This window comes from Notothenia rossii, assembly GCF_949606895.1.
Source record: "Notothenia rossii genome assembly, chromosome: 9".
NCBI classification, from domain to species: domain Eukaryota; kingdom Metazoa; phylum Chordata; class Actinopteri; order Perciformes; family Nototheniidae; genus Notothenia; species Notothenia rossii.
Genome location: NC_136907.1, coordinates 57132252 through 57204340, shown reverse-complemented (window position 1 = coordinate 57204340; position 72089 = coordinate 57132252). Strand labels below are relative to the sequence as shown.

The 72089-nt window shown below is 38.9% G+C and overlaps 4 protein-coding genes and 1 long non-coding RNA gene across 9 annotated transcripts in view; 3 read left to right on the top strand and 2 right to left on the bottom strand.

The window, feature by feature from the left end:
• The window catches only part of urod (uroporphyrinogen decarboxylase), a 10340-nt gene extending 8244 nt beyond the window's left edge, over nucleotides 1-2096 (bottom strand). Inside the window, exon 1 of the mRNA XM_079648074.1 lies at nucleotides 1899-2096. Coding sequence (XP_079504200.1) covers nucleotides 1899-1921 — 23 coding nt within the window. The 5' untranslated portion in view covers nucleotides 1922-2096. The remainder of the gene's footprint in view (nucleotides 1-1898) is intronic.
• Nucleotides 2097-20261: 18165 nt separating this feature from the next.
• On the bottom strand, nucleotides 20262-25151 carry LOC307020833 (uncharacterized protein). Of its 5 annotated transcripts, none has more exons than XM_079652425.1 (6): nucleotides 25018-25151; nucleotides 22646-22774; nucleotides 22360-22553; nucleotides 21878-22025; nucleotides 21213-21417; nucleotides 20262-20824 (listed from the first exon to the last, which is right to left on the bottom strand). In XM_079652425.1, the coding sequence occupies exons 2-6, from the start codon at nucleotides 22748-22750 to the stop codon at nucleotides 20520-20522; spliced, it is 957 nt and encodes a 318-aa protein (XP_079508551.1). In that variant the 5' UTR covers nucleotides 22751-22774; nucleotides 25018-25151; the 3' UTR covers nucleotides 20262-20519. The 5 variants fall into 5 exon arrangements, with proteins under 5 accessions (XP_079508551.1, XP_079508550.1, XP_079508549.1 ...); XM_079652424.1 differs by lacking the exon at nucleotides 25018-25151 and adding an exon at nucleotides 24057-24144; XM_079652423.1 differs by lacking the exon at nucleotides 25018-25151 and adding an exon at nucleotides 23872-24093.
• On the top strand, nucleotides 24224-26519 carry LOC307020834. Its single transcript, XR_013802990.1, has 4 exons — nucleotides 24224-24380; nucleotides 25052-25246; nucleotides 25820-25948; nucleotides 26144-26519. It is a non-coding gene; the product is annotated as an uncharacterized lncRNA (long non-coding RNA).
• Nucleotides 26520-26533: 14 nt separating this feature from the next.
• On the top strand, nucleotides 26534-31521 carry LOC307019913 (uncharacterized protein; the record flags this gene model as incomplete). Its single annotated transcript, XM_079651013.1, has 7 exons — nucleotides 26534-26575; nucleotides 28174-28308; nucleotides 28608-28843; nucleotides 28946-30166; nucleotides 30281-30836; nucleotides 30977-31060; nucleotides 31161-31521. The coding sequence occupies 4 exons, from the start codon at nucleotides 26534-26536 to the stop codon at nucleotides 29172-29174; spliced, it is 642 nt and encodes a 213-aa protein (XP_079507139.1). The 3' UTR covers nucleotides 29175-30166; nucleotides 30281-30836; nucleotides 30977-31060; nucleotides 31161-31521.
• A 693-nt stretch (nucleotides 31522-32214) lies between these two features.
• On the top strand, nucleotides 32215-34829 carry tmem53 (transmembrane protein 53). The gene is made up of 3 exons (XM_079649641.1): nucleotides 32215-32494; nucleotides 32684-32787; nucleotides 33400-34829. The coding sequence occupies exons 1-3, from the start codon at nucleotides 32440-32442 to the stop codon at nucleotides 34099-34101; spliced, it is 861 nt and encodes a 286-aa protein (XP_079505767.1). The 5' UTR covers nucleotides 32215-32439; the 3' UTR covers nucleotides 34102-34829.
• The last annotated feature ends 37260 nt before the right edge of the window (nucleotides 34830-72089 follow it).

Here is a 72089-nt window from a genome sequence, read left to right as displayed (position 1 = left end):
TGGTATTAGAAAAGTAAAACATTCAAAAACTAATTGCCCTTTTTGAGGGGTTTGGCTGGAAGTGTCCAAATCCAGGGGTTCCCAAACTTTGCCATGCCATTATTGTCTGGCGGAGACCTTACTGTTGCAATTTTTTTTTTTTTTAAATGATGAGTACATTATGATGGAGAATATGACAAATTAATCATACAGCTTAATACATTTTCTTAATATATATTTGTATTAATAATCAGTTATTCTTCTAAACATTTTTTGTATTTATCTTTTGTTTGTCATTCCTTACATTGATTGTGTCTTCTGTTATAAACATTCTTAACACAATATTAAACAATAAACATATTTTTAAAGCCTTTTTAAAGTGATTTCTGTCTTTATAATATTATATAATTTTGAACAGTAATATGAACAATTAACACATATTTTTAGCATTTTTGAAAGCTACTTATGCCTTAATAATATTATATATAATATTCAACAGTAATATTAACAATAAACATATTTATATTCATATATATAAACATCAATATTTGCTACATCCGTGCTCTCATCCAGCTGCAGAGCGAAATATTCACTAGCTTTCACTTGCTCCAAAAGCTGAGCAGATACTCAGTTTCACTCTCAGTAGCGGCAGCTCGATTCTGATTGGCTTGAAGGGCGGTCGTGTGATTTAAAAAAATATATATACATATATATGAATAAGTAAAAAATATTAAAAGTTTGGCATCAAAGGACACATAGATTGATAGATATGCAGTTATTCATAAAATCTAAAAATAAAATAAATAAATAAATGTAACTTTAAAAAAAAAAAAAAGTTCCCCTTTCCCTCAAACTTTGCGTGACCCCCCTGGCGGCCCCCCAGGGGGTCGGGGCCCCCACTTTGAAAAACACTGTCCTAATCAATATAGCCCAGGGGTTACAATACAGTAGCAAGCTTTCGTTATCTAACATCCAGGCAAACCCCTCCCTTTCCACAGCGATCATATGGACAGAAGAGTACCAATGAAAGAAATGAGAGATATGAGAGATACCACTTCTCCACCCTTTTATCATCTTCAAACAGTAGGAAAACGGTTGAATGAAAAGTATCGGTAATGCATCGCAACAAGCTGAAATTTAACTTGGACTTGAATCTAACTTTTCTATGGATTATTGAGAATAGTTTTGCAGTGACTTAATTTAAACATTGAAGCCTGCAAACTAAACAAAATGTTAACTTTAACTGTAACAAATGAAATAGGTAACTGGCATAACTAAAACTAAAGAAGGATAGGCTACTACTTTTATTCCACTCCGTCAGTATCCAAGCAGTTGGTAAAAGATCATTTATGTTCAAAGCACCTTCGGATTGGAATAATTTACCACCAAACATAAGATGCTTGACTTCCTTTCAAGTGTTTTAAAATGCTTTGTCTTCTTATTTTGAGGTGAATTGTACATGCTATCGATGATTTAACACGTACAACACATGATGTTTGTATTTACTGTATTTGTTCATGGCCTCTCTGTGGCCATATAGTGGTAATTTTCGAATGTGTAACCTCTAAATTGTGTGTTGTGATTGTAGTTGGTTTTTCTGAATGACTTGCTGTTTGTTTTATGCCAGGAACCCCTTGAAAACGAGATTGTTCATCTTAAGGGCTTTATTCTCAATAAATACATTTCAGTATACTATTTGAAAGATCAATATTCCCGAAGATGTATTGTTTCCAGGGTTAACGTTAATATAATGACAAAAACACGATTAGAAAATGATAAACATCACGCTATATTAAATTCATATTATGCAAAGGAATGCTTTTCTAAGAGTGATACAGGAACGTTTCATAATGTCACTCAGCAAGAACCAAAATGCTAGCATTTAATCTTAGGTAGTCCTGTGTTTTAGAATTACTTACAGGATTAAATCGTCTTGGCTCATGTCGGCGGGTCTGTGGGGGAGACAGGTTACTCAGACGGTCCTATGTCTCTCTGTGGAGATGTCAGCTGCGTCCTGCGGGTCCTCGACTTTCAGTAAAACCTGCTTTCACAACCCTGTCTGTCTCTACACTCCGCTGCTGTTGGGCGCGGCCATCTTGAAATACCATGTGACCATCCCGGAAAATGAGCCGCGAATTCAAAATAAAATGCTTCCCTTTTCATTTTTATAAAAAGTTATTCATGTGCATCTACATCGATAACACATTATTATGGGCTCAGAACAGTCTCATAATACACACATGCACACAGAAGGATTCAAACTTGTATTTCATGATCCGCAAAAGGATCCACACTTGTGTTTTTCAATGCACACACAAATGTGTTCCGTTTCATATACATGTAAATAAAATCCAAATACAGAAAAAAGTTTTTAATGTGTATTTTTGATCCACACATTTGAACCTCTGAACCTGCAAACACAAACCGCTTTCTGTGCACGGATCGCTGTGCATTCGTGTGTGGGTTTTTTGAGACTTCCCTGACGGTCAGCCGATTCGTACTTGTAATTTTTTCTATCTATAGCCAATCAGATGTCTCCTAAATTCTAAGCCAATCACATGAGCGCGCCCCCACGAGGTTAGATTTATTGCGTTCATGACGTAGCGCTTCATGTACGCATTTTGCGCAGTCCGGAGCTGACAGGTCCATGGAGCCTGCCTGCAGGCGCTAATCTCTGGACACCTCCACTCTCAGTACATTGCCACTTTCCGAACAGGAAATGCACGCAAATACAAGCCTTTATATTATTAAGGTTCAGCGCCACTTTCGATGAATGCTTGTGTGTACACAAAAACGCAGTAGGGCCTGGCTCATTTCGTGGCATCTGCAGGCAGTGGCAAGTACTTCCGGTGTCGGTACCAGATGTGTTCGGGGTACCATATGTGTTCGGGGGCCGTCTCTTACCAAGGACGTCACGCATTGTACGCATTGTGATTGGCTGTACGGTAATTTACCCAGGGGTGCTCGGGGGCAAATCACATCGACAGATCATGACGAACCGAATTTAATTATTCCTATGCTCCTAGCGTGTGAAAATGTTTGTGAAAAACATGTTAAAAAAACATGAAAACGGAGCAATGGCTGTACGCCATTGGCTGTACGGCAACTCAAGAGGACCATCATACACGGTCAAATTCCGAACATTTAAACATAGCCTACACTTCATTCTTTACTTTGTCCGTTATTATATGTAGAAAATGAACTACCTCTCTGAAAGGTCCCAATGTGTTCATTTTGATGGGCTGTCTTCTGAGTGGTTAAACATAACTAATGATTTTCTGACTTCTGACTGCTTTGGATATATAATTACACCACAATAAGGTTTTACTATTACAGTGCACTGAGATTTGTGACAAACTGTAAAGCACTTACGCATCACTGTACACTGTAAACCAAGGCGGTTTTGCCATCACTTACTGTACTGAGGCTCAGTCACTGGTACATTTTCATTTACAAAGCCATGTTGGATAAAGTACCATCTTATATCTGCTCCCTGATCTCTCGGCAAATTGAAAGTACTTATTGCCTGAGATCTCATGCTGTGGTTTTATTAAATGTGCCAAGTGCTAGGACTGTTTTAGGGAAGAAAGCTTTTAGATGTGCAGCTCCACTAACTTGGAACAGTCTGCAAAAAGAATGTAAAATTACCAAGCTGGTACCACTACATGTTTTTAAAGCTCGGTTGGATGCTCCACAGTCAGATGCTGTTGGTACCTGTACATGTGGATAGATATGTAAATTGTAATCCCTGTCATTTTTGCTGAATGATGTCCTTTTGTTGTTTATGTTTTTATGTCTTCATGTGGAACCTACTGCTGCAGGTCTCCCTTGAAAAATAGATCATTGATCTCAATAGGATTTTACCTGGATAAATAAAGGTTTTGAATTGAATGTCGAGCATTAACTGCAAGTCACTCAAATGCATAAACTGGAGAATAATTATGTTACAAGTGTTACAGAAAACATATCCAAGTGTAACAAACATCCAGTATTAACCTTACTGTTTTTTACTAACAGTAACCAACTAATAATTTTCATAAAGTGCATATTTATTCCAAACTCACAATATATATATATGTAATAAAACATAATGCACAATGGTACATAGTATCCAAACTCTTTAGGCACTGGTCAGAGGCATTCATGTAAGCAGATCACCAGAATCCAATACTGGTAAAAACGTTGCAGAGATCAAATGTTTCGTTGTCTGTAAGGAGAAACCTAATTTTAAAACAACATTTTCAGTGTGTGACTTGAAAGATAAGTTCTGATCAATAATAAAACCTAGATATGTGTATGTAGTGACCCTTTCAATGTCAATGTCAGTCCCTTGAACAGTACAAATGTTGGGGAGAAAAGAAGTTAACTTTTTGCCATTTGAGAATATCATGAGTTTGGAGTTGTCTGCATTTAATACTAACTTGAGTTGAGATAAATGGGATGGAATAACATCAAAGGCAGACTGGAGGAAATCAAGACTTTGCTCTATAGAAGAGGATGAACAATAAATAACAGTATCATCTGCATAAAAATGGAAAGCAGCATTTTAAAAATTATTAGAGATTATCTACATACAGTATATGGTGAAATTATTGTTCCTAATATGGAACCTTGGCGCACACCCTTTCAAATCAAATCAATCAAATCAAGTTTTATTTATATAGCACATTTATAAACGATTTTTGGTCGAGCCAAAGTGCTGTAAAAATAATAAAAATACCCTACGGTAAAGACATTTTACAGCTAATACAACAGCAGTTTGTTCAGAATATCAGTATGAGAAGAAAACGACACCCTCTGTCCTTAGACCCTCACATCGTACAAGGAAAAACTTCAAGAGAAAACCCAGTTTAAAGGGAAAAATGGGAGAAACCTCGGGGAGAGCAACAGAAGAGGGATCCCTCTCCCAGGACGGACAGACGTGCAATAGATGCCGTTTGTAAATCGAAGAGATAATACATTTTACAACATAGGTAGACCGAATGTTAGGAAATGCATGCGTCTATAATAATAGGATGAATCCACGAAGATGTCAACAATCCTGTGGGAGCCTTCAGGGAGGCAGCACGACGAGACCCAGGCAGGACCGCAGAGACAAGTTCAGCCACGACCCGAAGTCCACGACTTAATCCAGAACTCAGGATAGAGGATCCAGGATGCGGGGCCACAGCAAGAGGATCAGCCTCGACTCAAGATCCCGGCGTCGATATAGACACAAAAGAAGAAAAATTTGGCTGGGTTAATCGGAACATGAGAATACACAGATACAGACAGACAGAAGGAAGAACAAGCACTCCCTGTGGAGTGATTTTTTTTAAATATTTAAGTTAAATGAATCAATCTGGTGCACTTTGAGAGCAAAATGAAGAGATATATGGATACCTCTCAACATCCATATGAAACAACTGTAAACAGATTTACTTTGTCTTTATGGATTCGATTGTGGACTTGATTGTGATTGCTGCACATTATCCCTTACTTAATAAATACTTTTTTTGATAATCTATTATATAGAAAAGTATATCATATTGATATATAATATATAATTTATTGATAATATATAATATAATCAAATATAACAATCAAAACGAAATAAGTAGTATTAAGTATTAGGGCTAAGAAAATATTGTACATGTGAAATAGTTGTATGTATTGATTTAAATTGACATGCATACGCTAAGACAAATAGTCCGTTGTTACTGTTTGAACTAACGTACCAACGGCACTGAACATATTACATATTACCTACCATATTACGTTATATACTTCTTACCTTCGATTTCTCTTGTTCTTCTCCTCATTCGTCTTTGTTTTTCTTCAAGTTTTATTGTATTTCTTCAAGTTTTTATCTTGTTGGTCGAATGCACTTAAGCGTCAGCTAAATGCAATGTAATTTAATGATCAAAAAACCCCTCTATACTCTAGACAGCGTGGGTAAATTACCGTACAGCCAATCACAATGCGTGACGTCATTGACGTCTTTAGGTCGTGACGTAGTACGTCGTGACGTAGTACGTCGTGACGTCACTGGTAAGAGACGGACCCCGAACACATATGGTACCCCGAACACATCTGGTACCGACACCGGCCTCTGCCACAGAGGCCGCTACTCCATGGTATCTGTGGCAAGTATATGCCACAGATGTGGTATCTGTGGCAAGTATATGCCACAGATGCCACAACTTGCCGTGGCAAGTATATGCCACAACCATGCCACAACTTGCCGTGGCAAGTATATGCCACAACTTGCCGTGGCAAGTAAATGCCACAAGTTAAGAGAAGGTTTATGATAGCTGCCACTCGCCTTCCGTGGCAAATGCTGATATTTAAACCCGTATTTATCGCGTAATATGTCGCTGTTTTGGCATGACTTTATCGGACTGATCTGTACACAAGACTGATGATCTGTTACTGATCGTCCGATCTCTATTTTTCAAAAAGATTAAACATTATATGTTCTATAGATTTTACTTGGAGAACGTGGTTTGTTAAAATAAATAAACGTGCTATTTTTATGATAATACTCAAGATATATTATTAGTAAGTTGACATAAAGATCTAACATTGTTGACCAGAGGTGGGAAATAGGCTAACCAGTATAACACATATGAAGGCTGCTGCTGTTTGGTGCCAAAACACAGTTTTTGAGGAGGACAAGGATAAGGATAAGGACAACCAAGCGCAAAGCCTACAAGCACTGAAAAGCTGGCAAGGGGAGACGGATGAGCATGACTCAGCGTTCTGTCAAGAACTCGAACAATATAAATTGTTCGCCAGTTTCAAAACGCAATAAAAGGGTGGATAAAAAAGCATGCATTGTGTCTTGATTTTTAATATACTGTCATGATTGTCTTAACGGAATAACATGGTTTGTTTAGATTCACTGATATCAATATCTAATAAGAATAATCTGAAGCATTTAAACAAAAATGTTCAACCAGAATTAAAATATTAAACAACAAAACAGATACAATGACAAGAGACAAACTCTTTCTTTAATGTTCTACTTAACAAATCACAGGTCCATCTTGTGTTCAGTTGCCACAGTATGGTTCACTCAGAGGAAAATATAAACAAAATCTAGTTTATATTTTACATAATGATTGCAATGAAATCACAGCACGTAAGCATTTATATATTTATAGTCGTTAAACACGACGTTTTATACATAGACTGTATATATATCAGACACTGGAAGCATTCCGATCTGTAAATTCATATGAAGACATGGACTTCATCTCAGGCTGATTGTACTTTACATTTTAGATCAGTGTTAGATGTATGTATTTGAGTAATGATCATCAGACTAGCAACAACATCAACAGGTAGGCCTATGTACCACTAATAGTTCAATATCATAGCCTTGGGAACATGTTTCAAATGGGGGGTGCTGTGGGGATGACACCAGGGCCGGTTTTGACCAATTTGCTGCCTTAGGCAAGATTTTAGCTGGCAATGAAAAACCTCTACAAAAGACACTACAAAAAAAAAGAAATGTATTGATATGGTGGACAGCTTATATAAAAAGGCTTCAAATGTATTTAGTATTGCGTAAACATGTTGAATTGGGGGGTGGACTTCACATCCTCGAAGATTTTTTTTAACATTTTAAAGTAAAATACTTCAATCTGGTGCACTTTGAGAGCCCAATTACTAGAGACTGATCTAGGGGATACAACTCTAAACACCCATGTGAAAAAGATCGGTTTGTATGTGAACATAACCAATAACCTACCATAGCCAAAAACAAATAAATGTAGGCTAACTTGTTTTATTTTTGTGGTTCATTTATATCTTATTTTACCAGTTAACATTTATTTATTTATGCATATTTTTAAATCTCTCCAGTTTTAAACAATATTTTTGATTTACTGTCCTATAGTATACATTGGAATGATTTCAAACCTGTTTTTATTTATCCTAATAATTATAAAGGTGTCCCTTTGAAGTATTTGCTTATATAAATTGTGATCAAAACGTTTGAGACCCACTGAGATAACTTAAAGTGAACTATCTAAACCCTCAGAGTCCTTTACCTCACTGAGCCTCTCAGTCTGACAGGACAGAACTCTCTCTCCACATTCTCGTTAGGGCAGCAGTAGCTAACAACAATCCCCGCCGGTACCGGTGCACCCCTCCCCCCCCCCCCCCCCCCCCCCCGCCCCTCTCTATCTATCTATCTATCTATCTATCTATCTATCTATCTATCTATCTATCTATCTATCTATCTATCTATCTATCTATCTATCTCTCTCTCTCTCTCTCACTTTGGCTGTGAGCTGCGGGCGCCTGATAAGCCAACATTCCCCACTTTCATCACTTACAGCGCCCATCGTACAGGGCAAATGGAAAATGTAACCGGGGTGAAAAGGGTGTTATCTTTACTTAATTATGAATGTTGTTACATCAAGGCTGAAAATTCGTTTTTTTTTGTATTATATTTGCATTTAATCTTGTGGAACTGCAGATCCCCTGTCCTCCACCAGGGCGTGCTGCAGCACGCGATCAGCACCCCTACTTCCCACGGCCCTGTGTGCTTTCATTATTTTTCCCTTAGAGGTTTGTCTTTAGGTTAAAGATAACGATAAACCATTTATTGATATGAATAGTGTCTCTGCTGCACATTGTGATTTATTTCTAAGCTAGCAAACTGAGCTACGTGTAATACATTTCCAGTTTAATACCAGTTATACAGATTCATATTTATATTATCTTTATCTCAGGCTGATAGTATAAACTTTATATTAGAGCAGGGGAAACGTGACTGCGTGCACAAAATGGACGGAGAGGATTCAATGGTTGCTATGGTTTGACGCAGGACTAGCGTCAATATCGGATCACTATTAAACCATAACAACCTGAAAACTACCTGAAGACGGTCACGAAAATATTTTCTCCGCTTTCACTCGACGATTCTTCCAAATTTGCGTTTCTACTCAAGTCTTTTTACATCCCGACAAGAGTCAGAGACCCCCTGAGAGTTATTACAGCGAGAAAACACACTTTAATTATGGAAAATGTAAGATTTCATGACTTTGAAAGTCCCCGTTGTTTCCGACATTTTCAGAAACCTCACAGTTTACTGATGTTTATCAAATCATTTAGGCTCCTGTAACACTGCGGTCAAGCCAGCCTCCACTCGGTAAAACCTAGTCAAGCCAGCCCGCACGTGATATTGCGGTGCTTGAATATCTTATGCATTACGGTAGAGTCCTGGAAACACTGCCTTCAAAATAAAAGCACTTACTCGGTCAATAACAACTACTAACTGCTAATATATATGCCAATAGCCATTAGCTGCAACTGCTAATATATATATTATATAGTTGTATTAGTTGTTGGATGTTATTTTGGTGTGTTTTTTATTGACCGAGTAAGTGCTTTTATTTTGAAGGCAGTGTTTCCAGGACGATACCGTAATGCATAGGATATTCGCGCACCGCAATATCACGTGCGGGCTGGCTTGACTAGATTTTCCCGAGTGGAGGAGGCTGGCTTGACCGCAGTCCTGTAACGCATTAAACAATATTAACAAATGTTGTAGGCTATATCTAATAATTGAAAGGTGATAGGCTATAGCCTAGAAAGTTAATATAAATGATTTTTATTAGTAATAAAAATCATTCATGTTAACTTTTTATATCACCCACCCAGAAGCCGTGTATCTAAACGGAAGAGCGTCTGAGAGGCCTTTTTGATTTTTGCTTTTTACCTTACTAAATGGTCAAATGGTCATTGGAGCGAGGGGCGGGGCAAAACTCACCGAAGTGATTTCAAAACAAAAGCACTCGTTAGCTAAAATCACACTTTGAATCGCTACAGTATCCTGCTAAAGGACCGGTGATTATTATAAACAGGGGGAATTTAGCGATCACAACGAAAACGGCCGGCCAAGACACATATTGAGCCCAGAAAATTCATGTTATTAAGGGCTGTAAATATAATAAGCCTCTGTCTAAAATGGAAAACATTGTAGGAGATTTAAACTATACAGCGGTTCTGCACTGCGGTCACTCAGCCGTCTCTCGAGTTTGTTTTTTCAAATCAGCTGCTCTTCATTATTCCTGCTATATTTGACGAGTGATACAAATATTTGTTACCACAAGTTCTTAAGGAAACTGACACTGTTGGACTCGGTTCTAGTTTGACTTCTACCAGAAATAAAATGAAGAACTTTTACTGTGTACTTTGTGAGTAATCCTCTGTCAAAGTCCCCTCCATAGTTTTCCATGTTTTTCTGCTATATTTGATGAATGATACAAATATAATTTCACCATTAGTTCTTAATTAAATTGATACTGTTTGACTTTGTATTAGCCTACTACTTACAATACAGTACAGTACAGTACAGTACAGTACAGTACTTTTAATGTGTATTTATTGAGAAATACTCTGTCAAAGTCCCCTGCTGAGAACAAAATCAAGCCACTTCTGCTAAGTTTGATGAGGGAATTCTTTTTTGTTGCCATTAGTTCTTCGTGAGATTGATCCTGTTGGACTCGGTACTACTAAAACTACCCCCACAAGTACTATGAAGTACTTACTGTGTATTTTTCCAGTGATCCTTTGTCAATGTCCCCTCCTGAGAACAAGAATGCATGTTTTTCTGCTATTTTCAATAAGCGTTAAAAAACCTTTCTTCATGAGACCGATATTGTTGGACAGAGTATTTTAAGAGGATGGTAGACTGCACACTGACACACTCTGTCACTCTTGTTGCCCTCTTATGAAGCTGCTGTCTTTTAAAATATGATTATTTCTCAGCTGCTAGTTCGTCACAGATTCTTCATTCTAATCAGCCTCATCCTTCCATCAGTCCCAGTCAACGCCTCCAGCACACTTCCAGTATCTGACTCCATATGATATTGTCCTGATGCTGTAAGGGTGATGCCCCATGATCAAACAATGACCCCTCTAAAGTCTGACTGCCAAGGACCTCATATTATGTCTGTCATTAATGTTACATCACCCATTAAAACAATTTGCTTTCCTTTTTCTCTTCTCTTAACTGAATAGCCCTGTCTTTAAGTATAATACAATGTAAAGTCCTTTTCCTGCACCATTTGAAGGCTTCAAAACAGGCATTTTTACTGTATGTGTTTGGAGAAATGACACAATCAATGGCCCAGAATTGTACTTTATAAACTATGAATCTTGTGATGCTTGAAGAAATTCACACTGGCTAAGCCGGACAGGTTATATATGCCTTTTTTGGAGCCCTTTTTTGCAATATTTATTAAAATGTCACTAGTTATTTAAACAAACCACTATCTGAGGATAATACAAGCAACCATACAACGCCCTTTATCTAGAGATCCATTGAAGTCCATCAATAATTTATCCTTCCACACATCTTTTCAACTGCTGTAAGTTAGGGCACTGTCTGTGCAGAACATTTAAAATATTCTTCATTTGCAGTATTTTTAAAAAAAACTGTTCAGAAAGACTGCATCAATTATATGCCAAATATATATATATATATATAATATCAATATTTGTGTTAACTAACCAAAGTCAATTTAAATAGCGGGCAAAAATAGGTTAATTGCCATGCATGTGGTGTTTGATATAGTTTACCTTCAATTTCAACTATTTTAGGCAGAAAAACGTATATTGACTAAACCTTTTTTAATAATTTACTATAATTTAGAAAGGTTTTTGTGAAAAATCATTTAAAAAGTAAACTTATTTTCATTTTATATTTAAATTTGAAATGTTTGCCCACAATATTATTAATGTATACATTTTTATCAATTTTTAAAAATTATGAATCCATTTATTTTATTGTATTTCCTTGAGGCTAGGAAGATATCCAGCATGTAGTTCAACATGCAAATGTTCTAATGCAAGTAAGTATAACATGGAAAAGGAAATAAAATACGTTTCATAGGAGGATGTGGATTTATTTTCTCTCACCTTGTAATTACACAATCAAACAATCAATAATTTAGCTCTGGCTTTCACTCACAAAAAAACATTTTGTTGAATTGGACACATTTTTCGAAGCTCTATTGACTGACATGCAATGACTGGGACTGATGGAAGAATCTGCGAGGAATGAACTAGGAGCAGAGAAATAATCATATTTTAAAAGACAGCAGCATCATAAGAGGCCAACAAGAGGGACAGAGCGTGTCAGTGTGCTGAAGGATAAACCAGCTATCCAGGCCAGTCTAGACTTTCCAAGGGGTACAAATGCTGCTGCCGGAGTACTGCCTGGAAGTATTGCTGATATCAAGTCTACCATCCTCTTAAAATACTCTGTCCAACAATATCAGTCTCATGAAGAAAGGTTTTTTAACGCTTATTCAAAATAGCAGAAAAACATGCATTCTTGTTTTCAGGAGGGGACATTGACAGAGGAGTACTGGAAAAGTAGTAAGTACTTCATAGTACTTGTGGGGATAGTTTCACTAGTACCGAGTCCAACAGGATCGATCTCACAAAGAACTAATGGCAACAAAAAAGAATTCCCTCATCAAACTTAGCAGAAGTGACTTGATTTTGTTCTCAGCAGGGGAATTTGAGAGAGGATTTCTCAAAAAATACACAGTAAAAGTACTTCAATGTATTGTAGTAGTAGGCTAACTAATACAAAGTCAAACAGCATCAATTTCATTAAGAACTAATGGTAAAATTATATTTTTATCATTCAACAAATATAGCAGAAAAACATGGAAAACTATGGAAGGGACTTTGACAGAGGATTACTCACAAAGTACACAGTAAAAGTTCTTCATTTTATTTCTGGTAGAAGTCAAACTAGAACCGAGTCCAACAGTGTCAGTTTCCTTAAGAACTTGTGGTAACAAATATTTGTCTGAGTGACCGCAGTGCAGAACCGCTGTATAGTTTAAATCTCCTACAATGTTGTCCATTTTAGACAGAGGCTTATTATATTTACAGCCCTTAATAACATGAATTTTCTGGGCTAAATATGTGTCTTGGCCGGCCGTTTTCGTTGTGATCGCTAAATTCCCCCTGTTTATAATAATCACCGGTCCTTCAGCAGGATACTTAGTGATTCAAAGTGTGATTTTAGCTAACGAGTGCTTTTGTTTTGAAATCACTTCCGTGAGTTTTGCCCGCCCCTAGCTCCAATGACCACTTGACCATTTAGTAAGGTAAAAAGCAAAAAGGCCTCTCAGACGCTCTTCCGTTTACGTGTTTAATAAAGAAAAACAATTGGACGGTAGATACACGGATTACCCAGCTTCAAGCTGGGTCCTTGTACGTTTTTTTAGTTTGATTTTTCGTTTAAACCAAAAGCCAAAAAACGGAAATACCAGCCTTTTTTCGTTTTTGATTTAAAACGGAAAACCAAAGCCGTTTTTCCGTTTTTGTTGTCTGAACCCAAAGACGGATAACGAGAAAACATAATAAAAAAAAAATCTACGTTTTGTTAGTTTATTTTTTCGTTATAACAAAAAAACGAAAATACTAGCCTTTTTTCGTTTTAAATCAAAAACGAAAAAAGGCTGGTATTTTTCGTTTTTTGGCTTTTGGTTTAAACGAAAAATCTAACTAACAAAATGTACACGGACCCTAATAAAAAAACGGTCCGATTTTGGTTTTTTATAAGAACTTCATTCAAGTTTCCGTTTTGTAATGAAGAATGAAGAAATGCAGTCAGGTGCACCGGAAGTTAAAGTACATATTTCAAAATAAAAGACACGAGAATATGCTGTAAATGTTCAATCCTGGAACCCAGAAGTCTGACGAGGATACATTTATTAACAATATATCATACAGTCGACCCCTAAAACAGTTCACACAGTAAATGGAACAGTTATTATTTTGTATTATTTTATATTATTTAGCATTATTTTGTCCAACTAGTCTACATTATTTGATGTTTTTCTAAACTGCTAAGAAGCTGACAGCTGAGTTAGAACAGAAAGACATGCAGGCCATAATCACTGCTAGACGCTCAAAAGAAGAATGTGTGTGTAAGGCTTACATGAACTGAATTGAATCACTGTCCATTAGTTGATTAATAAACAAGACGTTCAAGTCAAAGTTGTAGGCATTTTCATTTGTAGCACGCTGTAAATATGGACTGAATCAATGAACACATGCAATGTGGAAACACACAAATAGGTTTATTCTCAATACTCATAACAGTATCAGACAAAATGACTTTACTAAGAGTGAAGATGAAATGAACATAGTTACTGTATGGTACTGAAGACAAAATACAGTGTATTGCATTTACCTCTTCTTCTAACTCTCTCTCCAAAATTGGCCCCCATTGTTGTGCACAACAAAGTGTTCAAGCTCAGGTTTCTAAGTGATATAATTGGTTACATGACTTTTAACATGTGCATTCTGGGGGCAGGGGTTTGATAATTGAGTGTGGTATTTCAATGGCAGTGTTTCGCAAACAACACACAGGCTGTCTGTTTTGAATAACGTGTCAAATGTAAATAAGAGTGTGTAGTTATTTGATAAATCCATTGTCCAGCTTGTCGATGTGTGACAACATCATATTTGTTGCGATACCTACAAGATTTGCCTGTGACAAATGTCAGCGATGTGAACAGAAATGTCGCCCTACTTTCACCTGCACCCAGCAGCAAGCGGGAAAAATGTTTCAAGTTGTACTTATGAAGTTACGTCTACAATTAGGAGGGTGGGTAATTAAGCTTTTATTTCTGTAATGTTTAACTTATTGTTTTTCTTCAACAAGTTTGACTACATTGACAGAGGAGGGACAGCATGTGCATTCTTAATGAACATATTTGTATTTTGTATGTGTCAGGGTGTTATGCTACAGGTCCATGAAGACAGGCCCCACAGTGAGTTCAGGATGGAGTGTTACTGTCTTGGTTACCGTCTGGTTAAACATGTTCCTGGGGATTTGGCTCATTTTAGACATGTTAGACACAGCCAGTAGTAAAACATCAACTTTAATATAACTAGCACAAGGTAGCTACTGTGTGGTGTGCTGCACAGAGGTCACAGTTGTGTTTTGTTCCTGTTCTGTTGTTAAAGAGTTATTTCCCTACGTTCATAGTCTGAAAGTAAATCAATTTATATCAGTCTGTATAAGAAGTTGTAAGTATAGAAAACATTTAGGAACAAAAATATCACTTTGCATTTACTCCTTAAAATAGCATATAGTATATCAATTGTCCAAAGAGGTTGTATTCTAATGGTTGAATGTAATCATTGCGTAGGTGTGTAGTGTGATTCTGTGTAGTTTATTTATGGCATCCCATCAGACGTCATCTGAATATAGTAATGCTATAGCTGGAAAATAAAGTGAAGTCATAGAGTCATAAATAAGTGACATGAAGTAATGATGACTTATATTATGCTGAATAAACATTAACACGTTACATGATGAAATTCATTTATGTGGAGAGGGAATGTGTGTGATGTGTTGCGTCTAAACTAACACTTTTGTTAACCCCCCAGTGGTATTGATTCTGATACTGTGGAGAAGGTGGAGGAGCTGGTGCTGGCAGCAGAGGAGGTGCCAGCAATCACACAGGCCCTGCGGGACCTCAGCCAGTACGCCCAGGCCAATAAGGCCAGCACGGTGGCCCTGACGACTGACCAGGTGTCCACCGTCAAGTCCACATTTAAGTGCCTTATATGCCGAGGTTAGTAACTTGCATACTAATTCTGCACAAACTAGCCATATTCTAAAGATTTTCTAATTTAAGTCATTGTATTATACTCTTCAAACTGGTCAGTCCCGTTAGTGGGTTCATCATTACAAACACACTGAACTGACAATCTTTGTTCAAAGCAACAAGGATTATTTTAGATTCTAGTGCAGATACCTGAGATTCAGAAAATAACAAATATATACATGCTGCATTACAGGGAGATGTGTATAAATTACATGTAGTTATTTTCTGTTTGATTTAATCTTGCAGCCTTAAAACAATGGCATCTTGACTTGAAACTTGTACTCCATATAAGTGTGATGTGGCTGCAATGATGCTGCAACTAGCAGATACACACATGGATGTTAGAGTCCTACAATATGGAACAAGGGGTTTAAAAACACATACGGAGATACATACCAATATACAAGAGAACCTTATCGGAAAATCTGAGTTTAAGGGGTTATCCCATTAAAATGGAAATCACTGCTGACTTTAGTCAGATATTGTTATTACATACTAAAATAATCAAAATTACGAAGAAATAATGTAGATAAAATGTACATGCCTGCATTTTTGAAAAATAACTATCTAACATTTCATGCTGATATTCCCAGCTACTAAAGTATATGGGAAAACATATATATTACACACTGTAACATTAACAGGTAATATGAATCAGATGAAAACTGCTTGAGACTACCATCACAATACTTTTTTGAAATTGGTCTAATAAAAACATGTATTCTTGCAGATGTCATGGAAAATCCTGTGGTGGCACCATGCTGCCGTACCATGGTTGGGTGCCGGACGTGCATAACAGAATGGACAGAGAACTCGCCTCACTGCCCTAAGTGTAGGGATGAGTCTTTCCCAGGGAGACATTTTGAAATGACAGGGATGGAAGAAGTCATTGATATCTTAAGGGATATTATTAGGGGTTAGAGCTTTGTCTTTGTTTTTGGTTCAGTTTGTTCATCTTGTGTGGTTAGGGGGGGTTGTGGAGTTGTGTTTGCTATTGTGTTAAATAAAGCCATAAAAAAAGTTATTCGTACTGAATGTTGTTAAATATTACTGAACATAAAAAACCTTTTTGTCTTGATCAGATTTTGAGTCGGTTACAAATATGATCATTACTTTATTTATCTGTATCTCATGACTCTGAACAACTGCAGTGATTTAAGAAACACCAGACATAATTCTCAACATACATGTTTATTGACATTAATCGTAATATATCAACAGACATTTGAGGCACCTGTGAATGTAGGTAGAGACACACAGAGGTCTGTTGTCTCTTGGATCATGTCACTGTCTCTGTATATGTGTTGAATCAGCATATTTTCCTCTTTAGGTGACCTCAAGAGACTTTAAGATGATAGTGTGTTATTTTTTAAGTGGGGCTGTATGAGCTTCTTATCCAGTCAGTGTATAACCTCCAGTCGACAGCGGTTGGCACCACCCCAGTTTGTAGGAGAGACAGGAGTACCAGCACAGCAGCAAAACCTATTTTATCCGTCCAAAAATGAAGGCCCACTTGAAAAAAACGATTTCAGTTTCAGCGTTAAATAACGTACACTTAAACTGATATCGCTTTTTTGGGTGGATAAAATAAATGTTGCTTCTGCCCACGTCCTCAGCAGTACATGGCTCTGCTGTGCCGGGGCTCCTGTATGTTTCTCTACACGACTACTGTAGGTAGTACACTGATTATGGATATATATACCACATACTAACCCACTTAAAAAGACCAGAACTATCCCCTGAAGGGCAGCTGTTGATGTTCACAACAACAAAAACACATGCGGATGGTTGTAGTCTGTAGCCAGACAGTGGTAGATCTGGCCGTGGTGGAGCATGGTGGTGGGCAGCGGTGTGACTTCTAGCTGTCATGGTGATGTTCATATGACAAGCGACTGCCAGCTTGAACTTTGCAGAGAGCAGAGTCCACTAGTAGCACCTCACAGGTGATACCTATGGTGCAGAAGCAGCGGTGAAGCCTTGTAGATCTCTGGCACTTTGAGGGCAGACAGATCCAGCAGCTCTCCACTGATGTCTTTGGATAGTGTGCTTCTCCTATTTGAAGCAAATTCAGAGACATCAAGACAAGCTATTCTGTGTGCATAGCTTACTTTCACATAACTACTTATCTCTCACTTTACCTTCTCTGACATTGTTCTCTACTTTGGATTTGTGGACATCCCAGCCATGTTCTCTACCGGGCCTGGTTTTACACACTGTGGGTCTAAGCAAGATATAGAAATGATGAGATGATGTGTGTATGAGACATGATGAGTGTGTAGTTTTAGTATTTGAATTACTATGACAATATTCTCAGAATTGCCATAGTTCTTGGTTTGTGCCACTGCTGCTCTGCTCTGCACAGCTGAGTACTGGGGACCCACTGGGAGTCATGTGGAGAGACACACGTCACACCTGCAGCCATGATGCTCCAGCTCAACAGGGGTCGAGTCTTTCAGGCCCACCTGTAAGAAGAGAAACCAAATAAATACGTATTCAGTTTGCTTTGTATTATTTATTTTAGGGTAAGATGTTGGTTAAATAACATTGTGCTATTTTAAGGAGTAAATACAAAGTCATATCTTTGTTCCTAGATGTTTTCTATACTTACAACTTCTTATACAAACTGATATGAATTGATTCACTTTCATACTATGAACAAAGAAAAATAACTCTTTAACAACAGAACAGGAAAAAAACACAACTGTGACCTCTGTGCAGCACACACAGACCAGTCAGTCCATTTCTGGGGAGTAGCTACCTTGTGCTAGTTATATTAAAGTTGATGTTTTACTACTGGCTGTATCTAACATGTCTAAAATGAGCCAAATCCCCAGGAACATGTTTAACCAGACGTTAACGAAGACAGTAACAACACTTCATCCTGAACTCACTGTGGGGCCTGTCTTTATGGACCTGTAGCATAAAACCCTAACACATACACAATACAAAGTATGTTCATTAAGAATGCACATACTGTACTGTCTTTCAATGTAGTCAAACTTGTTGAAGAAAAACAATAAGCTGGACACTGGATTTACCGACACAGTACCGGAAGTCAGCGAAATAAAGTTATGCACAGTGCTTGCATACTATATTGATCTCTATAAACGCATATCTGCATGTGAATGCAGAGATAAACGTATCCTCGTCAGACTTCTGGATTCCAGGATTTAACTTTTACAGCATATCCTCGTGTATTTTATTTTGAAATATGTTCTTTAACTTCCGGTCTACCGGACTGCTTTTCTTCATTCTTCAATACAAAACGGAAAATTGAATGAAGTTGTTATCAAAAACCAAAATCCGACCGTTTTTTGTATTAGGTCTTCTTGTTATCCGTTTTTTGATTCACACAACAACAACAAAGGTACGTTTTAACCGTTTGTTTTTTCGTTATAATTGTAACAAAAAAAAAAGCAGAAACGGGTCTTTTTTTTGTTTTTCAATTTTGCCCCAAAATGAAAAAACGGAAATTCAGCTCGTTTTTTCGTTTTTCTGTTCTTACTGTTAAAACAAGTATACCACTCAATGTTTCGTTTCCATAAGTGGGTGTGTCTCCAGCGCCTCCTTGCTTCTGATTGGCTAGGGTGCCCTATGCTTGCGTTGTACTCTTCAAAATAAAGATTCTACGTCTTTGCCTTTAGACTGCGTTACAAATATACGTATATTATTATATTCATACATACAAGTACAAGTCTGTCCGTATGTCTGTCTTTCTATGTATATGTCTGTCTCGATGTCTTTCTATCTCGATGTCTGTCTGTCTGTCTTTCTGTGACTATATTTTAGAGTTTAAAGCGTAGCCACTTTTACTCCACTACATGTATTTAAAACCTTTAGTAACTTTACAGATTTGGATTAATTATGTGAAATGTAATCAACACTTAAATCAGACTTTAGTTCCACCTGGAGTAAATTCACAAGCTACTCTGCAGTATACAAAGTCATTCAAACTAGCTGCACCTTTACCAGCTTTGAGAACACTTTCATGATCAATCATTATAAAACATATCATATATATTATTCTGAAATGGACCAATCTGCACAACGACTACTTTTACTATCGCTACTTTCACTATATTTTGATGTGAATACTTTTCTACTTTCACTTGAGGAACATTTTGAATGCAGGACTTTTACTGTAACAGAGTATTCCTACACTCTGGTACTTCTACTTTGACTCAAGTACAAGATCTGAGTACTTCTACTTTGACTCAAGTACAACCTGAGTACTTCTACTTTCACTCAAGTACAAGATCTGAGTACTTCTACTTTTACTCAAGTACAATATCTGATTACTTCTACTTTTACTCAAGTACAAGATCTGAGTACTTCTACTTTTACTCAAGTACAATATCTGAGTACTTCTACTTTGACTCAAGTACAAGACCTGAGTACTTGTACTTTCACTCAAGTACAACATCTGAGTACTTGTACTTTTACTCAAGTACAATATCTGATTACTTCTACTTTTACTCAAGTACAAGACCTGAGTACTTCGACAACCTCTGATTAATGGTTGATTTCCAAATGTTCTGTTGGTGCGTGGATGATAAAATAATAGTGTTTGATTGTATTGCCTTACGTATGCAGCTATTTGCCTGTGTTTAGAAACATAATTAAACATACCATGGACACACATTCAAACTATTTTCCATTTATTAAACATTGCAGATGAACAATTAGTCATACAGCTAAAGAAAACTACAACAATAATTTTCTGTATGATAATATCATGGAACCTGGAATTTGAACACACACCACTTAACAATAAACTTAACAATAAACTTAACAATAAACGACTGAACTGCTGTCCACTTTAGGGTAGGGCCCTTAAAGCATCCAGTGCTGCAGACAGTCCAGCATCCTGGGTATACACTGGCTCCTGATCACTTGCCTTTACACATATCTTCTTACAATGCCTATGAGATCCTTTATCCCGTTTTGGAATGGTGCTGGCTCGTTATGAATGGCACGCTCAAAGAGTTCAGCAATGTCCGCATAGTTCCTTGCAAATTCTTGTTCAGCTGCTGTCTGGTGCTCCACAGTGGCAAATGGGTTTCTCCCAAACAGCGACACTCTTGTCAGAGAGGACCCCACGTCCTGATGATAGCAGTCTGCAGCATCTGTAGCTTCAGGCAAAAGATCTGCAGGCAGTCTCTTTGGGCACCCACCATGAGCAAGTTGATCTGGGATACCCTTACCTTAAAAAAAAACACAAATAAGTGGCCATTGTTAGTGTAATGTTACATATCATGCATATCAATGAACCTCATAGCCTGTGTTATTAGTACACTTCTTACAAACTTTAAAAAGCATGTTTTTAATTTGACTGTTTATGTACTTACCAGATATATATGTTTCATGCAATAAGAGCAATCTATAAACTAGATAGTAGATATGTCTTTACTCAGACAATTATTGAAATATTGTAATATATACATGCCACATTTAAACATTTCCATCAACCTAGTGTAAAAAAGGGGATACAGAGAGAAACAAATGTAGGATATAAGTACAACTTATAAAAATGCATAAAGAAGGTCATTTGTTATGGGGCTTAAGTAACATTCTGAAAACTGCTATAAAAACCTTGGATTCTGTGTGCATTCCAGGACTGCACCATCCGATCAAGTCCAATTTTGGCTACCTGACAGGTAAGAGTGGACACACAATATCGTGTGATGTTGTCTTCGAGGTTTAGTTCCTCCTGGTCAACAAGGTGGTTGAGTGCGCCTTTCAGAGGGTAGTTTACCCTGTTGTTTACCTCTGGCCACATCATTTCTATAATATGATTCTGTAATTTAAAGTAAACAAAAATGAGAAGAGTCAAATGTAGAGAGCACATTGTAATTTCCCATTGTTAATTTCCCAATTTCTTTCCCAATTTCCGGCTTTGTATTTTATCCATTTCCTGTTGTATCCAGTTCAAAAGTACTGTGTATCTCTCCTATGTCATAGGAAAAAGCTAGCAGTCCCCTAGAGAAGTTTAGTGAACGCCATGGGTCTATTGACAGCTTTATCAGCTAGCAGTTGGGTGATAGTGGAATGAGATCAGAAATATTTTATTTGTCTCGCCACAGGGTAATTTACATGATTACAGCAGATAAAGTGAGGAATAAAAGACAAAAATGGCTATGTGGGGATTGTCCACAGTATTGAGTATGTAAGTCGCTTTGGATAAAAGCGTCTAACAAGTAACATGTAATGTAATGTATGAACACGTTGATTGCAATTCAGATAAAAAAACAACTCGCCTGTGTTGACTTTGTTTGCATGTATGGCTTTCTGCCTGTGTTATTCCGGTAGTCTGCCAATTTCTCCTGCATGAAAAGAGTCAAGTAGAATTCTTTTCCATGGTCTACTCGGATTTGGTCCCACATTCCATATCGTAGGACAGCACTCCTGCAAAACAGCAATACAAAAGTCTTATGACATGTAACAGAATTTCATGTTTGTTGTTACAACCTAAGCATTGCTAAAGCGAATTTTGTACGCAGTTAAAATGTTGATCTCATCAATCCATTACCAAGTAACGTACAATATACAGTGGTAACCTGTCAGTAGTTTTCGATTTACAATATTTTTCCCAAATAAAACTGTTCAAATAAAGCTACATTTAGCCATTGTGTTTTTATTTAGCTAAACGTTTACTAAATTATTTACTGTCTGCTGTTTGCAACCTTTTTATTAGGTTATTATTATATTATTATAACAGAAACAGGGCACTGAAACTTACTGGTAAACCTCTTGATATATGGTCAGGTTGTTTTTCACTGGCATGGTGGAGTGGCTTACAATGTTGCTGGAGAATCCATCCACGGCAAGGACGTGGGTCACCCCATACATCACCAGTTTCTCGTTTTGGTCAATGTGCAATTTGTGACCCATGTACTCTGCACTGTATGGCACTGGATTTAAATTCCTTAATCTCTGAGGAATTAAACACAATGTTATTGTTCTCACAATATGTTCACAGCAATGTACAATACAGGAACATCTAGATGTTTTTTAATAATACCTACACGATACCGATCTGCATGATATGGCTGGTTAGTTTCTCTGAGGACACGGCCAACACGCCCCTCTGATGCTCGGATTCCTTTTGAGGCCAGGTAACCAGTCATCATTTTTCTTCCATATGTTGGTCCAGTCTGAATTTGTAAACACAAAACAAAAACTAAATAGGACCAAGGTACGTTTTAACTGTTTGTTTTTTAGTTCTAATTGAAACCAAAAAACCCCAGAATAGTTATCTCATTATTATTTACACAATTATGTCCAAAGTTATTAGTGAGTATTTCTGTCACATCATTGTTAAGCCTCAACTCAGCTCCTACGTCTCAAAGAAAACCCATAATTCAGGGCTCGTTACATTTGTTTGTATTGTGAGAATAATCAATATACATATTAAACCGGAACTTTAGTCCACTGATGTATTGTTCCCCCACGGACAAATATCGGGGGTAGTAGCTTCCGGAACCGGAAGTTGCATTGTTTTTAGCATTCACAGTAGGATGTAGCATATCAAGCAGCATTAGTGAAGAGATGGATAAAAAAGCGTGTAGTTACATACTAAAAACACCGTCTCCAACTGCCACTCATCGATGCTAACATATCAACTGTTACTATATGGTTAACTATCATGTATATAGCTATTTAAATGCTTATGAATGGATGTTTAGCTACGTCAATAGAGGGCAATGGAATATGACGCCGCCAACCAATGGGAGAAGACTGGAAGTACCAGAGTTTATAATCGGAGCTGAAACGTTTATACGGCCCCTCTCCCGTCGCAGCCTCAGAGGAACGTCATGTTTACTATAATTAAAACCCTGTCAATTTTACAAGAAGTTTCTTGGATTCTTTCTGGCCATTTACTCCTCTCAGCATTCCGAAGCCCAACAGTAGGCTATAGAGTCGTGCAGTGACACGTCCTAAAATTATAAATCTTTCGATTCGATTTATGATTATAAAATTATAAAAGTAGGGTAGACATGTGGAGATTATCCGACTGAACAAACCGTCTTCCGTCTCTTAAATGTGTGTCAACCGCAGACATTATTTCGAGCTATTTTCCAAAATCCTATGGCGAAATTGCATAGCTTTTTTGTCGAGGGAACCAGAAGGAACTTACTTCCGGGTTTTAGGACGTTTCACTACACCACTCTATTACTATGAAGTAATAAGTACAGTACTTGAGTAAATCTACGTAATTACTTTACATCACTGAATGAAGCCATAGTCCTACCTCACCTCAACAGCTGCTTTAGCAACCTCTACTTCCAGTTGGGAATCGTGCACTCACTCTCTGCCTATACCATTTTGGGTAAAAAAGCGACGGATATTTGTTTGGGAGAACCCTTTTGTTAAGCCACATTCATACTGGAGATGATCGGATATATTTTTGATCAGTATAACCATCTTTTATCATACTTTGTATAACTTCTCTGTAGGCCAACAAACTGGACTCCATTATTATTAATAAGGAGGGTGACTATATTTCCCGCCATCAAACTTTCCTGTCATGCGCATAGCAGTCCTGGTGTAAATTGATGGTACATTTACGGCACCATGCCGTAAATGCGCCCTGTGTAATGCACACATTACCGCCAAGAACGACTTGTCGGACACGGCGATAGCAATATATTGTTAACAATAAACACGGAGATGGAGTCATACTTTCTTTTCAGAGGCAGCCAGCGAGTTACTCTTAAAATAGACGACATGCGCGTCGACAGAATCAGACGCATTTTTCAGGTATTTTTAAGAGATCCGTGATTAATTATTGATTGAACAGGCACATGGTGTGTTAACGTGTAACAAGCTAACCTTGTTTCAATAGCAATAAAGCTACGAGTTGTCTGGACGAGAGAGTCAGTTAATCATTCAATTTAAAAACAAAACAATGTTTAGATATCACATTGTAAATGGGGAAGGATATTATTAGGATGTTATCAGATGTTATCCTTAATTTGGTACACAAAATCGACATGGCATGAAAAGATGTGAAAAGATTCAATGATAATTATTTTATATGAACTGCTTTGCACAAATAACTGCATAACTATAATTGAACTTTGCAGAAGCGAAGCAAGAAGAAACTTAAAAACAGCATTTACTTGGTGACAGCCCTGAGACAATTTAGTCGTACAGTCCAGCAAGACATTTATTTATAAACTATATCAGTGACATTTAGATTGATACTGAGGTCTGATATAGGCATACAAATAATCTTTAGGATTAACTACTAACTGCATGTTTTTTTAATACAATTAATAAACCACTACCACCATTGAAGAAACGACACAAAGGAAGAAATTATGCGAGGACACACATGGAAAGACAAAGAACAATGTAGTGATTGTTTAAAAGGTAATTGTTAAATATATATAACCTGTTATTTTCGTTGCGGTTTTTCCATTGGATAGTGGGTGTTTCTGCTCCCTGGACCTCTCTGATCACGGTCATTATGAGGTTCATGGGGAAAAACCTGGGGAGACTCAAAGGATCCAGACAGAGCCAGCTGAGTCACGGCCGTTTGCTTTTCGTCATAGTCAGCCAATGTCTACTGCAAACATGAGTCAGTTGACTAGATCAATTAGCACCCCTCGGTCATTTCAAAGGTAATGAGAGGCCCATTTCATACGTTGGCATGCTTTAGAATGTTGAATGAATGAATAACAAAACTGATTTTGTCTGGAGAAGGTTTGAACTGATCTATCAATAGGGATAATAATGTAATGTATAAAGAAGGGCTAGCACTCAAACTGAAGGGTCACGATATGCAGCATTTCACTTTATTTTACTCGCTAACAACAGACTGGCAAAACCCTCTCATTATTTGAAAAAGGCTGCTTTCTGGCCATTTAGCATTTTTGCAGCTCAAGGGCTATATACGTTTGCCATCTGGGGCAGACATGCATAAGCATGGGCTTCACTGTAGCACACCTCAGTACTCTGTGGGTCCGCACATGGTATGAAGAGTCACAGTCAACATCCGTTCTACAATCAGCATTTATAAACAATATCCTTGAAATGTAATTTCAAGAAATGAAATGTTTCCACATGCTCTTGTTTATTTAGCATCATCTAATTTGCCATGGAATACATAACTTTCTTTAATCTCTAATCAAATGAAGAAAAAATCTTAAATGACTGCTAATACTTAAACTATTTTCAAAATGTGACAAAAACAGAAATGAGCTATCTGAAGTCCACACACTGAGCAACAAGGTGGAGGAACTGCTGGATCCAGCCAGCCAGCCAGGACTTGGTAGCACCAAGGCCAGAAGTCAAACAGGCATTTAGCTGTTTGATCTGCAGAGGTATTGTTTTCATCTTCTCTTTGAATAATGCTCAGTGTAACAAACAGTATTTAAAAAATAAAACGTATAGGTGCCGGATTTTCATATTATTCTAAGTTAATCTTTTCAATCAGTTTGAGTGCATGCTTCAGAAATACAGTCCATGACATCAATCAGTAACTCAGCATATCTTTAATGTCTTTTTTCTTTTTAAAGACACAATGACTGGACCCATGTTTTCCTCCTGCTGCCGAAGCATCGTGGGATGCAGGCTCTGTGTGGAGGAGTGGAGGATAACATCTCCCCAATGCCTTAAGTGCAGGGATCAGGAGCCAGTGTATACCCAGGTTGCTGGACTGTCTGCAGCACTGGATGCTTTAAGGGCCCTACCCTAAAGTGGACAGCAGTTCAGTCGTTTATTGTTAAGTTTATTGTTAAGTTTATTGTTAAGTTTATTGTTTATTGTTAAGTGGTGTGTGTTCAAATTCCAGGTTCCATGATATCATCATACAGACAATTATTGTTGTAGTTTTCTTTAGCTGTATGACTAATTGTTCATCTGCAATGTTTAATAAATGGAAAATAGTTTGAATGTGTGTCCATGGTATGTTTAATTATGTTTCTAAACACAGGCAAATAGCTGCATACGTAAGGCAATACAATCAAACACTATTATTTTATCATCCACGCACCAACAGAACATTTGGAAATCAACCATTAATCAGAAGTTGTCGAAGTACTCAGGTCTTGTACTTGAGTAAAAGTAGAAGTACTCAGATCTTGCACTTGAGTAAAAGTAGAAGTACTCAGATCTTGTACTTGAGTAAAAGTACTCAGATCTTGTACTTGAGTAAAAGTAGAAGTAATCAGATATTGTACTTGAGTAGAAGTACTCAGATGTTGTACTTGAGTGAAAGTACAAGTACTCAGGTCTTGTACTTGAGTCAAAGTAGAAGTACTCAGGTCTTGTACTTGAGTCAAAGTAGAAGTACTCAGATCTTGTACTTGAGTCAAAGTAAAAGTACCAGAGTGTAAGAATACTCTTTTACAAATAAAAGTCCTGCATTCAAAATGTTCCTCAAGTGAAAGTAGAAAAGTATTCACATCAAAATATAGTGAAAGTAGCGATAGTAAAAGTAGTCATTGTGCAGATTGGTCCATTTCAGAATAATATATATGATATGTTTTATAATGATTGATCATGAAAGTGTTCTCAAAGCTGGTAAAGGTGCAGCTAGTTTGAATGACTTTGTATACTGCAGGGTAGCTTGTGAATTTACTCCAGGTGGAACTAAAGTCTGATTTAAGTGTTGATTACATTTCACATAATTAATCCAAATCTGTAAAGTTACTAAAGGTTTTAAATACATGTAGTGGAGTAAAAGTGGCTACGCTTTAAACTCTAAAATATAGTCACAGAAAGACAGACAGACAGACATCGAGATAGAAAGACATCGAGACAGACATATACATAGAAAGACAGACATACGGACAGACTTGTACTTGTATGTATGAATATAATAATATACGTATATTTGTAACGCAGTCTAAAGGCAAAGACGTAGAACCTTTATTTTGAAGAGTACAACGCAAGCATAGGGCACCCTAGCCAATCAGAAGCAAGGAGGCGCTGGAGACACACCCACTTATGGAAACGAAACATTGAGTGGTATACTTGTTTTAACAGTAAGAACAGAAAAACGAAAAAACGAGCTGAATTTCCGTTTTTTCATTTTGGGGCAAAATTGAAAAACAAAAAAAAGACCCGTTTCTGCTTTTTTTTTTTTTCAATTAGAACGAAAAAACAAACGGTTAAAACGTACCTTCGTCAGGTACGTAAGCTGAAATACATATTGTAACTTTGAATGTAGCCTAGCTAATAAGTTATTCTGAAGTACTTTAACTTAGCATTATTTCCATCAGATGTGCAATATTATATGTTCAAACAGTAAACAGACATGTGCTTATATAATATTATATACACTTCACATATTCCTCAATAAAGCACAATATTAACTGACATGAGGCCCTAAAGGTGGCTCTTGATTTGTTACCGGACCTGTCTCGTCTTGAGGAGGTTTTCAGACTTGGATTACACGTTTCATGTTCCTTCATTTATGACAACAACGACATCCATCTTTGGCAAGTTAATATTCCAGCACATACAACTAGTAATAACACATTTGATTTTTATACTACGACATGACTAAATACTTGAAAAAGGTCCATCCTGCATGTACTTGTAGAGCCTCATCCTAACAGTGTTGTTGCAGTATCAAGTGCCCGTCCTCCCGCAGGACAACCAGACAGATAGGAGAGTCTCTGCCCGCCAGAGGAGGCCTGCAGTCTGCAGACAGTGTCCCTGCTGCAGGGACGACCAGGTGAGACATCTGTTCCTCAAATCTGTTCCTTGAAATTGTACACAGTTTAATCCACAAGATTGTTTGACAGGTTTACAAAAAGGCAAACACATAGTGGAGTATATTGTCAATACTAAATTGTTTGAGACTAGACAAGGTCCATTGTACAGGACTAATGCCCCAAATACTCACATTTCAAGTAATCCTCTGCAGTGCATCTGATGTAGATGTTTCCTCTTGTAAAATGATAAAAAGTATGTTGTTAAGTGAGAAGTTTACTAGAGTCTGACATCCTCTCGTATTTTGCTAACCTTCTCCAGGTGCCACATACAAAGCGCCGGCGCCCTGCTGCTTCTGCAGACCTTCCCCAGAAAAGGAAGCAGACCTCTGCGGCTCTTCCTCCTAAACCTGCTGCCCTGCCGCCTGTCTCTAATGTGGCCCCCGGCCCCCAGACCTCCACTGCACCCCTGCACCTCGAAGACCCTATCAGGATCCACGACCGCTCAGTCGAGGAGTACCAGCTCATCTACCATGAAGTTGTGGATAACATGCTGAGGTATGTTGTGTCCCAAATGAGTCAGTTCATTTACACTCTCTTAGAAATCTATCTCTCTATTTTCCTTCATCATAAAGATTTATTTTGTGTTTCTCCTCTCAGGTTCCCGGACGGTCTCTTGTGTCCATATAGTTTGGGTCTGGGTCGTCGTATCAAGCAGAAGCTGTGGGAGCGACTGGACCGTCCGATGTTCACTGAGACCGTGGATAAAGACGGTCTGGTCCATGTGGACGTGTCCTACGGTGCAGGAGTCCAGCCTCCGCTCTACAACGTGGATGTTTCTGGTGAACCAGAGCCCGAATATCCACCAGCAAAAAGGGCAAAGCACTAAGACACACTCTAATAAGCTGACATATCTAAATAATACTGTGCTTTAAGTTTAGTTTAGTTTTTTTTAAAGTATGGCAGTTAAGTTTAAGTTTATTAAGTGTAGAGATACGTGTTACGTTTTTAGTGCCAAGCATAAGTATTAAGTTTTAAGTGTTAAGTCTTTAGTTTTAAGTATTTAGTAATAAGTATAGGTATAACGTGTTAAGAGTAAGTGTTTAGTTTAAGTTTTTAGTTTAAGTATTTCGTTTGAAGTAGTCAGTATTAAGTGTACGTTTTTACTGCTAAGTATAAGTATTAAGTGTTTGGTTTAAGTATTTAGTAATAAGTTTAAGTATTTAGTGTTAAAAATAAGTATTTAGTGTTAAAAGTTAGTATTTAGTTGAGATAAGTTTACTTTCATTGATCTTAATGTATCTCACCACTGATGAATTGTCTTCCTCTGAATCAGTTCCTGCTCCTCTGTTAACAGTCTTCTTAATCCAGCTTCAGCCTCAACAGCAACAGTTATCACCTGCCAGAACACCTGCTCCACCCTCCAGCCTCCACCTGTTACTTCTACCTTCCACCTCAGACAACACATCAGCCTTGAGCTGCAGCCTGTGAGATGAAAAACTCCTCTCCACCTCCACCCTCTGTCAGCAACCTGCAGCCATCTCCTCCAACTGCACATTCTGTTGAATAGCTGATGGCTAAACCTCCATCTACAGCCTCTATAAGGAAACCTGCACAGATGTTATCCTACTGCCATGTGGAGACCTGAGTGGAACAGCAAGGACCAGAGAAACACACGCAGATATAGTCCTTCAGTTAATATTCAAAAATATTTCTGTGTTATTAAAGCTGGCTCTCTGTTTACATTCTGTTCACTTGTTCTTCTTCTCACAGGTGTTTCCATATGTGGTGTGAAAGACTGAGCTCACACTCCTCAACATGAACGTGACTGACTGTGATGATGCCTTCATGAAACGAGAGAGCTCCTCTTCCTCCCAAGTTGTACGTACAGTATAGCAGTATGAGATTTCTTAACAACACACTCTGAGTGTATTGGGATTTTTAATCGAAGTTTGGTGATTAATTATATTTGAATGAAACACCTTACACTTCCAGATCTACCAGGAGCGGCTTCAGGGCCCTGAGGACAACTCCTTCTACAACAGCTCTGTTCCAGAGATGCTTCCTCCTCCTCCTCCTCCTCCTCCTCCTCCTCCTCCTCCTCCTCCTCCTCCTCCTCCTCCTCCTCCTCCTCCTCCACATCCTGCACCTTCACCACCCCTCCTGCTCATCGCCACCACCCCATCTCAACAACCACCATCGGTTTCTCCTGCAGCCACCGCCTCCACCTGCAGATTCTGACAGACACTGCTGACAGCCAAACCTCCTCCTACAGCCTCTGCAGATTTTTAGAGATCGCTACGGCTCAACCTCCACTGACAACTTTTGTCAGCAACCTGAACCAACACCTACACCTCTCATACACTACTGCCATCCAAACCTCCACCTGTAACCTTTGCCAGCCGCCTGAAGGCACCTCCTCCAGCTGAAGATTCCCACAGAAAGCTGTGGTCAAACCTCCACCTTCAGCCTCTATAAGGAAACTTGCACAGATGTTATCCTACTGCCATGGTTTGATCTAAGTGGAACAGCAAGGACCAGAGAAACACCGGTAGATATGATCTTTGAGTAAACATGGAAAAAGATATCTGTTTAAAAATAGCATACCTGCGCAGATTAAAGCTGGCTTTCTGTTTACATTCTGTTCACTTCTTCTTCTTCTCATCGGTGTTTCCATACGTTGTGTGAAAGACTGAGCTCACACTCCTCAACATGAACCTGACTGATTGTGATGATGCCTTCATGAAACAGAAAGAGCTCCTCTTCCTCCCACTTGTACGTACAGCAGTATGAGATATGAGGTATGGGATTTTTGATGGAAGTTTGCTGATGAATGCTATTTTAATGCAACACCTTTTCTTTGTGTTTTCTCCAGGCCTTGTTGGACTTCCAGATCCAGAGATGCTTCCTCCTCCTTATCATGCACATTCACCACCGCTCCTGCTCATCGCCAGAACTAAAAATGCCTCTCCCCATCTCAGCAACCACCAGCACTTTCTACGCAAGCCGATTCATTGAAGTCCAAAGATTGCAGAGACGCTCCACCCGAGACTTCAGTGCCTTACTTTTCCAACAATGCCCCCTAAAACGACGTCCAATGTGCTCTTTTACTGTGTACTAAGCCTCTGCACTGTTTTACATAAATGTTTCATTATCTGCATCAATCAGATCATGTGTCTCTAACTATCTAACAAGTCATTTTATCTGCATTTATAATTGTTAGTAAGTGTCCTTAATAAACGGTTTTGAGTTATTTAATTTGTATCTCTTATTAATACTTACTTGAATTACAAATCCTATGATTAGTTTGTGTAGAGAACAGTGCTCTCCTGACAGTAGGCTATAGTGTTTGTGTTTCTATTCATGTTACAAACTAGATATTTAAAATTCCCTATAGCTCCTTAGTAAATGTATCCATCCAGTGATTTGATATGACACTATTTTGGAAAAGTGACAAATGATTTTGTTTCTTGTGAATATATTGAAACAACTGATCACCCTTTCTTCCATATGCACTCTATAGCTTTATGGCTGGATATCATGACTTGCTTTTCCCAAAGAGTCATGATTTGCTATGAAACGATCCTTTGTGCACAGCACTTGAAGCACATTTGGCTGATAATATACTGTGTACATCATGTTATTCTGAAATGGTAGTTGTGAATAATTAGTCATTGTTGTACTTTTAGTACATTTTGATCAAAATGTACTTAAAGTCCTACAAAAAGGACTTTTTTACTTTAACTTAAGTTAAGTTGAAATCAGGACTTATAATAGAGTATTTAAAGGTCATATTATTTGTACTTTTTAAGTAAAATATCTCAGTACTTCTTCCAACACTGTTTTTTCCTGTCTTTAGCCTGTTCTGATTTGTTGGTGAACTACTGTATCTGGAAGCCATGTTGTTTTGAAGCGTATACAGAGGTGGCGCTATTGCAATGTTAGCTGAATGCCATCCAACCTTTTACTGCACAAAGAAGAAGAAATGGGGCCGTTTAATAATCACAGTCCAGCAACCTGTCTGCTGCAGTGTGTCTAATTTATTACACGCTGTCTTCTCTATCTGTTGCTTTTTTTTATCAGCCATTTTACAATAACCAAATGAACCGCCCGTTACCGTTAGAGAACAACAGTTGATACTTTGTCATACAGAAATGGCAGACGATGAAATAGATTACAATATCGTGTTTCCAGATGCGGCGACATCAGGTGAGCATCATTTCATTGTACTGTACGTTCATGCCTCAGTTAGCTTAGCGTACATGCTAACTTTTGTCTTACAAGGAAGGCGTAATACATCGAATTATGTTCGGCTGTTAGCTTAGCTTGGTAGCTTCCTTTAGCGCTGCTAGCTGTGGTAGCTTTTCGTGATGTTTATCGTCTTTTTTTCTATTTCAGAGCGATACTGGCAGGGGACAAAGGAGCCAGTTGTGATTCTGTTGGGCTGGGCTGGCTGCAAAGACAAACACCTCTGCAAATACAGCTCCATCTACAATGAACAGGTGAAAACTAGATAAGATGATACCATATCGGAGGTGGGAGAAGTACTCAGATCTTGTACTTAAAGGGGTCCTATCATCCAAAATGCACTTTTGTACAAGTAGAAATACCAGAGTAAAATGAGTACTCAGTTACAAGTAAAAGTCCTGCATTGTTTATGTTACTCAAGTAAAAGTAGAAAAGTATTAGCATCAAAATACTTAAAGTACCAAAAGGGAAAGTACTCATTATGCACATTTCAGAATTATATATATCATGTGTTTATCAAAGCTGTTAAAGGTGGAGCATGTTTTAATTACTTTGTATGCTGCAGGGTAGCTTGTGAATTTACTCCTAGTGTAACTGAAGGTATACAATAAATATAGTTGAGTAAAAGTACACAATTTACCAATGAATTGTAGTGAAGTAGAAGTACAAAGTAGCAAAACATTGAAATACTAAAGTTAAGTCCCTCAAATGTGTACATAACTACAGTACTTGAGGTGATCTACTTGTTTGCTTTACACCACTGTACCAAATGCATTTTTATATACTGTTTTTATACATTGAGAAACATTGTCGTATTGTAGAAGCAGTACAACCTAATATATTATTTCTTTTTTTATTTTCTTTAGGGATGTGTCACCATCCGCTACACGGCCCCCCTGAAAACGGTCTTCATCTCAGAGTCGTTTGGCTACAAGGAGCTGAGCAGCACGGCCCTCAAGTTGCTGGAGATCCTCTATGATTATGAGGTGGAAAACAGTCCTATTTTCTTTCACATATTCAGTAACGGTGGCTTCATGCTCTATCGTTACATCATAGATTTTTTGCACAATGAAAAACAGTTCAGTTCATTGCGTGTGATTGGGGCCTTAGTGGACAGTGCCCCAGGTAGTGGGAATATTCGCGGGGCCCTGCGTGCACTGGCGGCCACTCTGGGGCCCAAAATAACACCCGTATTAAGGTACGCCCTCTTAGCCCTTTTCGCAGTGACTGTTTTTCTTTTGCGAGTCGTTCTGTACCCGTTGACCAAGTACATCCACAAGAACCACTACGACGCGGTGCAGGAGAAGCCGCCAGCCTGGCCTCATTTCTACCTGTACTCCAGAGCTGACCAGGTGATCCGGCACAAGGACATCGAGGTGTTCGTGGAGACCCTGAAGCGGAAAGGGGTCCCCGTGGACAGTTTTGATTTTGTTTCCAGTCCCCATGTCGGTCATTTGCGGGAATTTCCTGAGCAATATGCACTTAAGTGCCGTGATTTCCTGGTTGCTTGCATGAAGGAATTGGAGGGGACTGACAAACAGAAGAGACAGAGGATTCCAGATAAATAAAACTTAGGAGATAAGATTTCGCTTACCCTCTGTTAATCACAAAAGTTTTTTTTTGTAGTGGTCTGAAAAATCAGTTAAAATGAGGCGGGAGGTTTTTTGCAAAACGGCTTGAATTTGAACAGAACATCTTGCAGGTTTTTCCGTCTTCGGGCACATAATTGGAAAATTCCACTGATTTGGTCTAGGTTTACTGATCCATGTCTAGAAACAACGTCAGCCGTATATAACATTATAATAATAATAATAATAATAATAATAATAACTGTGGAACAAAGACCTAATTCTGCCTACTCAAATTCTTGCAAAATTCATAACACTTGTGAATAACAATACAAGCAATCGCTTTACACTGTAAATCATTTCGGATGATTGAAATGGTATTTAATATTGCTGTGAAATGTGATGAATTGTATATTAGAAGTAGTGAGTCTAAAACTCTATTCATAACATTAGCGATGTGTTTATGGTTGTAATCTAACAAGTGTCATTGAAATAAGATCACAAGGGCGCTATGATGAAGGCAACAGTAAGAAATTAATGTTTTTTTATAAAATAAAAAAGTCTAATTTGTTGCCTTAATCAGCAAATGCCTTTTGTCCAGAAATGGTAGAATACTCAGCTCTAATATGTGATGGAAAAGGTGATTGACAATGAATGTATATGTTCAGCACAGCTACTGTTTTCTTAATTAACGGATGTGCCTTCAATAAACTAGAATGCTCATAGAACATTTCTCAGCCTATTTCTTTATAATTGTTGCAATCCAAATGCTTTGTATTTGGCCGTTTTTGGCACATACATTGGGGCAAAAAAGTATTTAGTCAGCCACCAATTGTGCAAGTTCACCGACTTAAAAAGATGAGAGGCCTGTAATTTTCATCCTAGGTATACCTCAACTATGAGAGACAAAATGAGAAGAAAAAAAAATCCAGAAAATCACATTGTCTGATTTTGCAAATGATGGTGGAAAATAAGTATTTGGTCACCTACAAACAAACAAGATTTCTGGCTCTCACAGACCTGTAACTTCTTCTTTAAGAGCCTCCTCTGTCCTCCACTTGTTAACTGTATTAATGGCACCTGTTTGAACTCGTTATCAGTATAAAAGACACCTGTCCACAACCTCAAACAGTCACACTCCAAACTCCACTATGGCCAAGACCAAAGAGCTGTCAAAGGACACCAGAAACAAAATTGTATACCTGCACCAGGCTGGGAAGACTGAATCTGCAATAGGTAAGCAGCTTGGTGTGAAGAAATCAACTGTGGGAGCAATTATTAGAAAATGGAAGACATACAAGACCACTGATAATCTCCCTCGATCTGGGGCTCCACGCAAGATCTCACCCCGTGGGGTCAAAATGATCACAAGAACGGTGAGCAGAAATCCCAGAACCACACGGGGGGACCTAGTCAATGACCTGCAGAGAGCTGGGACCAAAGTAACAAAGGCTACCATCAGTAACACACTACGCTGCCAGGGACTCAAATCCTGCAGTGCCAGACGTGTCCCCCTGCTTAAGCCAGTACATGTCCAGGTCCGTCTGAAGTTTGCTAGAGAGCATTTCGATGATCCAGAAGAGGATTGGGAGAATGTCATATGGTCAGATGAAACCAAAATAGAACTTTTTGGTAAAAACTCAACTAGACGTGTTTGGAGGAGAAAGAATGCTGAGTTGCATCCAAAGAACACCATACCTACTGTGAAACATGGGGGTGGAAACATCATGCTTTGGGGCTGTTTTTCTGCAAAGGGACCAGGACGACTGATCCGTGTAAACGAAAGAATGAATGGGGCCATGTATCGTGAGATTTTGAGTGACAACCTCCTTCCATCAGCAAGGGCATTGAAGATGAAACGTGGCTGGGTCTTTCAGCATGACAATGATCCCAAACACACCGCCTGGGCAACGAAGGAGTGGCTTCGTAAGAAGCATTTCAAGGTCCTGGAGTGGCCTAGCCAGTCTCCAGATCTCAACCCCATAGAAAATCTTTGGAGGGAGTTGAAAGTCTGTGTTGCCCAGCGACAGCCCCAAAACATCACTACTCTAGAGGAGATCTGCATGGAGGAATGGGCCAAAATACCAGCAACAGTGTGTGAAAACCTTGTGAAGACTTACAGAAAACGTTTGACCTCTGTCATTGCCAACAAAGGGTATATAACAAAGTATTGAGGTGAATTTTCTGGATTTCTTTTTTTTCTCATTTTGTCTCTCATAGTTGAGGTATACCTAGGATGAAAATTACAGGCCTATCATCTTTTTAAGTGGGAGAACTTGCACAATTGCTGGCTGACTAAATACTTTTTTGCCCCGCTGTACATGATTTCAATCAGGTCGTCAGTTTCAATGGATTCCATCGAAAATCAAGATGAGTGTTAATGCATTTGCGGTAGGTATAAATTAAACACCCCCAGGTCGATCATAAAAAATACTGCTTTTAGATATTGGATATTGTGAGGGGAGAAATGGTTGGCATTCCGGCTAATCATTGCCTGGTTTATCACCACTGAACATAGTCTGGGTTTACAGATGTGGTGTCAATTACAGTAAAACAAACATTCCTGATAAGAGTTAAACCTTTGCTCATCCATGTTAGTCGATTTTTCTTAAACTTTAACTTAATTTAGTAAAGGGGTGTGCTTGTCATTAGGGTTGTGGGTGAGAAATTGTTCCAAAATTAGATTAAAATTTTATTTTAAAAAGCATCTCGGCCTCTAAATAAAAGGTCAGTTAGTCTGTTCATAAGGAATCTATAATATATTGATAAAAGATGGCTCCCTAAATGATTGGTACAACAACCAGTTTAAATAATGATGCCATCAGTCATCTCACTGCTTTATTCTGTCTTTGTTAACAGACATGTTTAATATATCTAATGTTCAAAGTCAGTATTTTTAATGCTCAATGATAGCATTTGAAATGTTGCCACCTCCATCAAGGAGTTTACTTTTGTTTCATTTCGTTTTGTCTCTGTCAACAGGATTACGAAAAAATACTGGGTCAAGTTTTACAAAACTTGGTGGTTATCAGAAGGGTGGATATATACTATGTGTTATGTTTCACTCAATTTAACATTAGAGATTGGAAGTTTGTTTTGAATGATTCGGAAAACTAGTTCCAGATTTCATAAACAACAAATTGGAAACGGGTCCAATTATCTCTCCAAATAGTTTTTTAATCCATGTTGTTGTACACTACGACTTAAAGCCCACGACTTGTCTAAGACAGAAGTATGTTTTCCCAATTCAAGATGGGGCCATGCTAGAAGATAATGAATGCACCATTTGCCTTGCAGAGTTCCAGCTCTGTCATTTGCTTGTTTACGAACATATGTTGGTATACGCAAGCTTTAATTTTTGCATTTTATTTGTATTATCACACAGCTATAGTCTAACTAACCCCTTAAACATCTCTTAAATCTTAAGTGATGAAAGTGTATGCCACCACTTTCTGCTATTAGTTATGAGGGTTGTTTTATAAGTTGAACTCTTGACTGTGTTCCTTTTGCTGATGACCAGAAGGAATCACTTTGTGCACGTGATCACTCGAGGGCTCACTGAAGGCACCACGTCCAAGACGAGGTGTTTTTGTGACCTCATACCCAGAAGCAGATCAAATGCAGCCATTTCCCCTTCACTCGTCATGAGACATCAGGGACTGTTTGAAGAGCGCTGCTCTGAATCGGACCAGCGGGGATGGTTATTGAATGTCTGCGACATGTCAGATTTGACATTTGGAAGAGCGAGTGGTTGGCATTTCTCTCTGCGCCAGGCCTGGTCCTGGCACTTCATGTATCATGTAGAGCTGCTCGGAGGAAAGGGAGAAAGAGGAAAGTTTACATATTGGCACAGACAGATGAACATCGCTTACTGGAGTGCATATGAGACGGGCTGCTCAATGACACAGCAAGGCCTCAGTAGTGGCCTTGTTCACTTAAAAAGTTCTGCATAAAAGCTGTTATCTTTGTCAACTATAACTTGTCAGGGTATGAGTTGGCAAAATTGGAGATAACATATCTTGGGATTTAGAAAAACATATCAGATCATATATAGAAACTTTACTTTTGTGGCAAAAATACATACTACAATGAAAAAGCTATCCAAACAATATCAAAAACTTTGTAAAGGACAACAACATATGAATGAAAAATAACTACACCACTTATTACAACATGATGTATCTTCTTTGACAATTGGGGACATATGTCTTATTTGTAAAGCCAACAGTTATAGAGCAACATATTTTATTTGGAGCCTTGTTTGTGTTCGCCTGATGAATGCAATTCAAATAATGTAAAAAAAAACATTAAAGCAGTGACCACCAACTGGCGGCCCGCGAGACACATCCGGCCCGCCAGACATTCTCATCCGGCCCGCACGACGGGGGGGACAGTGGAGTTGGCGGAGTGCAGTGCGTTCGCCCCCCACCCATTTTTTACAGATATCTGAATGACATTTTAACAATGCAGTGACATTGATATTCCTGAAGAGGGCAGCATTGACTCACAGTTTCCATCATGCAACATGTCACTGAGGCCTCAGCTGAGCATCACTACGATTAGCAGTGGGTGTTTTTTTCCGGGCTCCTTAGGGATGAAGGCTGTGAATCTTAAAACGCTGCTCCTGTGCAGGATTGCTCTGCTTTGAAATAAGAGTAAGTAAAGATTTTAGTGCTGTTTTTTTGTAGCAAGAAATAACATATTTATATTCCCAATGATGGGGTTATTAATGTGATTAGCAACGGTAGCTACTTCCCTAAAATCCTACTTTCTCTTTTTATGGATTTTTCCTCACATTTCCTTTGATACATACACGAGATAATCAAGCATGGTATCAAAGTTAAACGTCAGAAGGAATCTCTTCTGTTAAGAATGAGAAGCTGAGGAAAGAAAAGAGAATAGCTCGAGGATCAATGGATGGGAAGGAAACGTCATAACCACCCCCCCCCCTTCTCTCTCAGAAACGCACTGAGAGAAGAAATTACCCCATGGAAGTTAATGAAGTCTCACAAGTTGATGAGGGGAAAATTGCGGCGAAGAGGGGTCAGCGCTTTCTCTTTAGCCTTTCCCTCTTCCGCGGAAAACGGCTGCGGTCAAGATCCATACTTTTAGAGGACGCCAAGCACTCCAACGCAGAGACGGAGTGAGAGAGATGGGAAGGGGGGGGGGACACCAAGATTAATGGTATTAAGTGGTGGCACTTGGCAATGCGGTAACATATCGTCTATGTTCTCTATTCCACACTGATAGTTTCATAGACCTTGGCTTTACACATTGACTTTTAGCCGTGATTTACAGGATTCAAATAATCGCGGTGGCTTTTCATCATCGCAAGACCTGCGAGAGTCTTCAGCCAGAGCCAGTTTTATCAGGACAGACAATCAAAAAACTTAAAAACGTGCCAATGTTTCCTGTCTGCATTTTGGATCTCTGGCTATCATGCAACACCCAAACATGAACTTTCTTTCTTTCAGAGATGCGATTATACTCCGCAACCATTTCTTCTCTGTTTAATGTCACTCTTGCTCGAAACATTCTTTTTTTTTGTATTTATGTACAAGTTGACATTTTGGATGCTTCCTTATGCTTCCCTTTTTAGACCATTGCACGGAGAGGTGCAGTATTTTATCTGACAGGCGCACACAGTCACAGATAGGATCTAATGGCAAAACTCCGTGCCTCTTTCTCCGGTGATTTGAAGTGATTTTGTATAATGTTTGACATTTTGATTTTAAGTCTGACATACTGTGATTTTATGGCCAATGATGAGGATGTTTTTGTTTGCCCTTTACACGCTTGTTTGCGAAACCTCTTCAAGAATGTATGGTAATGGCAAAACGTTTTTTTTAAGTTAAAATTTGTATTTCATAGCTAGACAATCTGCTTTTTCACTCCTGTAACCTTTATAGTCCTCCCGTTGTCATCTATACACACACACACACACACACACACACACACACACACACACACACACACACACACACACACACACACACACACACACACACACACACACACACACACACACACACACACACACACACACACACACACACACATCCATCCATCCATCCGGGTGTGTCACGCTGTATTATTTCCAGGCGATACACCTGAACCTCGACTTTCTCTCCGGCTCCACGGGACGGGCCTTGTGATCAAGTTGAGCGGGGAGCCGACAAGAACTCACTCAAGTCGCCCTCTCTTCCCTCTAATGAGCAAAGTGTCTGGTGGAAGCCGAGTCCGAGACGGCATGGGAGCCCCCACACACACAAGTGCTCACACAAAGAGGAACTAATGCGTCAATAGGATGAAATCCAGAGGATCAGGACCAAAGTCCCGTCCGCCTTTGAGTAACTTTAAAAGGTCTCCTGGTGTTTTGGATTGAAGAATGAAGAGGAAATTGGTGTGTGTGTGTGTGTGTGTGTGTGTGTGTGTGTGTGTGTGTGTGTGTGTGTGTGTGTGTGTGTGTGTGTGTGTGTGTGTGTGTGTGTGTGTGTGTGTGTGTGTGTGTGTGTGTGTGTGTGTGTGTGTGTGTGTGTGTGTGTGTGTGTGTGTGTGTGTGTGTGTGTGTGTGTGTGTGTGTGTGTGTGTGTGTGTGCGAGAGAAGGGAATCGGCTTGCTGGACCAGACAGGGAGCCGTCATCAAAATCTCCCCTGGTCTATCTCAGCCCTTCAGCCCTCTACTTAAGACCAAAAGAGGCAGAAAAAGGCGATGGAATGATAGATAAAGGGAGGGAGGAAGACAGAGCTACATAGAGGGAGAGGAAGATGGAGAGTGAGAGGAACAGCAGTGTAGAAACCCCTCAGCATGTGTGCAGCCTCTCTCCCATCGTGTGGTGCAGCAGGCAGCCTCTCTCAGCCTATTGAAAGCGAGTGTGTGAGTGGAGGAGAGAGTGTGTGTGTGTGTGTGTGTGTGTGTGTGTGTGTGTGTGTGTGTGTGTGTGTGTGTGTGTGTGTGTGTTTCTTCACAGATGTCCTTGAACAGAACCCCCTCGGCTCTGCGGATCCCTGCTGCCACTGGAGAACATTTGACAAGCAGCAGGCTCTTGTTAGAGCGCTGTCAAATTAAAGGTGTGTGTGTGTAGGTCTGGGGAAGTGTGTGTGTGTGTGTGTGTGTGTGTGTGTGTGTGTGTGTGTGTGTGTGTGTGTGTGTGTGTGTGTGTGTGTGTGTGTGTGTGTGTGTGTGTGTGTGTGTGTGTGTGTGTGTGTGTGTGTGTGTGTGTGTGTGTGTGTGTGTGTGTGTGTGTACATTTCAGAAGCTCTATTCAGAGCCCTGTCAAATTAAAACTACCAAACAAACTGTGTGTGTCACACAGACAGGCCAAGATGCGTGTATGATGGTGGTGGTAGGTCTTGGGCTGCTTTGTCTGTGTTTGTTTGTGTGCGAGTGTGTTTGTGTGTATAAGAAAGAGAGAGAGAGACACTTGGATTTTGTGCATGCATCATTCACTTGTTTGCAATAAACACACATTGGTGTGGGGGAAGAATCTAATGAGGTGTGTCTAAAGGTAAAACAGTGTCACACACACACACACACACACACACACACACACACACACACACACACACACACACACACACACACACACACATTCCACCTAGCTCCAGCCTCATATTTTGAATACAGATAAGAGAGTGGTATATATCTTCTCATCTAACTCTTTTTAAGAAAGTGAAAAGGTGTATTTCAGTAATTGTCAAACTCTTCCTTTTAGGGCTCACAAGCCATGGAAAGGGGGAAGGATGGTAGCTAGAACTGCGATTAGGAGTAAGTAAAGTAAGCCATGTAATGAGTTAAATTTAAGAATAATAGTACTAATTTGAAATACTACAACCCGTGTGTCCATGTTTGCTTACCCCAGTGTTTGTGTGCATAGTGTAGTGTCTGTACACTAGACTGTGCTAGTGATTTAACTTTGCCTCCATTAGCAAAATGTTATGATTTATGCAGTTGCTGGCAGACTAATATCTTAAGAAGTTTTTTTTTTTCCTTTATCTTGTAGCCGGGAAGCCGATTCATCTTTAAGAGTGATGAGGGGAGGTTGCTCTCTATGCAAAACGCATTAAAGCTAAATGAGGAGTCTATTACTCAAATCTGGCTGATAATCCGTTAGCTAAAGACCTCTGGCCGCTAACTAAGCAGATTATGATATGTCATTGCCACCGCGACCAGGATGACAATAGCACACTACTTATGTCCGACACACACACACGGTAACACCTTGGTATAAGTGTATTGTTTGAACTCACACTTCTGCTTGGCATTCTGCACACACACACACACACACACACACACACACACACACACACACACACACACACACACACACACACACACACACACACACACACACACACACACACACACACACACACACAGGCATACTCACACAGGCACATTATATGGTCAGTTAATCCCATACTTTCTCACACACTCAACACACACACATACACATCGTTCACGCATCCACCACTTATCTACATACAGTGTCTCCTTGCCAGCTCACTTCATAGAATTAATTCTCTCCTCTCCACGCACTCTGTTGTGCTGTTGGTGTGTGTGCATGTGTGTGTGATAGGAATGCACAGGGGACTCATGAAGGGGCCGTGTTTGTATGAACACGGACAATTCATCATGGCTTGATTAACATGCAAGATTTTTTATCTCCTGTTCTCCCCCTTTTTCCTCTTTCCCTCTCTTCTCTCTGTGCTTTCCTCGGGTGGTGATAATTAAAAAAAATGATGTATTCCACTGGTTAATTGACTGATATCCTTGGCGCAGAGTTCTATAAATGCAGGACTCAAAATACAACAAAACAGTTCATCAGGGCACATGTGACGTGATCATCCAATTGGAAATTCCTTAGCATTTGGATGCTAATACAAATATAAGCAGTTAAAATAATCCTGAATACGTCAAACACAGCCTCTTGTATTTACATTCCAGTCGTGTTTATGTGGTGATATCAATGGTTACCGAGGTACTGTAACAGCAAGTGTGGTTAATACTACAACAAACACTCCTTAAGTAGTGAAAACAGAGGCCCAAATGCTGAAAATAAGATAACATTTTTGCGAATTTCACACATTGCTTCCAGTGAATTTCTTGTATAGATGGCGATTTGAATCAAGCACGAAAAGGATCTACCAATAGGGAAAAACATTTAATAAGTAATTGCTCAATGTAAACAAAATGAAATAATGCAGACTGTAAATATAATCAAAAATGTAGTTTGAGTTTATAGAAAACTTGAAAATGTTGTATGATTTTTACTTCGGTATGTAAAAAAGTGTGGACATCAAAACAACATTGGTTGCACAGGCTGCATTGTCGAAGGAAGGAAACCCCAATATTATTTGTTTTACTACATGTGTCTGCCCACTGCCATGCAACCGTTACATCCCATCTAATTTGAATGTTTTATAGATATTATAAATACATGTTTACTAAAACTCTTAACGTCCATCAGAGTTTGACTGAGCCAATAATTATGACCTTTTCTTCTTGAGCAATCCACTCCATGTAGGTGTTTGCATTCACAAGCAGACATCTGTATTGGCATCCCCAATAGGTAATTGAGGGCAGACTGTGCCCAGTGTTGTACACATTGTGAAATAGGCGTTGTGGAGCCCAGCTGCAGACTGTAGATGGCCCAGGGCAGACATCAGTGTCCACATCACTCCAGACCTTGGAGCTGGTTGACCTGTGCTGGGCCTGTCTTGTTTCCAACGACCGTTTGTTACTAATTAATGGACTGGAGCCCATTCTCCAGCGCTGAGTGCAACACAAACCACATGCATTAAACATGACCATGCCTCCCTCTGCTGCCAGAGCTGGGAAGACAGAAAGATGGAGAGAGGGAGGGAGAAAGAGGCGACAATAGAGAACAACATGCACCTGTAACGCTTCCCAATTACAGAATACACAAATAAAACAAAAATTCACATCGGAAATAGGTTTTTGCTGTTAAACAGACAATTCAAGTATCCGGTATATTGTCATATGTTTCAAACTTATATCAGGAAGATGTTTAGGTCCTCATTTCAACATAAAAACAACAATTTGTATGAGTTGTTGGCTATTTGCCCTATGAATATGTTTTCTCACTTTTGTAAAACAACTATATTTTTCAGATTAGCTAGTTTGAAAAAATGTATGGTTTCGAGAAAGGTCTTTCGAAAAAGACTGGACTTGCCCTTTAAGACTGAAAGCCTTCTCTGTGGCCATCATCTCACGCGCACGTACACACAGGAAGCGAAACACACACACTGTAACACACGTTAATGTATAAATTGCCATTATCTGAGCTGCCGCCGGTGACAGAAGCGCCCCCACCAAGATCACCTCAGCTGACAAAAGTTAATTTGCACTAATGATGTTTTACTCCTCTCATTACCTTAAATCATCTCCTTCCCCTCCCTCCCTTCACTGCGGAGAGGGATGCAAATAGAAAGGTGCAGAAAGAGAACCGACAGCCAAAGTGGAATAAGTGAAACGCAGTGAGATGCACTGTGGCCGGGAGCACAGTAAGCAGTTTGTAATTGTTATTGTTCCCGATGAAGTTGATGTTCGTCCGCACTGCACTAAACAGCTCTCCCTCCACTCGCTGTTAAATATTTTACACCATCGTATAATTATCAAAGCTACTCAAGATAATTTTTGATGGAAGGCATGTGCACTCTCGAGTGTTTTTACTGTACAGCCCGCCGCAGCCTTGTATTTATGTTGTAGGCTTAAGTGGTGGACTTTGTAATGATAACAGAGTCTGGGCTTAACAAGTGTAGAGTGTTTAATGTGTAAATTAGCTTTTTTATCATGCAAGTTTGAGTATTATTGTCTTATGACTTAGGGTAATGAGCATTTTGTTGAGTTTTGCCAAACTTCTTCATCCTCAAAGCTTGCATTACTGGGTTAGCTGTGAAGGTGTCTCTGCATTACTTGTTTGCCATCTCCATTATACTTTTATTGTTCTATAAGAATGCAACTTAATCATGCTTGTGTCTGGAGTTTGGAGACCTGTTACAACTCCCAGTATTGCTCTGTTCAACTCATACGAAAGAGGACAACCCATTATTCGTTTAGGTCAATGCAAGGCCTTAAAGGTCCCCTATTATACTGTTTTTCATCAATATATTATAGGTCTCAGATATACAAAACTGATTCTCTGTCTTTGTGCAGATCCGATGAACTATAACATATTTCTACCGTGAGTTATGTGCTAGGTGCGTTAGCACTCTTTCGCTTAGTGCTAATTTAGAGGCTTTGCGTTAGACTTGTGTTTCGTTTCGGTACAAATTGTTCATATCGTCAGTTAGCTGAGTTTCTTCCCGTTAAGTGGGTATGACACATTCATAGTTTGTTAAATGTTAGGAAGCCCTCAGACGCTGTTTCTTGCAAGATGTTGTGGGAGCCCCTGCTCCCGCAACTGTTGTGCTTTTGGGGTTTTTGCTTTCCTGTTGTGTGTTTAATAGGTTTTTGTGCATGTACTGTAAATGGTCTTCAAAGGGTTAAATCCCAAAGTACTTAGTGGCATGAACTCAAATGCACAACTCAGACTCAGGTGGTATTAAAAAAATAAAGACTTTACTGGTTTTAGCACAGTAACAAAACAAGGAAACACAAAATCACTCTTTCGAGGTAAAAATATCAGCAGATATCAGGAGCATGAGAAACGGGATACGACCATGGAGTAGGCTTGAGCGTAGTCATGGATGAGAAACGAACTGGCACTAGACAGGTGGGAACTAACACAATATATACACAAGGTGAGGGACACAGGTGGAAACAATCAGGGCGGGGTAAACAATCACGAACACAGGAGACACATAGGGGCGGGGAGCATGGAGTCCTGAAACGAGAGGGAGAATTACTTTTCACAATAAGACAGAGGGCACAGAATAAAGGGACATGACAAAACTAATATAAAGAATACACTTTCATGATAAGTTTCAGAGACATGACACGGTTGACCAATCACAACAGAGCAGTCTGGGCTCTGGTTTCAGACAGAGGGTGAAAAGAGGTGCTGCAACACTGGCAGTATGAGAAAAATAAAGCACTTTTTGAACACTAAAGCATGAAGACATATCATAGAAGAGGCTCAAAATACAAATACAAACCTAAAAATGAACATAAGACAGAATGTCCCCTTTAAGGAGCACATTTTAATGAAAGCAGATACATCCTACATGTTCTCATTGAAACATAAAAGTAAACACAGCCCAGAAGTTCACCAAGTCTGCTACAATTTATGGTCAATGTCCTCATCCTTCGATTGCATCCCAAATGTTAACCATGGCTCTCCGTTCACAAGCTCATATAGGAAGTTAGTCGATATTGATTAAAGAGTCCGGGATCATAGGAATCCCATACGTTAGCTGTGTGGATTTGACCTTTACTTAAAGCATCACTCCCCAGAGTTTGCACACAATGTTCTCCAGACAAAGTTATGAGCCACCGACCCTTCCCTCACATCAACTCTGAAACCTCGCAGTCATTAGCAGCCGATTGATGAGGGAAATGGTATTAGTCTGAAAACATTTGCAGCTCATCCAGGGAAGGGGCCATCTTTACAATTGGTTTAGGAGGTTATGAATGTGCGCATGTTCGGTTTGAAATTGGCAATGTTCATTTTTTATCTGTAATTGTTCTTGGAGGAGGCTTTTAGTGAGAGATGAGTTAAGATTCTATTAGATCCACAGCTTGCCTACCTTCTTCCTTTCATTCTTTCTTTTATAGATACAGAAGTCTTTGTTTTTGATCCATGTTGAAGGGTGAATTGAATGTTTGGACGTGACACTTAAAATAAATGATATAAAAGGTATTTTCCAATTTATAAAATAGAAAAGAATGTAGCTTTTATAGCCACAATTAAATGAGCTTTGAACATGAGTGTAATGATTTTCCGTATAACTGTCGTCTTTAGTAACGCTCATCCCCATGTGCCCTCTTTGATGATACTCACGGTGCGTGAAAGGCCTTGAAGAAGCTTTCTTTTTGTTGTCTGGACATATCAGTTTCATCTCCATCATCATTCTGTTAGTAGCCAGGAGCACAACTGATGTCGACCTGAATACAGCGGCCTTTATGTCCGATAGTGACACAAACATGTATTCAGTAGCAAGCAAACACACAGAAACAGAAACAGTGAGGTGTCATGTGAGTGATGATGAGCGGGTATGAAGGGGTGAGGGATCAGGAAGTGGCTTGCGTGATGGATCAAAGGTTTACATGACAACCAGACGAGGACTTCCTGGATGACAGGAACATTCCTCAAATGGACAGCACGACGTATCAAAGATAGTATGTGTGTGTGTGAAAGAGATCTTCCCCCAAAATAGAGAGCGTCCAGTATCCGGGATGATGTGTTTTCTTCATCTCAGGTCCTTCTGTCTGTCTGCATCTTCATCTTCATCACCTGTCCCTGATCTCTCCCTGTGTCTCTTTCTTACATGCACATAATACAAGTACACATGCACATGTCAAAGTAAATGTGGGACATCAGCAAGCATTTCATATCTTTATGGTTTAAGCCATAATATTATAGCATAACTCAAATGCAGTTTCTTGTCCTCTATTGCAAAAAGATAGGAAATAAATATCACATATATTTGTTTATGAGCTGTGGGAGGTTTTGATTTTGGAACAAATTCATTGTGCTAAAAATCATCATCAGGTGTACCTATTATGGATGGTTTATAAGTTGTAACTTGTACATTTATTATCAGTCAATAATTTGCCTATTAATCCTCTAATGCTTGATCACTGAGGAACATTCACAAGCCATTGTCTAATTGGGTTTCACAAAATAAAGCAGACCAAATAAAAAAGACATATTTGCCGCAAAGTGTTCAGAAAGAAGGCTTCTGGTTAACCTCTTAAGCCCCACGGACCCGGTTACGGGGCCAAAATCGTGTCATTTGCAGGAAACAACGTCTAAGCAACCTTCATATTTAATAAACTATGAATGTTTTATATCCATATAATGGGAAAAAACTAATTTAACTGATCTTTTTCATTTTTCTTTCAAAAAAACCTCCAAAATGCTAACACTGACCCTCTGAATTAGCTCCGAGCGAAAAATGCTAACCTATTACTGCACCGAAAATCACTCCTAGCACCCTTATTACTTATCCTACCTGCACATCCAACACATTGTTTATGATCGTAAGGAGACACAGAATCTATTGGTACCCACCTTAACACTCAAAGATTACAAATTGGTAGAGAAAATAACAGAAACCTACATCAAAACATGTCGCGCTAGGTAGCCAAAAACGCTAACATGGCTTACCTTGGTCTTTGTCTGGTCAAAACTGGTCTTTAATGGCATTAAAACGATAAAAAACGATGCTGCAGTTAATCCATAGGTTAATATACAATGTGACTGTGTCCCCTTTGAAATGTTCTGATAATCCATAAGCAATAAAACTGCTTTTCTTTTTTTCAGATATCAGAGCAGGGATATCTCTACCCTCTGCTGCAAGCTTGCATGTGCAAAGACGCAACCTTTTTTTTGGCGTGTGCGGGACGATTTCCCTTCGATTATATTGGCTCTAACGGTCAGGAAGAGATGTCACATGTCAAAATTGAGCAAGAGGGGCCAGAGATTTGTAAAATCCACCCAAATGGCCCCAGAAGAGTTTTGTTTTTGCTAAATCTGTCTAAAAAGATCAAATATTGCTTGTTTTTGCATCAATCTTGATACAGGGTACTTATTATATGCTGTATTTTGGATTCCTAAAGCTTTTAGTCTACTAACCCATCATCCAAGGTTAGTTTTCATTATAAGTACAAAATATGTTTTGGACGGACACTTTATTTTACAGTTTTTTACCATGTTCAATCTGAATTTTCTTTAAAATAAAAAACATCTATATTGATTCTCACTTTTCTACATCCAACTCACAAGTTTATCATTACTTTGAGAAAAAAGATGATTAATTTAACCCTTTTAGAAGGGAAGATATGGTCATTTGTTCTGGGAATGTCATTTTCGAGCCTGAAACCTGAAAAACAGGTTTGTTTTTCATCCACTATTTCAAAATTAAAAGAAGTGCTACGATCAGGCAACACAGTTTTGGTTCTGTTATAAAAACTGAACTAGACTTACCATCGGATGAACAGCACCATCATTTGATTTCAATTCACATAATCCTGGCTTGTGAAAGTGTCCTAAAAATACATTATGGGGGATTGCATATTTCTATATTTTGACTACTACTTTGGGACACTTTTGTGTACCCAAATGTTCCTTTTTGGGAGAATAAAGTTTAACCCTGAAATGCAACAGTAACAGTTATGTTTTGGCTGTAATACTTGCACCGGTATTGCTATGGTTCTCTTCTAGACTAATAGTCTTCTCTGTCAGGTGTTGCTTCAATCCAATGACAATAACATTCTATTCAAAGGCAATTGAGAGAATGAAAGACGCAACACAAAGCAAGAGGTGAAAAAAAGATCACTGGGTCGCGGGTACACTGTATGAGTGTAACATCATGCAACACCCCCAGTTTTCCTTTCTCCACATTAAAGACCTTCTTGCTTCTGAATCAAACCTACCTTGTTGCCCATCTCCATGTATCACCATGTCCAGAGCCCCGCGGCCTTTGGGAGGGTATAGAATCACACGGACCAAACATAATAAAGGTAATTTACTGCCAAGGCAAATTCCATAGCTCTGGGCCTCCATCCCATGTTAAACAGCCTGCTGACCTTTAGCGTCTGATTTCATAAAGAGGGACACAATCCGATTAGGCCCGGACAGGAAAGGTCAAATGCACTGGCAGTTGTGGCGGGAACGTCGCCGCTAGCTGGCTGGAGATGTTTGGAATGACCGTGGCTGTGTGTGCACGCAGCAGCCCTGTGCATGCCTGAGTTTGTGAGAGTGCGTGAGTGTGCATGTGAGAAGGGTGTAGTAGATGCTGTCTGTGTCTCGGTTTGTGTGTGGGTGGGCGGAGGAGGTGGGGGCAGCGACGGCAGTTAGCCTCTGTGGCCTCTGGAGCTGTTAGCAGAAAGGGCAGCATATCTGACATGGGTGGCTTGCTCCCTTTTTATGTCCCTGTGACCACAAACACTCATACATACACACACCCACACACATCAGAAACAATTTCCTCACTTTTCAAAAGTGTCCTCTCTCTGTTAAAACTTGTTTTGGTCCTCCCTTTTGTACAAGTACAAGCACACACACAGACACACCAGGTGCTTTAAAGAGCATCTTGCAGGTTTTTTTTTTTTTCTACATTTATGCTTAAACTTGCTTGAAAATTACAATTAAAAAAGTGAATGTAGGATTTGATATGTTTTACTAGACATAAGGGCAGGAATTCAGAGGGAAAGGAGTAATTTTGAGCTCTGCTCTTAAAAACGGCTTTTTTTAAAGGTCATACGTCAAACGCGTCATATTACATCACAAAGGGTAAACATCTCCGCTCTCTGACCGCGGGTATAGTTAGTAGTTGCGTTGAGTTGAGCGGTTGTGTTTTAGTGAGCTGGTATTTTTCAGTAGTTTTACATTGTATTTCACCATTTGTAATCATGGTGCAGTATTGTGTTTGTGCAGGTTGCACAAATACCAGCCTGTCAGGACATCGAGTCCACAGTAAAAAGGACCGGAGCTAGCGTTCGTTCCTGGGTGCGTTGTGCATCCACCTCCCTGCAGCACATACTCTCCACAGCTTTATCAGGAAACCGTATTACATCTCTCTCCCCCCCCCTTCGCTGCTCTCTCCCTCTCTCCCCTCCGGTACACGGCACCGTAAGACGTAGTGTGGAGTTGCATTAGGTAACGCTGTGGTGGCTGTACTGCTCCAGCCGTCTCCTTTGTGTTTGTTTGTTTCCCCCTGTCTGTGTTGTTTGTGTGTGTGTGGTGGCTGTCACTCCTGGCTCCCGGCTCAACCTCCACTCACCTGCTGCAATCAGCTGTGCACCCTCACCGACTACACACCTGCTTTCCATCAAGCCATTTACAACGGCATATCAACGGAGGCTCCACAACCTTTCTCCGCCAGATCGTCAAGTATCAGCCGTATCTCGCGTCTCCCCTCCGGTACACAGCACCGTAGTGTGGAGTTGCATTAGGTAACGCAAGATACGGCTGATACTTGCGCATTAGTTTCTGTTATGGATCAGTATCAACAGTCCTGCCAGTAAAGTTACTATATTATCAATGCTACGTTAGTTATAGCCTGATATATGATAGCTAACTTCACAATGTTGTGATGTGACGTTAGCTAACATTCTGTAGCTAACGCCGGTCACTCACCAAGATAGCTGCCCAGTTCTCCACTGGTTCTCCTCACACCACAGCTCAATTTCTCTCCGATGGCCGTTATTTCTTCTAATTCTTGGCTGCTCCTGGTCTCTTGGACGCCTAGCAGGCTCATAATTATAAGGTTGTGGTCCATCATATGCATTCGAATATTCATGTTCAATTTCTTCTGTGTCGAAACTAGCATTGGGATCCATGTTTATTAATACGTTACACCGGCCGCTCTCCCCCTTGTTTCCCCCATGTTACGTCACGCGCAGGAGGTCACGTGCCGAGGCTTTTTATACGGCAGTGAAAATGTTTTACAAAAACGACGCCAGATGTCACTGTAGTTTATATTTCTGTATATTTTTGGGAAAATCTAGTGTATTCATCATTTTCCTACACATTTATTCACAGGTGTTTTTAACCTGGAAATTGCTCTTTAACTTATAGCATTTTAAACTCCACTTAGCCTTGACATGCAAATCCGTTTGGGGTATGTGTGTGTTGATTTTCTCTCTTTTTTTGTCTTATTTTCATTTGGAAATTGTCTTTATGTGAATTCCTCGGAAACTTGTGAACACTGATAATTTCCCAAATGAATTAGTTAATTGATCACAATTATATGGAAGCCTGTTTGCGCCACAGGAAAAGAAAAAAAAATCCTGTAAGTCAATATATTGACTTAGCTATCTCCAATGTTCATGATATAAGCGGTACACAAATTCACCATCAGCTAGTTGTTAATTAACATGCATATTAGCAGTATGTTGGCTCTTTATTAGTCATTATAAAATATTTATTAATGCCTTATTCTACATGACCATATTCTACAATTCTACAATCTGTGTATGTTATACTTGCATCTCTGAGATCATTAAGTGCCTTGTAACTTATTTTTTATAGTTTCACCCCGTTTGAATGTCAGTGGACTGCAAATTAGTCAATAAAGGAGCATGGCTGCTCATTCCCTGGCTCTCAAAAGAGTTTGGCTGGCTGCTTAATCTATGTTCACACTGAGACAGTACAACACATAGAGAGAACAGTACACCTATTGTGTAAGTACAAAAAAGCAGGTCACACAGTATGATCACAAATACATAAACTCTGCTAAAAATCAGTTTTATTAAAAAATACAGGCTGCATATGTGTTGTCAGCCTTGGAGAAACTTGACATGTTTTGGTATGTGTCTGAACCTCTCTTTAGTTGTTCATTAATAAAACAGATATTTCAACATGAGCCTACTTTGTTCACGTACTGTTGAGGTTAATTTCAGTAGTTGTGTGCTATGATGTATTTACAAAGTGTGAAGAGGAGGCAACTTTAGAATAGGAAACATGTTCAGGTCAATTAGAGTCAAACTAATAGCTTATTGATTATGAACAAGACTTCACTTTAAAATAGGGAACATATTCTTAGATATTCTTAGATAGAAATACCTAATTAGAGTCAAACTACTAGCTTATTGGTTTATGAACAAGAACATTTATTTAAAATAAGGAAAATGTTCTTAGATAGAAATACCACATTTTTTGTTATTTATACATATTGAGGAGAGCATATTAAGACCAAACCTCATGTACAACAACTTCCTTACTTGCGATAAATAAGCACTAATTAGAGGGTTATTGAGGAAAAAACTCTCAACTAATGGCCTATTACTTGTAGAATATGGTCATGTAGAATAAAGCATTAATAAGTATTTTAAAATGACTAATAAAGAGCCAATATACTGCTAATATGCATGTTAATGAACAACTAGTTGATGGTTCATTTGTGTACTTAATATAAAGTTGTACCGCTTATATGATGAACATTGATGTCTATGTGCCTTATTCTGTATTTGACATAATTGTTTTAATAAAAACAATATATAAGTCAATATAATGAGATAGCTAAGTCAATATATTGAGATAGTAAGTCAATATATTGAGATAGCTAAGTCAATATATTGACTTACAGGATTTTAGATTTTTTTTTTCCTGTGGCGCAAACAGGCTTCCATACAATTCTCAGGTAACTTGCCCAATTATTACAGATATAAATAAAGGGCAAACTTTGATGATAAACTAGCAATACAACATAATAACCCCTATAACTATAACTGTAAAGACGCAACTTAAAAAAACTGTATGTTTCAAAAACCTCCAATGGCAGCCTTTCAAATTAACTTGCAATAAAGAAACATGTCTAACATGTGTGTTAAGAAGAAAACGAAGAAAGACTGTACTACTAGATATCAATGTCATACTTGCTCTTGTGCAAACTCAGTTTTCATGGATGATACTGTTCGTCCCTGTGTAATCTTTGTTGGGTTTGTGTGTGTGTGTGTGTGTGTGGGGGGGGGGGGGGGGGGGGGGGTGTGTGCACAGGGTGTGTGTGTGTTATACAGGTAGTTTGTCTCTCCTGTGGCTGTTCTTGGTAGCATAGCTGTCGCCTGTTTTACGAGGTGCCCATTAAGGAGCTCACACGGGTAATGCTGATTGCATGGGGCGCTGCCAGGATATGTGTGTGTTTGTGTGTGTGTGTGTGTGTGTGTGTGTGTGTGTGTGTGTGTGTGTGTGTGTGTGCGTGCGTGCGTGCGTGCGCAGTAGGCAGAGGTTAAATGTGTCTGCCTGTCCATACATACACTATGTACAGTAACTATATTGTGTATAAATCTAAGCATGTGTGTGTGTAAATGTATGTCAAGATTTGCGTACAAATTCTTCAGTGTGTGTGTGGTGTATGTGTAAAGTTTGAGTGATTGTAGCCGGTGTATTTTGCAAGTGTGTGTGTGTCATGGTTAATGTTGATTGTGTCGGGGCACAGCGAGGTGCTGACAGTGGCGCGTCTGCTGAATGACGGAGATGATGTTAACAAGCACAGGGAGGCGGTCACCACCCCCCTGTTTACAATATGGGGGTGCTAAAGCTGTCGAGACCATAACTACCGCACGTTGCTGTGTGTGTGTGTGTGTGTGTGTGTGTGTGTGTGTGTGTGTGTGTGTGTGTGTGTGTGGGTGTGTGTGTGTGTGTGTGTGTGTGTGTGTGTGTGTGTGTGTGTGTGTGTGTGTGTGTGTGTGTGTGTGTGTGTGTGTGTGTGTGTGTGTGTGTGTGTGGGTGGGGTGTTTGGGTGTGTGTGTGTGTGTGTGTGTGTGTGTGGTGTGTGTGTGTGTGTGTGTGTGTGGGTGTGTGTGTGTGTGTGTGTGTGTGTGTGTGTGTGTGTGGGTGTGTGGGTGTGTGGGTGTGTGGGTTGTGTGTGTATGTGTGAGTGTGTGCTCTAATACTTCCTTGTCCTCCACCTCTTTGTTGTCACACTCCTCATCTCTAGATCGCTGCAGAGCCGCTTGCCAGGCACTCCAGCTGAGAGAGAGGGAGAGAAAGAAAGAGAGACCTTTCAGTAAAGAAGCCTGAGAATACATGCTAAAGCAATAGACAAATAATAAGACACGGATGAGTATATGTACACAGTATAATTAGAGGCTACAGGAAGAATGCTTGTTTATGTTGTGTGTGTCTGGGAAACAAATGTGTCTCAGCTATAGGGCTGCAAATGATGATCATTTCTCATTGAATAATCAGTAATCAGCAAATCAGTCATTTTTAAGTAATTAAATGATCTATTCAAAAATGGGGGGAAATTATCAATACATTTTACCAGGTTGTTTTAAAATAGTTTTATTGTTTAACCGATAGATACTTTTTTTTTTATTCAACAGGGTAATCAACTCAGTAACAACATAATCCCAAAATAAGCACAAACTGCCCAAAGATATTACATTTGACACTATTATATATAAAATAGAGCAAAAGTACAAATCCTCATAGTTGTTGGAAAGGTTTGTTTAGCGTTTTAGATATAATATTTAGACATTTAATCGATTATTAACAATGAACTGCTACCTCAATAAATGTTTTAAGACATGTTATTCATATGCTTTATTTTGCATTATCATTTATGTTCGATTCAGTTTGCCCCAAAAAACTATTACATTTCTCAATTTAAAAGTCTTTAAAATTACATCTGTTATTTTCTTTTTGATAGAAAATTCCAGAATAAATTAATATGCAAATATGTCTAGTTTCAAATGTAGTTAGTAGTTGGGTTTACATGATTACTTGTATGTGTGTTGAACTGATTTAAATAGAACACAGATTAAATGTCCTCCTTTATGCATATGGGACTACAGGGAGAATTTATTTTTGTCACCTGGCGTGCAGTTAAAAATATCAGATGGATCTGAATCATTGGTGCCCTGATCCAAAATGTCAGCTGTGTATATCATAATCCTTTCAAAAATATATTTCTCACAGCCCATTATTGCATAACATATACGTCATGTTTACTTCAGTGCTCAAAAAATTATGGATGGAAACAAATCTTTGTCAGTCTGTGCAACACAGTCTCACTCCCTGATAGTCCAATGACGACGCTTGGTCAGGGTCCTTTGGCGTGCAGTTGTGACGCGCCGAGTCTCCTTCAGCTTCATAAACGGACCCAAAGAGCTTTCAACTGATTGCAATGTATTCCCATCGGTGGCGGTATTTGACGCTCATGGAAGCACCGCATCGGTCCATGTCGGCGGCAGTTAAAGGCAATGTGAGCGTCCATTCCCATTGGATAACGGAGAATTGTACACCTGGAAGTAAGTAATTCTCCTTACTGTCGATTGATTTTACAGTGATATCTGCACTACTCATCAACTCAAAAACACCAGATTATCCTTGTCAATTACACAACATTGATTGCTTTAAATTGTGTACAATGCTTTTGTATTTTCCCCCTTCAATTCGAGAAGAAACAAATACTTTTTCGGAGTTTAGGATGGCAGAAGGCACAACACTACAGGTTCAAGGCTTTTATTGGTCATGCGTACATAGCTACAGTGTAGTTATGACGATGAAAATCTTAGGTCACAGGCTCCTCCAACAGTGCAACACAATAAAACAGATACACAGAAAAAATAGTGCAAGTTAACTACAAAAAGAAAAATGGTAAAATAGTGAAATAGTGCAATAAGAGTCTATAAGTTATTGGAATATGATATATTAGATCAGGGGTTCCCAACCTTTTTTCCCAAGAGCCCCCCCAAATGACTCCTGTTGGAAGTTGCGCCCCCCCCCCCCCCCACACACACACACACACACACAATTACCGCAACAGCGGTAATTCAAGTTTAAAAGTCTCAAAAATGCTACAACTACTGTCACAAACTGGATGAATGGGAAGTATTTTGCTAAAGGAGGATGAAAGCTTAATTAAGGAGCACTATTGGAGTGACTTGGATGGTTATTGGACTCAGGATTAATTAATTTGGATTTGCACTCTATGAAGAAATTAAAGGACGGCGCAAGTGGAAACAATTCACAAAGGGATTAAACTGTTTAAAACACATGCTCAAAGTAAGCCGGATTTTGCCGATGTGTTTATATGGATTCAAAAGTCGTAAATAATTACAATTTTTTTTAGTTTTTTTGACCGGAGCAACTGTGACAAAATCCAACTGAAACCGGCATGGACAATGACTATGTTTTTAAAATGCGCTTATCCAGACAAGCCTGTCACCTTACGGGCAGAAGAAACATTTCTATTAAAGAAACAATTATACATTTCTGTCTTTTTATGCCTTTAATAGCTACTAACTTGAATTTGTATTCAAATTAATTAATAAATTATTTTTTATATATTTTATTGTAATGTAGAGACAATTATATGTAAAAAAAATGATATTCGGCCTCAAATCATCTGAGGCCTGACGCCCCCCCTGCGATCTTTGGCGCCCCTAAGGGGGGCGCTCCCCCCAGGTTTGGAACCACTGTATCAGATAAATAATTTCTAAGTAGCAGCCAGATTAATGTTATGGATGTTGTTTCAACAGTTCAGGTGTTTAATAGGATGAAAACTGTCCCTGAGTCTGGTGGTTTTAGTCCGGATGCTGAGGTACCGCCTGCCAGACGGCAGCAGACAGAACAGTTTGTGGCTGGGGTGATGTGGGTCTTTTATAATCCTGAGGGATTTCTTTAAGGTTAACCTGGTATTTTTACTCCACAACATTTATTTTAGTTACTTTACAGATTTGCATTAATGATTTGAAATATAAACAACCTTTAAATCAGACTTTAGTTACAACAGAGTCAAATTCAGGGAAGGTGATTGTCAAGTGCCAACAATCAGGCGAGATATTTGATAGTTGGTGCTTGCTTGTGCTTTACTTATAACAACTTTTTTTTACTGTGTATTTTATACCTGTACTTTATTCTCTTATTTTTTTACAACTATAATGATCATATAAAGATGTGCCTCTACCTCACTGGTTGTAAAAAAAGCTTCTTATATTTGTTAGCATAGCTAGCTAACCAGATGCTAATAACAACAAAGTTATTGACTCTATGATCAGTATGACAGATGAACAGATCGCCACTGGGCTTACAACTAAAGACACAGCCACGCAAAAACTGCGGCATGTGTACAGCTCCTTATCTGAAGTGCCGGGCCGCGTTCTGGTGCTCTCGCAGAACTGCACCCCTGGGTGTTTCTCAATCTTGAGTAAAGCTGCTCCAGAGCCACTATTTTAAGCATACTGCGTCATCGAGTGCCGCCGAAGTACTGTTCCAATGTCCGGTATACTTGGAATTCTATCGAGCCCGGCGTACTTCGTTTGGAGAAATTTCGAGGCTGCACATGTGTAGAATTTGCGGTCTTAAAATCCCCACAATGCTTTGCGCACGGACCAATTTCCCCAAATCTGTGGCGGAAATTGTAAGGCGGGGCCTCTCATATGACGCACACTTGCACACTTGCTCGCCTGTTCCACTCTTCGTTTTCCGAATACCAGGAAGTATTCTTGCCTCGCTTCTGAAGCAAGACGCTCGGAAGACATGTGCTACCAAGCAAGCATACTCGACATTGAGAAATACCCCCTGTCAGACGAGACATATACCACGTGATGACACATTAGGCTCGTGTTGTGTTCAAGGACCCTGACCTTGGCCAGGAAAAACAGGCACTCGTTTATTTAATTATTTTGCGGTCTAGATTTCTTAATTTTTTTTCGTTTTTGCATGTGTTTATAAATTACCTCGAGGGCCGTATCAAATTGTCTCGCGGGCCGTATATGGCCTGGGGGCCGGAGGTTCCCCACCCCTGATTTAAATGTTTCATCAAATATAACACATTCAACAAAACATGCAACAGACCTCAGGCAAGGCAAGGCACGTTTATTTATATAGCACCTTTCAACACAAGGCAATTCAAAGTGCTTTACAAAAATGAAAGACATTAAGAAAAAGGCATTTTAAAACGGTCATTAAAAAGCAACACAATCTACCTGTATTGAAATTACTCTAAACGTGTAATAACGTGCTTTAACCAGTAGGTGATTTGGGTTAAAAAGCTGTGAAGTTTACAGTGTTAACACAATAAATTATAAATTATACTGCTGTTTCCGGTTTACATGTAGTTTACAACGGATATATTTTGTTATTGTTTTAATATTTGTAACACAAAAGCGATGGAAAAAAAACACAGCATCACAGAAAAGATGGTCTTAACACGACACAGCGGTCTAGTTAATAAAAAACAATAATATCAAAACTAAATATTACCACTAACTTTATTGTGAAATTAAAACAGAACGGTTAAAGAATAGTTTCTGGTCTATTCTGAGGCCCAATCTTTGTAGATAAATAAGGAACTACGACAGATGTGTAATATTTAATACAGCCAAACCATGTATTACAATGCATTCATGTGATGACTTTCAAAGAGTAAAGCAAGCACTGCTGAATAAAGTATAATTGTATCTTTTACGAAACGTTTTTTTTATATGGAATGCAGTTGGAGGTCAACCAATCACAGAGCTTGAGGACTAATCACGGGGTTTGTCGAGCGAAGCGGAACGATCGATGAGGGTTATGGGTAGTGTAGTGTCCTCGGTAATCCTAAACTCCGAAAAAGTATTTGTTTCTCCGAATCGAAGGGGGAAAATACAAAAGCATTGTACACAATTTAAACCAATCAATATTGTGTAATTAACAAGGATAATCTGGTGTGTTTGAGTTGATGAGTAGTGCAGATATCACTGTAAAATCAATCGACAGTAAGAAGAATACTTACTTCCGGGTGTAAAATCCTCTGTTATCCAATGGGAATGGACGTTTACAACAGCCGCCGACATGGACCGATGCGGTGCTTCCCTGAGCGTCAAATACCGCCGCCGATGGGAATACATTGCAATCAGTTCAAAGCTCTTTGTCCGCTTATGAAGCTAAAGGAGACTCGGCGCGTCACAACTGCACGCCAAAGGACCCTGACCAAGCGTCACTATTGGACGATCAGGGAGTGAGCCTGTTGGTTTGTACAGAAAACGTAGGCCATCTGTCAAGAATTTCCACATGCAACAGCTGCACAACATTATTTTGAATGTTGAGGTCTTAGAGACTTTTGCTATAGAGGTTTAGCATCCTGTGACACCCAATAGTGTTACTACTACATTCACGTATCTGATATGATACTGAATTATTGCACGTATCTCTATGCCTTATCATTGTTTTCAATACAGAGGGGAACACTTTTTCATTAAAATCCAGCTTATACAACTCCCTACTTCCATTTATCAAAAATATTAGCATAATGGCCTGCATGTCTGGTCACTTGCTATTCTTGCTCATCTCTTGGCTTTTTGAAATTCAATAGCTGTTACTTGGAGTGAAACAGCAAAATACAAGGCCCTTAATGGGTCCAAGTTAAAAGCTTGGCTCATGTAGAGCAGCAGAAGTTAAAAGCTTACACAGAGTTATCATAATAGGCCACCCTCAACGTCAGCCAAGTCTTCTTGTTGAAGTGGGCCTAATTTCCCATGATGATGATGATGATCGGCCGGACAACATGCTCAGAAACAATTAGCGCTGGTCGCTGAAGTGGACACTTTCCCCGAGTCAGGCATCGAGGGCCACGGCATAAATAAGTCCCCTTGTCAGCCATTGCCAAGCGACAGCTAATGACTCTCATTAATATGCAAAATAGCAGCCATTTTTCTCTCCTTCTGTGTGTATGTGGTTCTTCATTCTGTGCACTTGGTCCATACAGTGCAAAGTGACCAGCTCAAGAAATGTTCTAATTGCAAGTCAATTATGTCATAGAGCCCGTTTAGATGTTCATTTGTATGCAAATGTAGAGGCTGCTGAGAGAGGAGAGGGGAGCTGGCATCAGACAACATGGAGGGCAGAAATACTCACTGAACGGTGACCCACACACAGAGAGAGGCATGACATGAGTCATCATTGTTTTGTGTGTGCTAACACCGAACATTTGGCTGGATGTGAAGCAGAGAATGACGTTGACTCTTAATATTTCCAGCAAAATAGACATTTTACTGTGTGTCAAATTTAGTATTTCAGAAGTAGCCAAACACAAATGTAAGTGGCACTTTAATAACATTATGGTGGATTTTTTTTTAATGCAATATTTATAAGCAAGTTTCTTTCATTGACCCTGTTCCTTGACAGCATTTCTGTAAGAAATGGATGCAGACAAGTGATTTTCCAATAGTCCATGTATCAGTCAATAAGAATAATATATTTGTTTTGCATGTTTTGTGTTCTGTCTACCGCGAAAAGACTTGCACATTTAGCAGGTTTTTGCTTTTCTTTTCTGCTTGTATTGCTGTTGCAAGTCATTTGAAGTAGAATTAGTTAGGACAGGCTTTGCTTATTGACATTGGAAAGTAGTAAGTGGACTACAGGTAGACTAAATAGTGACAATTAGTTTTATATGAAGTATTCGTTAGTTTACTGTATGTATTCTAAAGCCTACAAACCATTATGATTTAGATCTTTCCAGCTCCAAAATAAACATCTTCTACATATATACTTTGAATTGAAATTACTTTTTTTGTTGTCACTACATTACACCCTCAACTAATTTGATCATAGCAGAGGTAATCAATCTAACTGACCAAATGGAGAAAAAGATGACTTCATCAATAGGTACTTTCATTCGTCAATATTGATCATAATTGCATTTAACTTTTTCGTGTCAAACATTTCAAATTATAACAATTCAGATAAATAACTGCCCACATAAGATCAATGAATTATAGTACGATCATGTTGTAAGATAATATCATAAGTGTATTGGTCTCTTAAATACAGGAAGGAAAAGTAATCAGTAGTGAAGCCCAAAAAGAAGGGTTGGATTCCCAACCCTAAAGTTCCTCCAGCTCTTACTTAGCAGTGGACTCACGGTGTGGAACGGAGAGCTCATCATTTCATCAAGCTATCATCCTGAAGATACGTACCCGCGGTTTATCAGAGTGGGCCAGTCCCAGTAAATGATTCCCAGATCCATCATCCTGCGATCGGATCTGATCCCCTCTGCTGTTGATTAGATGCTTATTGGAGCGAGGAGCTCACACATCAATATGAAGACAGGGAGTAAAGGGGGAGTGGTAGAAAAAAACGGAAGAAGTAGAGAAGGGAAGGAAATGTCATGACGTTAAGGATGATAGTAAGAAAGAAGGAGGAGAGGAAAAGATAACACCCTCTAGTGGATGAGGCAGATATCTATCTTTTTCTACCTGTTTGTCTGCACCTTTCACTGTATCTCTTTCAATTGAAACATGCCCAGCTATCTATGTATAAATGTGTGTGTGTGTGTGTGTGTGTGTGTGTGTGTGTGTGTGTGTGTGTGTGTGTGTGTGTGTGTGTGTGTGTGTGTGTGTGTGTGTGTGTGTGTGTGTGTGTGTGTGTGTGTGTGTGTGTGTGTGTGTGTGTGTGTGTGTGTGTGTGTGTGTGTGTGTGTGCCAATCGTCTCCCCGCTTCATCAATAGTGGGAGAATATCCTGGTGACATTGAGCAGTCATTACAGCAGCCATCAGCAGTTAATGAACGGATGGAGTCCACAGCATTCCCACTAAATTCATTATCACTGTATTGGACTTGACGGTGCAGATTAATAATTAGTTTGTCACACAGATATTTTGGATGATTAATATGGGTATTGATTAAGAAGAGGAGGCGGTGGTGAGTGTGAGGGAAAGTGCGCACAGCAGCAGCAGCAGCGGGCAACAGGAAGTCAATGTGTGGTCGGTGAAGAGACTGAGCAGAGCAGTGGTGAGAAAATCACTGCATCCCAACTTAATCAAAGCTGTGGTTTGTGTCCTGGCAGAAGAGTCTCTCTATTTCTGTTGGACTGTAAAGCATACATACACATTTATTTTTGTGTTTGACTTATTTTAGTTTTCTCCATGTGACTTCTTGGCTTTTCTTCCTTCTCTTTCTTTGCGGTAAACATCACTGCAGTATAATAAAATGCTGATAAAGTTAAAGAATTCTGGTTGTTTGAGTTTCAGCCGTTGATCGCCAGGGGTTCAACTTCAATGAAGTAGCCAATAAAATAGTTTAAATTTGGTAAATTGAGGTAAAAACACCCAATCCACTCCACAAGCGTAGCTGTGTTCCATGTGACGCAAGTTACATCATTTTCAATGTCAATGAGTTTGCGCTAAAAAGGAAAAGGTTTGACTACCCATGCTCCTGTTTCATTCAACACTCCAGTCCACTTGCGATGTGTGAAGCCCATGTGGTTTACCGAGAAGAAGAAAAAGTAAGCAGACTGTTGGCTGTTGCGTGTGTGTGTGTGTGTGTGTGTGTGTGTGTGTGTGTGTGTGTGTGTGTGTGTGTGTGTGTGTGTGTGTCAGTGTGTGTGTGTGCCTCAGAGGAGACATCTTGTTGTCTATATACTGAGCTCAGATTCATTGCTATCGATCATCCATGTACTGGATATATGGATCCAGTAAGTATATAGATAAGCCATTTATTATGGGAGATCTCGGTCCATGTATATAGATTCACCATGTGAGCGTATAGATCGACAAAAGGCAGGTTTACGGTGCATTATCTGTTCTTTTTTTTAAGAGAAACAGTTCATGAAATGTACATTTCCTTTTTTTTCTGATTTTCAACCTTGAACAGAAAGCTGCATGTTATATATTTGTTTTTTATATATCTGTGGGGTGAACAAAAGCATGCAACGTTGAGGATTTCAGCTTTAGGGATTGATTTGGTGGAAGGTTTAACATTCGAGGCCTTCAATCTTATGTTGATAAAACACCATGATAATGGAGACACCGTGATTCTCTCCTCCCCAAAATCTCCATTTGAACAAATATGCCACTTTGAAAGGTGTTAAAGATAATATGAAAAAGGCATAATGCATTCATAATATCCCAGATGTTTGAATAGATGGATTTACAAGTGTAAAACCAAAATACTTTTATCACAGAGGATTACTGTCGCAGAATTGGACTTGAGTTGGAATTGTCAGCGGTGAGTGCTTCTTAGTCACAAATGGATTGAATCCATCATTCCTTTCTCTAGAACGAAGGCGGATTAAAATAACATCTACTATAGAGTTGTCATTATATTCACCATGTCCCCCACAAAACACTTTCATATTATCCATCAACAATGCTCCCACCTCTTCTCCTTTTTGATTTACAAGCATACACACAAAAAATGTTACTGCAATACATCCATCCAGACGTCATCGGCAACCTGTCGTCATCATCAGCATCTGTGGAGATGATAAAGTGACGCTAGGTTTCATTTCAACAGAGAGAAGGAGAGGAGGCCTCCCTCTCAGATTAAAGAAAGCCTCGGTTTCCATAGGGACAATGGGGAGGAATTACCATATGAATATGACCACGGCACCCCGGCCTCTTAAGACCATCAATCTCCCCGCGCCGAGTGGCGCGATGCTAGATAACCCCCTGGATATCCCCTCTTAACCTCAATTTCTCAGGATGTATTAAGAGATGGTCGCCACAGAGAGGAGGGGAGAGAAGAGGGAGTCGGGGAAGTGGAAGGGGCTTGGGGTTGGACAGGCAGCCTCTGCCATTTTTCTCTGCACACCCTCCACCCCAACCAGAAACAAGTTATAACGCAATTAATCTTGTCCCGGAGGAAAAGAATATGGCAGCTAAGTGAATTTTACATGAAGATCCTCCCTCTACTTACGCTCTATTCTCCTGTATCACGGCATCTATCAGCCTCAGAGAGCTGTGTGATGAAGGGGCGGGAGTGTCAACTGCATTCGTCTATTAGTATGTTAAATTTATGGAGGGGACGATGGATTGATGTCAGAATTACTTCCACTGTAAATTGAAAAGAACAGTGGGTTTTCTATGCTAAAAAGTATTATTTATTATGACTTTAAGGCATAATTTGATAATGTTTTCTATTACATTTTCTCACTGGGGCAGCGGAATTGGCTGTGACACAACACTGACCTCTAATCGCTTTGTAACTTTTTAAGGCTTAACGTGTTAGCAAACCTTTGCCTATATTTACACATCCCGCAAAGAATGGGAAAAACACTAGCACATTTTTGGTTTCATTTTTCTAGCCACCTAATAATGTTTGTAAGTCCAATATTTTCTATCAGTGAAGCTCGGTTTTGTTCTCTACCAACTCTAGAAGTAAATATCTGGTGCTTTAGCAGCTAGCTTACGCTCCTATACGTTTACAAGCTAACCCAACTTTGACTGTTAGCCGATCGGTTTTGGCAGAAGGCATAGTGAGAAAAGTGATGGAAATGTTGAATGTTGGAAGGTATGTAAATAAACAACCCAGTCTCATGGAATTTTGTGTAATAGCCACGAAATGCATTTAATCTATTGATTCTTGTCACACAGAACGATTTTAACACTAGAACCGCCAACGGGTAAATTTTACCCGCAGCTTTTTTTTTATTGTATGTAACTTTTGTTCAATAACATATTAAAGTCTCCCAGTCCGTGAATTTTCCTGGAAGTGTGTTATATAGCACCCTCTGTTGTTAACAATTGTCAATATGAAGTCAGATTGAAAAAATCGCCAAAAAAATGCCATTTATACCTATATCCGCCAGCGGGTAATATTTACCTCATAGAAAATGCAGCGTAAACATGACGTGTTGCTATAGCAACGCCTTTTGTCTACTGTGGTTCCTTATAGATAGAGAGATAGATTGAGAGAGAGAGATAGATAGATAGATAGATTGATAGATGGGTAGAGAGAGAGAGATAGACAGATAGATAGTGTAACATCTTGGAGAATACAAGATCTTGGATGAGTGAGCTCACGTTGAGGACGTAATGCATGTGTGCAGGTTACGTGCCAGTTGAATAAAGATGGACACTCGGAATGAGAGAAGTAGTCCGCGTTGTCTATTTATGTAGACAATTATATGTTCATAGAACAGAACATTACAGATATATCGATAGAGAGAGATATGTAACTAAACAAAACACAAACACTAAACAGCAAGCGTTTAAAACAGCACGCGATATTTTAAACTTCATGCTATCTGCACAACCTATATCATATGAAAAGCTGAGAGTCCACAGATTCTATTGGTATAAGTATCATCCCTGTGCGATCAAAACTAACTGTTCTGTATGATAAATAAAAGAACATTGTACCTTGAAAATCTATAGCGGGTACATTTTACCCGTTGGCGGTTTTAGGTATACAGCGACCTCTGGCGGTCCTAGTTTTAAAAGCGATGTATTTCTATTGGTAGTATGTTTCGTGCCTGTACCACCTCTTTTTGTCCAGCCGGGTCTTGGAAGACCAGAAGCTGTGTGGTTCATAAAAACATTTTCTTACTCAATATCAAGCCACGATTATTGTTTTTATTTTAAAATGTATAATGTCTGACTTTTTTTTGCCGTCCGCGAGGAAAAGAAATGGGGCTCAGAGCCTCGGGAATACTGAAATATGTATTTTTAAATATTTTTTTCCTTCTAATTTGTTATTATTTGGTGCAGGCACGAAACACACTACCAATAGAAATACATTGCTTCAAAAATGTACTGAAATCTCTATCTTTAAAAATCTTTTTTTCCTTCTAATTTGTTATTATTTACATTGCTTTTAAAATCGTTCTGTGTGACTATCGTTCAGCTTTGAATAGGGACCTTTCTTTTGTGGTGGAATAACTTCAGAAACCAGATTGTTCAGCTTGAGAATGAAAAATATCTGCTTTGATCGAAAGTGGGGACAAACATCATCCAGGAATTGTGAGCCATACACTATGAAAGATTACACTGTTCATGGTTTGAATGTTTTATCTCTATTCTTGACAAAACACATTATCCAACAAAAATCCTGCCATTGTTATGCACCAGCATCAAAACCCCCAGTAAATATTGTCAAACTATGCAAGGCTGTGTCATCACTGTGATATTCTGTGTCTGGTAACAATTTCAGACAGTTTATTTGCTTTGTTTTATATATTTGTTTTTAATTTGAATTCATACTGTATATCATGTGCTTTAAGATATATACAAAACAAAACTTGTGTGTGTGTCTGTGTGTTTGAAATCTGTGAGTGGGTGTTCCAGGATGTGCGGTGAATGAACACATCCTGCTCTCCAGGTGTCAGCTGTTTGACTTTTGTGTGTTCTTACGGCACTCGCCATTAACAGGTCAGTCTGTAACAACACCTCACTGACATCATAGAGTTCAAGCCCTCTGAACAATGGACGTGTGATATCAGCACCTTTTTTTCACTTCAACGTCTCTTATTTCCTTATTTTGTCAGGTGTAGTGCTCAAAGGGTCCTGTGAATTCAAAATAATCCAGAACATCCTTTTATGCAGTTCAGTTGAGGTGATTTCTAGAGGTATATCTGCATTTACTATTGTATCAAGTGTCCAGGTCAAGTCTAAAAAGTAAAGTGACACACCTCAAATTTCTTAACTCTCTAATGTCCCACAGGGCGCCACTCCACTGGTTGAAAAAATAAGTCCAATTGAATAGAAGTCTATGAGAAGAAATGACCCTGATCTCACTTGGTTTTATATTCTCAGTAAACATTCTCCGATACAGTTTATGGTCTCTATCACTAGTTTTAGGTGTTCTTCAATGCAGAATGATGTTTCAAAATTGTTTTTATATAGTCTTATATAAGCAGGGTTTGCTCAAAGCATTAAGTTATGCTTTGTTATTGACACCTTGGCATTGTCCAGTTTGGGTGTTCTCCGTGTTTTCGTCTTAAAACTTTAACCCCTTCACAGTGTGTTGTCACTTGATTGAAGCTAAGTGTGACATTTCGGTATCCTAAAACGTCCAATATCAGTGTATGGTTGAACTTTGCTCTACCCTTTTGTGTCATTCCAGAAAAAAAATGGCGATGTGCAAAAACCAAGATGGCTCCATACATTTTCCATCATTCAGTATTGTATTTTGCACATACTAAATTATATATGTCATATATTGTTTGTCTGAATAAAAACAATATTTCTACTACTTCTAACAGTCTACATGGATGCAGACAAAAAAACAAATGCTGGATACATTGTGGTGATTTGGTGGTATGCGTTTTAATTGGCGCGCCCTTGGATGTGGTGTTTTTTAGGTGATAAATAAACAAACCAGTTGTTTTAAATGTAATTTCAACTGGCGATAACAATTAGATTTCAACCTGCTTCCAAAGCAAATCCTCTCATTGTCTCGAAATAATGGAAGCATTTTACCATAACCCCCCATTAAGCAATTAAAAGCAATATAAACAATAATATGGTTGATAAAAGCAGTAACAAAGCTGTAGGCAGATGCGACCATTTGTTGGATGTATTTTATTCAACAACTATAACTCTGGTGTGGATTCTGGTGTATAACCATATAATTAATGACAATATAAAAAAACACACAGTTGTAATAATATAAAACATGTAGGAAGCATTATAATTACTGAGAAATACTGTACATTAAACACTTTAGATACCCTCAATGTGCATCATGTTTTATAGGGCATATAAACGTTAATTGGGGCATTAGAGTAAAGTGCTAGTCATTTTTTTTTTCTTTCAAGAAACGATTCTGTTCTGGTGTGCTGCATTAAAAAACTAGAAAATTACAATATTTTATACAACATTTTTTAAATAAATGATCAGAAACAAGTTGACCTATTCTATTATATAATTTGTTTTTAGAAAATAAGTATGTCAACTTTAAATATATAGACATATAGCCAAATATTTTCAGTTTATTCATGACATTTAGAATAATGTATATTTTCGCCTCATCCACATATATATTTCAGTTTTATTAATCTCTCTAACAACAATGATTCCATATTCATATATGTTTTGGTGCATTTCTACAGAAGGGAACTCCTCACACATCACTATTACAATTATTTTTCAACATACACGTCATATTAAAAATGCCAACTAAAACTGACATTGTTCCAATACTCAAATTCCCAAAACATTGCATTTTTAAAAAGCCAACATTTTTAGATAGCTAAAAACACTTTTATCTTAACCAGAAAGATAATAAAGTGAACATTTCCACGGAAAAAATCTGCCTTTAAGCCGTCTTAACGTCACCGCGCTCAAAGAAGCAACAGAAATACAACAAAGGGAAAAGGTCAGATAATTATTGAATATGATCGACTACTCCATTTGTCAAGCGGATGTACCGACAGATAACATAATGTACATGTCAGAGGGAGACAGGGGGAGATCCATAGCCTCCGAGGAACAGGAGAAGGCGAAGAGGAGAGGAGACAGTGATGTAGAAAGAGCGACACAGAGCTGCAGATGGGAGAAGGGAGAGGGAGAACACAGGTGTAATAGATTTCTGGTGTCTATATTTCATGTTGAAAATTGGCCGGTACATCCAAGCGGTTTGATCTATGAGGGCCGTCGTCCTAAGAAAAAACCTTAGTAAATGTGTAATTTCTCCCTTGATGGAACACAGGCGAGAGGCTATTCTTCTTATTCCCCCCTCTCCCTTTATCCCTCTCTCTTTCTCCCTCTCTCTTTCTCACTCTCTTTTGGGTTGTTTCTGAGCTGGTACCCCCTCCCTCCCCCTCCTCTTCATGCTGCTTGATGTCTCCATTTCATTACCAGCCCTCCATCTATCAACCTTTTTTTTTAAGGAGTGACTTTTCTCACACAGTTTTGGACAAGGATGCTGTGATTGTGGCCCCATGGTCACTGCTCTCTGTGTGTGTGTGTGTGTGTGTGTGTGTGTGTGTGTGTGTGTGTGTGTGTGTGTGTGTGTGTGTGTGTGTGTGTGTGTGTGTGTGTGTGTGTGTGTGTGTGTGTATGTGTGTGTGTGTGTGTGTGTGTGTGTGTGTGTGTGTGTTTCTGTGTGCGCCACCTTCTTGGCTGTGTGTATAAGACAAGTTTATACTTCACTTATTCTAGCTTTGCTGTATTTCTGCAACTATCTGGATGTGCTTTATGCCAGGTATCCACATCCATCTGTGCTTACATGCCTATACACACCAATGCATTCAGACACTGTCCATATATATGCGCTTACATTTCTATTTTTGTGTCTGTGACCCTCTCTGACCTCTGCTCATACCTGCTGCTCTCTGTACTCGGGTGTCAGTCAGATGAGCAGTTTTGTCCCGTACAGACTTGATGTGAACAGTGAATAGAGACAGAGCAGCAGCATTATCAGAGGTCTAGATGTAGATGAAAAAAAGGTGTTGAGAATAAATGGGGCGGAGGGCTAAACGGAGCCGCACTACTGATGTGTAAAAGATAAAGAAGGTCTCAGCATTGATCTACGAGCATGGCGGGAACTAAGAAGAAGGGAGTGAAAAAAGGAAAGAAAACAGGCAGAAAAAAAATACAAAAAGAGAAGTAGATGGAAAAAAGAGTGTGACCAATTTAATAGGTGGGAGGGGTGAATATCGGCTGCCACATCTAAAATAATTTCTCTAGTTCAGATTTCTGAAAAAAAAGTATTTATATATTAAGATGAATACGAAAATACACCCAAAACAAATAAACTATAATCAAACCTTTAAAAAAGATATAGCTGCTAAATGCAATACATAATTCCAATTCTCCATGAACAAAAACATGTATCTTTTGGTTTGTTTGTACAACATGTATATTAAATAGATTTCAAATGCTATAATACGTACATAACACATGTTATAAATGTGTAAAACAACATTTAAAATACACAAATGCCTATACAATTTAAGATTTGTAAAAAGATTGACATTCTGTTATTCTATATTGTAATTTTTGTAACAAAATGACCTCAAATGTTAATGACATTCCAGAAACCCCATTTGGAGGACACATATATGGCAGAAACCCCTTTATATTTAAATATGAATTAACATGTAAATCCTTCAAAAGAGGAATAAAACACAAAAGAAATAAGCCAATTAAGAATTAAATACTTTTAGCAGGGAGTGATAAATGAACAAAAGCCGTCACAGTCCACATAGGAATGAAGCTGCTGCTGCTGGTTGGTGGTGATCGTACTACTAATAATGTGAGATCAGTTGTCTCTATCAGCGGTGGGCTGGGCAGGCCTTTTAATCATGGTCTAAGGGGTGCCGAGCCTCTCTATCATCATTGAACTGTGTCCAGGGCTAATTGTGGCTATATTTCACTGTCCCTGTGGCCATCACACCGCAACGATCTGCTGAGCTGCTATAGAGCCACAGACACACACACACACACACACACACACACACACACACACACACACACACACACACACACACACACACACACACACACACACACACACACACACACACACACACACACACACACACACACACACACACACACACACACACACACACACACACACTCACATATATAGTAATGATGGGGTTGGGGACAAGAAAACAGATATAAACATGTTCGGTTCAAGCACCCATTGAGGAGAGAGAAAGAAAAAGTGTTACGGATATATTTAATTGCTTACAAAAGGGAAACATTTGTAGTTGAAGGATAACAAAATGCCTTAAATTCTCAAAAGTCTCTCTTATGACAACAAAAGTCCCATTCCATTTACTGTATGTTTCCTAAAAAAGGTCTGTATTTATATAGACTCTCAAATAAAGTTATACAAAATAACTTGGCTAAGGGTTTTGGGTTGTTAAGGAAAAATAAGAATGGCTGATGAAAGTATCGTATGTCTCACTCAGTACCTTTTTCAGCTCCATGTACTTTTCCACAGCAGGAATTGCACTGTAAAAATACAAAAGTTCGGTCAATCTTACCATTTTAGTGTTTGCTACTTTTACAGTTGATACAATAAAAAAAGAATTGTGTCCAACTTGTTGTGTATTTGATCGATTCTAATTCTTTCAATGAATTTCTTCCAATTGTTAAACAATAAAAACTATACTATAAAGGGGAAGAGAGTTCGTCATTTGAGCTGCTAGTAGGCTTTTTATTTGAAACATCTGTGCATTAAGTATGCAGCAAGTTTTAGTGATCTAGAGTCAATGTTCTAATGAAATTCGCAGTAACATGTAAATATTGATGAATAATTGGGTTTAAATGTACTGCAAACAATCAGCAGCATATTAAACATAATCATAAGAAAATAGAGCAACATTGTGCTAAAATATGATGGAACATACTTTGAAAATAAGGTTCAAGTATTTAAAAATATACGGTACTTTTCAGCAGGTAACCTGCTGTTAATATACGGCAACCTGCAGATATTTCACAATGAAAGCCCTCCAGGGAAAAAACCTGGAAAGCTTTTAATGTGAAACAGATTGAGGAACAGCAGATTAACACAGCAAATGGGACCAACACACAGGTGACACAGGCTTTTAATAATAACCTGTCTCAAATAAACGCTCCTTCCTAATTTCAGCACAATGAAGACCTTTTTGAGAATTAATGTAACCTTAAAAGACCTCTTTATCGAGACAATTTAAGCTGTTTTACTCTGTAGCAGCTTGATTAATACAAATAT

What these genes read in the sequence shown, in the direction of transcription:
- LOC307020833 (XM_079652425.1), bottom strand. Translation starts at nt 22,750, where the DNA reads ATGATGACTGGTTACCTGGCCTCAAAAGGAATCCGAGCATCAGAGGGG. An exon ending in ATCATGCAGATCGGTATCGT is followed by an intron (nt 22,554 to 22,645) that starts GTAGGTATTATT and finishes TTAATTCCTCAG; the next exon opens with AGATTAAGGAATTTAAATCC. An exon ending in GAATGCACACAGAATCCAAG is followed by an intron (nt 20,825 to 21,212) that starts GTTTTTATAGCA and finishes TTTTTTTTTAAG; the next exon opens with GTAAGGGTATCCCAGATCAA.
- tmem53 (XM_079649641.1), top strand. Translation starts at nt 32,440, where the DNA reads ATGGCAGACGATGAAATAGATTACAATATCGTGTTTCCAGATGCGGCG. An exon ending in TCCAGATGCGGCGACATCAG is followed by an intron (nt 32,495 to 32,683) that starts GTGAGCATCATT and finishes TTTCTATTTCAG; the next exon opens with AGCGATACTGGCAGGGGACA. An exon ending in GCTCCATCTACAATGAACAG is followed by an intron (nt 32,788 to 33,399) that starts GTGAAAACTAGA and finishes TATTTTCTTTAG; the next exon opens with GGATGTGTCACCATCCGCTA.